The 67,921-nt window shown below is 56.1% G+C and overlaps 4 protein-coding genes across 6 annotated transcripts; 2 read left to right on the forward strand and 2 right to left on the reverse strand.

The window, feature by feature from the left end:
• The first annotated feature begins 2,399 nt into the window (after nt 1–2,399).
• Nucleotides 2,400–3,763, forward strand: AANAT (aralkylamine N-acetyltransferase). The gene is made up of 3 exons (XM_058559435.1): nt 2,400–2,577; nt 2,903–3,057; nt 3,445–3,763. The coding sequence occupies exons 1-3, from the start codon at nt 2,415–2,417 to the stop codon at nt 3,748–3,750; spliced, it is 624 nt and encodes a 207-aa protein (XP_058415418.1). The 5' UTR covers nt 2,400–2,414; the 3' UTR covers nt 3,751–3,763.
• Nucleotides 3,764–4,787: 1,024 nt separating this feature from the next.
• RHBDF2 (rhomboid 5 homolog 2) lies at nt 4,788–29,972 on the reverse strand. Of its 3 annotated transcripts, none has more exons than XM_058561708.1 (18): nt 29,910–29,972; nt 14,878–15,043; nt 13,978–14,105; nt 12,743–12,938; nt 12,453–12,656; nt 11,318–11,446; nt 10,820–10,938; nt 10,454–10,648; nt 9,267–9,378; nt 8,980–9,054; nt 8,645–8,806; nt 8,142–8,251; nt 7,926–7,989; nt 7,736–7,830; nt 7,397–7,472; nt 7,131–7,231; nt 6,778–6,931; nt 4,788–6,080 (listed from the first exon to the last, which is right to left on the reverse strand). In XM_058561708.1, exons 2-18 carry the CDS (start codon nt 15,019–15,021, stop codon nt 5,661–5,663), a joined length of 2,484 nt encoding a protein of 827 aa, XP_058417691.1. In that variant the 5' UTR covers nt 15,022–15,043; nt 29,910–29,972; the 3' UTR covers nt 4,788–5,660. The 3 variants fall into 3 exon arrangements, with proteins under 3 accessions (XP_058417691.1, XP_058417692.1, XP_058417693.1); XM_058561709.1 differs by lacking the exon at nt 29,910–29,972 and adding an exon at nt 29,497–29,806; XM_058561710.1 differs by lacking the exon at nt 29,910–29,972 and adding an exon at nt 18,134–18,536.
• Nucleotides 29,973–52,240: 22,268 nt separating this feature from the next.
• On the reverse strand, nt 52,241–61,825 carry CYGB (cytoglobin). The gene is made up of 4 exons (XM_058559436.1): nt 61,554–61,825; nt 56,509–56,740; nt 55,989–56,152; nt 52,241–53,565 (listed from the first exon to the last, which is right to left on the reverse strand). The coding sequence occupies exons 1-4, from the start codon at nt 61,694–61,696 to the stop codon at nt 53,532–53,534; spliced, it is 573 nt and encodes a 190-aa protein (XP_058415419.1). The 5' UTR covers nt 61,697–61,825; the 3' UTR covers nt 52,241–53,531.
• A 2,533-nt stretch (nt 61,826–64,358) lies between these two features.
• Nucleotides 64,359–65,181, forward strand: PRCD (photoreceptor disc component). Its single transcript, XM_058562062.1, has 3 exons — nt 64,359–64,432; nt 64,729–64,797; nt 65,160–65,181. Exons 1-3 carry the CDS (start codon nt 64,359–64,361, stop codon nt 65,179–65,181), a joined length of 165 nt encoding a protein of 54 aa, XP_058418045.1.
• Nucleotides 65,182–67,921: the final 2,740 nt, after the last annotated feature.

The raw sequence follows: 67,921 nt of genomic DNA on the forward strand, positions 1-67,921 counted from the left end.
CTTGCAGAGTAGTGGCCATACCACCTCAGGGTTATTTAAGTACCTCAGGGAGATGGTAGGTGGGGGTGACAATGCGGGTACCGTACTGGGGGGATGGCGTGAGTCTCTAAGAACCTTTTGCTTAAGGTTTTTTTTTTTTTAATTTATTTATTTATTTTTTCCCCCAAAGCCCCAGTAGATAGTTGTATGGCATAGCTGCACATCCTTCTAGTTGCTGTATGTGGGACACAGCCTCAGCATGGCCAGAGAAGCGGTGCATCGATGCGCGCCAGGGATCCAAACCCGGGCTGCCAGCAGCGGAGCGCGCGCGCTTAACTGCTAAGCCACAGGGCCGGCCCTGCTTAAGGTTCTTACAACCTTGTTTGGGCTGCTTTTGATGACAGATGGATGAGCGATGATGGAAGATGTCATGGATGATGAAAGATGTGATGGATAATGAAAGATGTCATGGATGATGGTGATGGAGAGCAGGGATCAGGAGGGTTTGACTCCCACCTCTGGATTTGGGATCTTCCCCAAAGTGCTCCGGAAAGGGGCACACTTGGGGAACCAGACTTTGGGTACATACATGATGGAGGAGGTCATTGATGAGGGCAGGACGTAGGGGTTTGTCCAATGATGGAGCCCTTTCAGTGGCTTACCACCATCTACACAGTAAGCCCTGCCTGCCTGCCTCTCCAGGCCCATGGGCTCCACCTGCACGTCCTGGAGCCAGATTTAGGCATTTCCTCCCAAGACCAATGGGTTGCTCGCTGGGTCCCTTTGCTTCAGTAGACTGACTTGGGGACGCTGTCTGACCAGCAGGAGAACTGTGAAGACTTGGAAATCCAGTGGGCTCAGCAGTCCAGGGGCAGCACGTACCGGGAAGGCAGACCCAGGGTTGCCTCTCCCGCTTGACTGACTTGCTAGGAGGTTCTGAGTAGGTTATTTAAAAGACCTTCACGTCTTCTCTATAAAATGGGGTCAATACTCACTGGGCAGGGCTGTCGCGTGGATTAAAGGAGACTCTGACCTGGGGCTCTGTACGGAGGAAGAGCTATAAATGGCAGCACTCTTGGGCTGCCGGAGCTGGAGGGACTGTTAGAGGTGGGCTTGCCCAGGCCTCCAGGGGACAGAGGATGAAGGCCCATCCCAGCCAGTCAGAGCCAGAGCAGGGATTAGCCCCATGCTCTCCCCAAATCCTGCAGCCTCAGTCGGCCACGGTAATCCCCTCCGTGACCAGCGCGCCAGGCGGACGTTTTACCCTCAGCAGACGGGGACTGGGCACAGGGCTGCCAGAGCCCTGCCGGCTTCCCCTGCCTGGCATATTGTGGAGGGGTGGGGCGGGGGATTAGGAATTGGACAACATCACAGGCTGCCCGGCCACACTTGCTGCAACAGCCGCACACCCAGGAGTCCCAGATTTTCCTGGTTCCTGCGCCACTGGACGGCCCCTGGGGTGATTGGGGCCCTCTCCCCACAGTCCTGGTAAGTGGGACCCCCGGCCCCAGCTCCCCACCTTCAGGGGCAAGAGTACTCTGCTTGCAGCTTCAAGACATGGGGAGAGAAGGTGGACGAGGCAGGGCAAACGTGGAAGTATGGGGCTTATTTAAGGGAGGGGTGGCCTCCTCTAAAAATTGCACATCTGCATGGTGTCATGCGAGAGGGACAAAAAGTGCCACGGGCATGGCCCATGAGCCAGGGGCAGGGCAGGAGGTGTCGTACGCCCTCCATGCCCATTCCTCCCCACCCTTTGGACACCCCCTAACCTCCCCCCCAACTTTGTGTGCACACAGCCCAGGCTGAGGCCATCTGGGTAAATGTGGACGCTCCCTAAGGACTCACTTTAAGGGTTTTTTCGCCAGGGCTGAGGGCGGAGGCTGCCTAAAAATCTCCCAGCCACACCATCTTGCACCCAAAGGAGCGGAAAGTCTCCCTCTGAGCAGGTAAGACGAACCACCAACAGTTGCATCAGAAGTGGTCAGTGGAAGCTCATGCCCCCTTCTCTCTTGAGCAGCAGTGTTGGAGTGCCCTAGGTTCCAGCGAGCCCTGCCCACCCCCTCCCACTGTCTCCTAGGGCTCAGATGTACCCAGAGGGCAGTGAGGCCAGAATGTGGAGGTTTGGAGGGTGTGCTCCGTGGGTACTTCTGGCTGAGAGGGAAAGGCGGGGAAAGAGCACCAATGTTGACAGTCCCCAAGACTGCCCTGGGGGCCAGGAACCTGGGGAATGTGCCCATCCACTTTGGGGCTGGCCCCACCCCATATCCAGCTACAAAAAAGGTAAGACGTACCATCACTCTGGACTGCCCCTCTTGGAGATGAGGACCAGACCCCTGACCCTCACTCTTCTCCAACAGGTGCTAGGAGGCCCTCGTCGGCCACCGTGGAGGCCACTTCTGAAGCTGGGGCACCCCAAGGTGGCACCAGCAGGCAGGATGTCCACACAGAGCATCCACTACCTGAAGCCCGTGGCCCTGCGCCTTCCACCTGGGATCCCAGAATCCCCAAGTCGCCAGCGGCGCCACACACTCCCTGCCAGCGAGTTTCGCTGCCTCACCCCAGAGGATGCTGCTAGCGTGTTTGAGATTGAGCGTGAGGGTGAGCAGCGCCCACACAGGGTCCGGGATGCTGTAGTCCGGGTACTGTGCTGCAGTTGCCCTGTAAGGAAAAGACCCTCACGTCTCCTGTCCTCGGTGTTTGGGACCCCAGAGTATCAGACTGTGTTTCTGTGTGTGCACACATGTGCATGAGTGTTCAGGAAAGTTAGGCGGGGAACAACAGCCCTGAATCTCCAGCTTTCCTGTGGGAGAGATTGGGGGTGGAAGACCTCACCCCCGGTGTCTGAGCTGACGCTCAGTGTGCAGTGGACAGTGGGCATGCGGCACGTGACCACTGAGTCACCTACCTGTGCCTCCTGCCACAGCCTTCATCTCTGTCTCGGGCACCTGCCCCCTGTATCTGGATGAGATCCGGCACTTCCTGACCCTCTGTCCGGAGCTGTCCCTGGGCTGGTTCCAGGAGGGCCGCCTCATCGCCTTCATCATCGGCTCGCTATGGGATGAGGGGAGGCTCACTCAGGTGAGAGCGGGGTGAGGCTGCGATGCCCGGCCCCTGGAAGAAAGGCCGCTGTACACTGGCCTCTGGCTGCTCTCACAAAGGCCAGGCAGATAGGGGTAGAGGAACCCAGAGGCTGGGGTTTTTTCCTCCAGAACCAGAAAGGTGAGCACAAGCCATGGGTTCTTTTCCAGGGCAAGAGAGCCTAGCCCTCTGGAGTCTCAAAGGCCCGCATGAAGGGTCCTCCACGGGGCTGGGGATGCAGCTCCCAATCTGGGGCCATGCTTGGGTGGGAGGGGAGCCCTGATTGGAGGCACAGAGGGGACACCTGCTCTTGGCCCAGGTAGGGGGAGTTTGGGGGGCAGGTGTCAGCAGAGGTAGCCGGGACTCATGTCGCTTGTTTGCCCCCAGGAGTCACTGACACTGCACAGGCCAGGTGGCCGCACGGCCCACCTGCACGTGCTGGCTGTGCACCGCACCTTCCGGCAGCAGGGCAAGGGCTCCGTCCTGCTGTGGCGCTACCTGCACCACCTGGGCGGCCACCCAGCCGTGCGCCGAGCCGCGCTCATGTGCGAGGATGTGCTGGTGCCCTTCTACGAGAGGTTCGGCTTCTACCCTGTGGGCCGGTGTGCCGTCACTGTGGGCTCGCTCACCTTCACGGAGCTTCAGTGCTCCCTGCGGGGCCACTCCTGCCTGCGCAGGAACAGCAACTGCTAAACCGTGCTGACCACCTGGCCGCTGCCCCGGGGTGCCCGCGGCCAGGTGCCAGAGGTGTGGGGAGGCAGGCTGGGGGCTCCCACATAGCCCCAATGTCCTCTTCTCTGCCCTGGCCTCCCCTCAGCTCGGCTGAGCGGGAAGGGAGACTGATTCCCAGGTGCTGGTGCAGCAGGCAGGAGTGAAAAAAAGAAGATGGGGCGCCTTCTCCCCAGCCCAGGCTGCCCAGCTAGAGCACAAGTGTGCATCCTCCAGTCTGCCCTCACGAGGCCCTCTGGACCTCCTGCATTCCAAACTGCCCAAGCCAGGGCTGGATTGGGAAAGACAGTGGGAAATGTCCTGCAGCCTTGCCTCAGCTCTTCCCTCCTCAGGAATCAATGGTGGACCCTCTGGGCATGAAGGGGCTCAGCACCAGGGTAGCACCCTCACAGGAGCCAGGCGCTCAGGGGCTCTTTTTCCCCAGACCCAGGGATGCCCCTTCTCACCTTCAGCCCTGGAACAGGGGGTAGCTCCCGGCTCCCCTGCCTCCCCAGGCCCTGTACTGCCCCCTCCTCCTCCTCCCTAGGCCACAGGCACCCTGGGTCCCGTCCATTGTAATAAAGTGGTTGTGGTCCGTCGCCTTCCGGGTGGCTCCCGGGTGTGGGGTGAAGGGTTGGAGGGGAGGCACAGGCAGTGCAGTGAACGGGATCATCCCCGGCTGGAGTGAAGGGACAAGCACTGTGCCTTTTCCCCTCACACCACCTCTGCCAGGGCGACCTGCCCCTCGGCCCAGCCAGCTCCCTTACTGTGGGCTGGGCAGGTAGGGCTGGGGGCCCCCAGGGGTCTAAGGATTTAACCCAGCCCTCTCAAGGAACCCCCTGAGGCCCTCCATGTGACCGCAGCCTGGGTTCTGGTCCAACCAAATCCCCCAGAAGTCCGACAAGTTTTCCACTGTCCCTTTGGGCCAAGCCCCTGCCCCTGAGTTCCTCATAGCTGACCCCCCCACCCCAAAAATAATGTTCCAGGTTTCATTCTACCTGAGCCCTCAGGTCAAAAGATACTTCCATAACAAATATCATTTAATACATTTGAGACATCACCTATACAAAGTTAGCGTTACTTTAAAAATTAGGATCATAATATAAACTAGTAAAAAAAGGCCTGATTGAGCCTCAGGCAGCCCCTGGCAGAGGGTCCTCAGGGTGTCCAGCCCCTGCCCCCTTTTGGGCAGGAGTGAGGCAGAGGGTGGTGGGGCCGGCCATCATCAGGGCCAGCCCCATGAGGCAGAACACTGACACGAAAGGAGGACCGGGAGGGGCTCGAGGAGGTACAGCCTCTGCTAAGAACAAGCAAAGACTCTTGACTTCCCTGTCTCTTTGCTCCTTCTCTGCCCCAGACCATGGCCAAAGCCCCTCCCCCAATGTCCGGTCTGGGAGCCTTATGGGCAGGCTCACCAGGCCACTGATGAACACAGGGTGTGGGCTTGTAGGGCAGAGAGAGGAGGAAAAACAGAAGGGGGACCATGGTGAGGTGGGGTGAGAACCTGGTGGGGTCCCCGGAAGGGCTCAGTAATCGTGAGGGAGAAGGCACCAGCAGCAGCCTGAGGATCCTGAGAAGAAGCCCACCTCCAGGAGGTGGTCCCGACAGCAGGGGAGCGGGAAGTTGGCCTGGGCCGTGAGCTGTAGAGAAGCATGTGCTTGGAGCGTCCCCCAGCCTGGGCCAGGGACACACAGACCTGAGGAAGGCTCCTCATGCCCCCAGGGAGCCCGCCTTTATGACCATCTCCCATGGAGTCGGGAGCACCTGGGCCCCAGTGGTGGGTCTCTGGAGTGTGGGGTGGGGCGCTCTGCGGACAGCAGCCCGTGCCAGCCACAGTCCCTGTGTCAGTGGTGCTCTGTGGGCAGCAGCTGCGCCCAGCCCCACCGGGCCGGTGGTCAGTGCAGCACCTGGTCCAGGTCGTACTTCTCGCAGAAGTGGCTGGTGAAGGGGAAGCAGGTGAGGTACTCGATCCAGGGCCAGTTGATGGGGTACACGTAGAGCCAGACAACGAGCGAGGCGAAGAGGCCGGCGAAGACCAGCAGCGACACTAAGATGAGGGCTCGCTTGCGGTACTTGTCGCTGGTGCCAAAGGTGATATAGGGCAGGAAGGCGAAGGCCAGCAGCAGCCCACTGAGGAAGCCGAAGATGTGGGCGATGTTGTCGATCCAGGGCAGGAGGCCGCAGACGAAGAGGAAGAGCACGATGGCCGACAGGTTCAGGAAGGCCTTCCAGGGCCGCTCCAGCAGCTGCCAGCTCTGGAAGAGCTCCACGAAGAGGCAGGCGAGGAGGCCGAACTGCGACCCAGCTGGGCCCACCTGGGGCAGGAGGAGAGCTGCGTCACCCCTGGGTACCAGGTGGGACGTCTTCGCAGGGAGCCCTGGGCACAGCCAGCTGGAGCACTGGGACCTGGGTCATCCTATCTGGGAGCCCCTCCCAGGGGTGGGGGCCCTGAAGCTGAGGGGCTGGGGGTGAGCTGGAGCTTCCAGACCAAAGCCGGGCTTGTTCCACCCATCCTTTCAGCCAACATTGAGCACCTACTGTTTGCCCAGTGTAATAAGTATGACAGACAAGACACTCCAGGGGGCATTTGGTGGGAGGGGACAGGCACTGAACAAGCCAACAGCATTAAATTGAATTGATCAAAAACCTGCCATTTCTGTGGGTGAACAACGGTCACATGTTGGCAATTTCATAGGCTCAACCTATGGATATGTGACGTGGTGGCAGGCAGTGGTCATAATCGTGAAGAGAAATGAGGCAGAGAAGAGGAACAGAGTGAGGAACGGGGTCTGGGAAGGTCTTCCTGGAGATGACGTCTGAGCATGACTCAGGGGCACCATTGCTCCCTCGTGCCTGGGGATTAAGGGATTGGCCAATAAACCCCTAGCTTAGCTGTCCATCTGCTGTCAAGCCCGGCATGGGAGGGGCCGTGTGTCCCTCTGGCAGACCCCAGGCAGGAGGGGTGGAGAGCAGCCCAGCCGGCCCTCCCTGCTCCATCCCCCGAGTTCCTACCTCTGCCCGATACGGGAGGAAGATGGTGCTGGCAAGATTGCCAGTGATGCCGCTGAGAATGAAGATGATGGCAATGCGGTGCCAGCCGGCCAGCTTCTCCAGGTCCCGCAGGATGGTCATTTGGAAGACCACAGACACGAGGCAGTGCACCAGGCTGGGGTGGCGGATACACCAGACATCAGCCTTCCCATGTCTGCCCACAGTCACCAGCCAGCCCTTCAGGAGCAATGGGGCCTGGGAGGTTGTGCCAGCTGTGTCCTGGCCCGGGAGCCTCTCCTCAGAGGGTCCAGGTGGGCAGTCACCACAGGGATCGGGGGAGCTGGGAGGGGGGTGGGCAGCGAGGAGCCTCTTACCCAGCGTGGAGGAACAGAGACAGCCAGAGCCTATAGAACTGATCCGGGACCTCGGGGTTGAGGAAGGGCAGCAGCCCACATACCTTGTCCAAGCAGTGTACCTGGGGGCGAGTGCAGGGTGGTCAGCACCTGGGACCCGGCTGGGTCGGGGGCTCCGATGTAGGGGGCAGAGCCAGATACCCGCCGCAGGAGGGAATCACGAGGCCCAGCTCCAGTAGGTTGCCATGCCCAGCTTATGCCCAGGACACCACCAGGCCCCACCTCACCTGGGAGCAGAGCGTCGCCTCTTCGTGGAAATAGCCGTGCATGAACTCACAGTATTCCCGAGTTGTGATCTCACAGCTGCGGGGATGGGGAGGCAAGGGGGCACATCATAGCCCTGGGTACCCCTGCCCACCTTGCCCAGAGCCCAGTGCCTAGCCATAGCAGGCATCACTGGCAGGAAGGGGGTGCCCCTCTGCAGAGACCCCGGCTCTGGGGCAAGCTCCCCTTCATCCTGCTCAAACCATGGGTGGCCCGAGTGTCAGAGAGAGGACATCAGTCAGGGTGTGGGTGGTGGAGGGGGAGCACAGGAAGCTCTGGTCAGGGTGCCCGGGCCAGCTCACCTGCCCTTGGTGCCGATGCAGCAGGGGCGGCCTTTGATCTGGCAGTCTATGTGCAAGAAGCCCGTGCGGTTACTCCTGGACTGCTCTGTGCAGATCTGCCGGCAGGGGCACCAACAGGGGGGTTGGCCTGTGCGGTGGCGGGCGCCCCCTCTCCACCCTTCCCAGACCACTCTCTGCCCTGGACACTCACCGGCCACTTGGTGATGTCATCAGGCCAGATGTGGGCACCACTGGAGGCTGGCTCCTCACAGGTTCTGGAGGCAGAGGTCAGAGGGGGTAAAAGGAGAGGCTGTGGCACCCCCCCGCTTGCCACACCCACCCGCCAACATCCCTGTGGGAACAGATAACGGGATACTCAACCCCACCTTCTCAGACGGCCCGGCCCCAGGCCCCCCTGGAACTGTACCTGGGGTCCTGGTGGCATACGGCCCCTGATATCCGCTTCTGGCCCAGATCAGACTTGTCCATGGGGGGCCCCGTATCATCCTGCCACTTGACAAAAGTAGCCAAAGTCTCCTGGAGGATGGAGGCAGGCTGGTCATGGCAGGACAAGGCCACCACCAATAGAGTGGGCAGGGGACCCTCCAGGACAAGGGCTCTTCCCATTTCCCAGGGCTCAGGCCCATCTTCTAGACCCCCAGTCCCACCCCTGGCTAACATTGCTAAGACCTGGCTTTCACTTTTCTGGGACTGGGGAAGTTGACACCCTCCCTGTAATGGGCCGCAGACAGGGGTGCATGGGGCCGAGGAGGAGTGTTGGGCCGGAAAGGGCAGGAGAAGGAAGAGGGAACACGGACACTGCCCTTGAAGAGCCCCTCCCCCAGGCCAGGGAAGTAGAGATGGTGCAGGAGGGACCAGAGCAGGGCTGCCAGAGTCACAGGGCCCAGGGTGAATGGCCCCTGCCCCCACCGAGCAGTCCTTCCGCTGGGTCTGGATGCAGCCTGAGTGGTCATTCTGGACGCAGCAGCCCGAGTCCCGCTCCAGGTCTCGCTCTCGCAGCACCAGCTGTTCGATCTGCCTGTCCTTCCGGATGCAGGGCGAGAACTTGGCTCCCAGGTGGATCAAGTCAATCTAGGGGACAGGGGGTGTAAGCTTGGAACCAGGCCTGGAGGCTCTGTTGTCTCCCCTGAGGGTCCACTGATAAGGGGAGGCTGCCAGGCGAGCTGACCCCCTCCCTGCCCAGCTCGGGGTGACAGGGCCCAGGGGCTCCCTGCTGAGATGCTGTCCCTGCCTGGGCCCCTCACCGAGCCGGGGCCGATCCAGAAGTTCTCCTGCTGGATGTACTTCACGCTCTCATACACACCTTTGTTCCTGAGCACCTGGTGCAGAGGGGGAAGGAAGGGGTCAGCGGTTTCCCCATCCCAGGGTAGGGCCCCAGGAAGGGGCCAAGGGGCAAAGCCGCAGTGAGCCCAGAGCACCCTCCTGCTTGGGCCAGGTTGTTGCCAGGGGAGGGATTCGGGGATCCAGGATGCTGAAGCCTCTCGGGGGCTAGGACCCCCAGGGTGGAGCCCCACTGTTGTAGCCAACTCACCAGCTGGGTGGTAACGTGCTGGGCAAAACCCACGGGTGCGATGCCGTACGTGCAAATCACCAGCAGCGTGATGATTATGTGGACAAATGTCAGCCAGTAGGTGAAATAGGGCCTGCGGCAGAGGCCTCGGGTCAGCAGAGCCGAACTCACATCCCAACCCTCGGCCCTGCTGAGCCCAGCCACCACCTGCTCTCACCGGCTCCCTACCCTCTACTTCTCTCCCTGCCAACTCATCCTTCACCACAAAGACTTTTAAAATGCCCTGCTACGCATCTTTCTCCCAGCTTAAATCCCTTTGACGGCTTCCTGCTGCCCTTGGGACAAAGTCTGACACTGCCCCCTCCTGCTGGCTGCAAGGCCTTGCTGTGCCTGCCCACCTCCCTGGCCTCTTTCCTCTCCCCTTGCAGTTCCTGGAACACACCCTGTTCCCTGCAGCCTCAGGGCCTTTACACATGATGCTTCCTTTGCCTGGGAAGCTCTTCTCATCTTCTCTTCACCCAGCTAACTGCTGTTCATCATCCTAACTCATCCCTCCCCACCAGCTGGTCACTCCCACTCTGTCCTCTTTCTCCAGGACAACCACTACACCTGTTATTACTTAATTTTTTGTAATTTTAGGTCCAGTGTCTATCAGGTCGCTGCCAACTGTGTACTCTGTGGGAACTCCCCCTCCTCAATCCTCCAGCTTCCCCTGAGGTCTTTGTGCATGTCCTCTCCCAGCCCCCTCCCTCAGTCACAGCTTCTAACTCTCCCCTGACCCACCCTGCCCTCCCTGCTCCATGATGTTGGAGCTCTGTTCCAGGGCCTGTGTGGTGGCACTCAGTGAATGCTGGTTGACTGGCTGCTGTCTGGGAGCCCAGCTGAGGATGCAGGCCCAGAAAGTGGAGAGGGTGGAGAGGAGGCAGCAAGCACCCGAGGACCCTTCCTGGGTGATGTGCATGCTCAAAGGTGACCCAGAGGACCTGTCCCTGCTCTCCTAACACTTGCTGTCAGGAGGTGCTCACCAAACACTTGCTGAATGAAGAAGGGGGCACTTCAGGAGAGGGCCCAGGGGAACACCGAAGCTCTCAGCCCCTCTCCCCTCTGCCTACCCGAGGGCTTCTCAAGAGCGGTGACCAAACCCCACTCTCATGGGGTGGGGGGCCCCACAGGACAGGCAGCGCTGGCCACCACGCGCTCCTGCTCACCGGTGGCTGTCGAAGCTCTCCAGCTGCCGCTGCACGGTGCTGCTGATGCTGCGGCGGTAGCTGCGGTTCAGCCAGTTGCCCACCACGCCCAGGCCGTAGTGCCGCTTCTTCCGGTCGAAGGCAAAGTGCTTCACCTTGGACGCGATGCGCCTGCCGCGCCTGGCCACAGGGACCGGGGCTCGGCCATATTCCTTCCTGGTGGGGATAGTGGCTCTCAGTTTGATGCCCCTCCCACACATCCCAGAAGGGGGCTCAGGAGGGACTCGTGGTCTGGGGAACCCCCCAGGTGGGTCACTGGGCTCCAGGGAGCCCTTGCCCCATTGTGCTACCTCCCTCCACCTGGAGGAGGGACCATCCGGAACTCACAGAGGGATCTGCACCCCATCGGGGGAGACCGGGGAGGCTGAGCGTGGGATCCCCCGGAAGTAGCTGGCAGAGAGTGGGGGAGACTCAAACACATCATCGGGCATGGAGCTCATTTCTTCCTGGGGTGGGGGTGGATTGGGGGACACAAAAAGAGACAGTGTGAGGAGTCACTGTCCCAAATACTGCCCCAACAGCTCAATTCAAGGGCAGGACAAGGCTGGACAGGCAGGCTTTTGGGAGGGGAGTGGAAGCCACGTGCCTGTCAGCCCTGATGGTAACTTTCCTGGTTGGCACTCTGCCCTACCCCCAGGTCCTCACTCTGCCCAACAGAAAGATGGTGACCAAGGAGCTCCACGAGGTGGCACTCCCCACCCCACCAATGGGCCTTTAGATCCCTCCTCAGGGGCTCTGTCGGAGGATGATTGAGGCCAGGTCATCTCTCCTAGCTGTCAGCCCAGCCTGTCTCCCCGTCCCCAAGGGCCCACACCCCATGCTTGCCTTACTAAAAAACGAGGAGTCAAATGTGTCTGCCCCATCGACCACGTCCTCCTCCAGGGAGCTGGGGTAGGCAAAGCTGCGTTTGACCACCCGGTACCGCTGTCCCGTGGCATCCAGCACCGAGTGCCCCTGTGACAGGGCAGAGGTACAGGCATCAGGCCCAACTCAGGCACCCCCACCCCTCAACACCAAAGGAATCATCAAGCCCATCCTGGGGGCAGCGCCTTGGGAGGCGGGACCCCGCCCAGAGCATGGACCATCTGGGAGAGAAGGCCAGGAACCCCATCTTCTCCGTAGCCCTCAATGCATCCCTCTCTCCATGGTTTGCTGTTGTCTTCTCTCTGGTGACCTCCTGGCCTCTGGCTTAGGCAGCTGGCACCCCATCACTCACCCTGTACCCCTACTCCTGAGGCTGGGGCCATGTCTCCCCAGTGCCAGCTTCTCGGCACGGCACACCAGGACCCTGCCCACCTTCCCATCTCCTGCCACTCCTCTTGTAACCACACCTCACTAAAACCACATCAAACCACCTGCTGCTCTCCCAAAGTGCCATGCCCCCTTCCTACCTCCCAGTCTTTGCATAGGCCATTCCTTCTGCTGAGAATGCCATTCCCTTCCTTCCTTTCCTGGAGAACTTTTCCTGATTTTTCTGAGTCACTCAAGTGCCTTCCCTGGCACCAGCCCCTCTCCTGGGTGAGATGGGACAGCACCTCCTCTGGGCAGGCCCCCCAATACTTATCACAGTGAATGGTGATGTCTGCCCTCAGCTGGGCTGGGGGTTCTTCCAGGGCAGTGACCTGGGCTCATTTCACTCTGCAGCCCCCGTGCCCAGCACATAACAGGGGCTCAGCGAACATGGGTGAATGAGTCGTGACGTTTCACTTCCTACTCCCCCAGCTGATGTGCCGGTGCAGAAACCAGCTTCCCAAACTAGAGAGAACTGGGGCTACAAGGAAGTGGGCCTTGCCATGGGGCCCTGGGGCCCCTCTCTCAGCCCAGGGATCCCAGCGTATCCACTGCCCTTGGCACAGAGGGAGACGCCTGGGGGAGCTCTTGGGGATGCTTTGGGGAGAGGGAGGGAGGGAGGGAGGGCCGAGGGAGGGAGGCTAGGCAGAGGCGGGAGAGGTGTTCTCACCTTCAGGAGGGCGGCAGCAGCTTGAAAGCTCATGTGGGCCACAGACATTCTCTTGCGGCGGGGCAGGTGGGAATAGCCAGAGCGGACACTGGTGAAGGAGGTGAGGGACAGGACCCCAGGGGTTAGTGGTGGGTGCGGCGCATGAGGCCGGTCCACCTCATCAGGGTGGCGGAACGCCCGTCCTCGTGCCAGCGGATCCACAATCTGAAAGGGAGGGAGGAGCTGAGCAGAGCTGATCAGGCCCCTGGGTGAAGTCACCTGCCACCCCCTTGACCCTCGATGGAACCCACCTTGGGCATCTTGCAGGGTTTTGGAGACTCGGTGCCCTGGAAGGAAGGCCCCTCCTGGCTGGGGAGCTCCAGGTCCCGCTGGCACGAGGCCTTGAGTCGGCCGTAGCGCACGCTGCAGTGGTGCAGGCTCCTGCACTGCCAGTGCTGCCGCTTCACCTCCCAGTCGCCACTGACCCCAAACCACTGGGCCGTGCCCCTGCAGGGGCAGACAGAAAACAAACAGGTGGGTGTGTGCACAGTGATCAAACTACGGTGAGGGTGTGACAGGACACATGCACTGGGCATTTGTGCGTGTGCAGGGGAGGTGACATGCGAGATGACAGGACACGTGCACAGGGGAGGTGATGTGTCAGTGCACTCGTGTATGCAGGGGAGGTGATGTGACAGGTAACAAGAAGTGATGGTGCGCATGTATGGGGAGGTGATAGGGCACATGTGGATGCAGCGGAGGTGACATGAGGTGACAGTGCACTTGTGTGCAGGGGAATGGATGTGAAAGGTAACACAAGAGGTGATGGTACACGTGTGTGCAGGGGAGGTGACATGAGGTGACAGTGCACGTGTGTACAGGGGAATGGATGTGAGAGGTGACAGTGCTCATGTGCAGGGGAGGGGACAGGGCACGTGTACGTGCAGTGGGAGGGGCAGATCAGCTTCCCCGTGAGTCCCTAGTTTGGTACCCGGTGATGAGATGAGCGGGGGTGGATTAAGTCCAGAGCATGAGGGGCTGGGCTGGGAAGGCCTCCGGGGGGCAGTAGTCCACCCCCAGCTCCTTGAACCCCCACGGCCTCCACACTATGACTTTCTTTTTTGTTTTTAAATTTTATTTATTTTTTTTTCCCCCCAAAGCCCCAGTAGATAGTTGTATGTCATAGCTGCACATCCTTCTAGTTGCTGTATGTGGGACGCGGCCTCAGCATGGCCGGGGAAGCGGTGCGTCGGTGCGCGCCCGGGATCGAACCCAGGCCGCCAGCAGCAGAGCGCGCGCACTTAACCACTAAGCCATGGGGCCGGCCCACACATTATGACTTTCTACAAGGCACATATCCCCCTTGGGCCTCAGTTTCCCACCTGCAACATGGTGTTCGATTTTCATGTTCAACCCCTGAAGGGAGATGCTGCTCAGTAATGCATGCCTACTCTTTCTAGAAAGGGGACTGGGGCCAGGCCCAGCAAACGTGCAGGTGCCAAGAATCTACAGGGCCGCTGAGGGGGAGGCTGGGCAGGATGCTCACTTGCGGATGCTCTGGGACAGGGAGGCCTGGCGGCGGAAGCCGGGGCGCTTCTCTGAGCTGCCGTCCTGCCATCGTCCCCGTGGCTCCTGGAGGCTAACGCTCTTCAAGTAGGCTGGATTCCTGGGCCTCTGTGGGGAGGCAGGAGAGAGGACAGGCTGTGGCTTTGTGGAGCCCAGACCCCGGGTTTGGCTCCCAACATGAAAACCCGGAGAGAACAAACGTCAACCTCAATTTAGACCCCCTGAGCTGCTTTCACTCTGAATGTAAAATCACCATTTTCTAATGTTTTTCAGCAAACCCTAGCATGCATGTCTCTAACTGCCTATGCTGTGCTCCCTCGTTAGGCCGTGATGTTCTCACATGTTCGAAACAGCCCCTTGAGTGAATTGGGGGCATCAACACAGCATCCCTTTGTGCCCAGGCTGTGCGGGAAGCCCACACTGTTTCAAGCCAGTTTTCAATGAGCTCTTTATGGAGCAATGGTCCAGACTGTCGGAAACGTTGAATCATTTCCATTCTCCCACAGGAGCCAGGCACTGCAAGGTCGGGCCGCTGATGTTCCAGACGCGCCGTGCCCCTTCACCCACGTCAGAGACGGCCCACACTCGCTGAAGGGCCTGGGCCTGGCAGGGAAACGGAAGCAGCCAGGTCCCAGGTGGGACTGGCAAGCTTTCCTCAAGGACAGCATTTCCTGTTCTCCCGGCACCACCACGAGATGGAGCTCCCGAGTTCAGGGCCCAGTCCCTGAGCCGTTTGGGGCCAGGAAGGAGCGGGCACAGGCCTAAGTTAGGGACTACACCGGCAGCTGTGCCTCCTCTGGGAAGTGGAACTGCCTGAAAGGTGTCATGTGGGCACAGCTGTTGCCTGTGGCAGGGCAGCGAGCCCAGGCCGCTTCCTCACCTGGGGCAGCAGGCTGGCCTGCTCGCTGGGGGCCGGGGTCTCGGGCGGCGGGATGGTGATGGACAAGTTGGGTGGCTTCCGACTCTGCAGGCGGCTGCTGGACACAGAAGAGGTGCTCTCGCCATTCTTGTCAGTGGAGGCCATGGCGGGCAGGGGGGCAGGGTGGCTGGAATGGAGACAGGGAGAGGAGGAATGAGTGTGTCGAGAGGCAGCTGAACCAGAGGGGACACAGGGACCCTGGTGCCAAGGTGGGCAGCCCAGACTGAGAACCTGCCAAAAGTTGGTTCAAACTCTGGACACTGAATCACGTAGCCGAGACTGAATGTGGGCTGAGTGACATATTGCAAGGTCTATTTCTGTCCTTCATTTGCATTCCAGGACAGCAGGGGTCTGGGAGGCCCCCAACTTGTCACCTTGTTGCATTTCTGGGTCTCTCTGCTTCAGGCAAGGACCACACCCAGAGAGGAGCATGAGGGCCAAGCATGTGGAGATGCCACCTTGTCGGCCTGCCTCAGGCAGGGCAGGGGGATGGAGGGCAGCTTCCTTGGACAAACAGCCCTGCCTCTGTCCCTGGGGCAGAGCTTAAGGGAGGACAAGAGGAAGACACCACAGCAACCTGGTGTGCCAGCCACAAACGAGGGACCACATCTGTGCCGGGGGCAGGCGGTTCCTGGAGGAGTCCCTGCACCGCGAATGAGGAGGTGGTGGCTCAGCCTCATTCCCAGCTAGACGAGAATGCCACCACACCGGTCCCTGTCCCACAGCGCTGCCTGCTTCCTTTTTCAAGGGTAACTGAAACTGCCACCTGTCTGGTACTTGTTTCTTTTCACAGAGGAAAATATTGTATCTTAATGATGAAAGTGATATATGCTCATAAAAACCAGACTCAGAAGACTACACAGCAGAAAGTGAACAGATGGCCCGCCTGTCACCCTGTCCTCCAGGAAAGAGTCCAGTGTCCATATCCGTCCAGATGCCCCCCTGCACCTGGAAAAGGACACATGTACTTAAAATCTTACACACACTCACACCTTTGCTCCTATAGTTGGGCGTCTTTCCCTGCCGACACATACAGAGAGAGCTACCTCGTCCTTCTTGACTGTAAAGACTTGACTGAGTGGAAGGTACCAAGACTTAGTCAATTCCAGACTGATGGTTGTCTAGGATGTTCAGGACGTTTCTGGTATTTTAGACTTGTGTCCAGTGTTAATGAACACCCTCACCTATGCCATGCGTGCCTGTCCCAGTATTAGCACGAGAGAAAGTTCTAGAAGGGGAATTGCCGGGTTGAAAAGTGCATCTTGAATTTCAATAGATCTTGCCAAATGGCCCTGCCAAGAGGAGGTGGCAACTGACCCCATCATTTGCGTAAATTTGGGGCTTTTCCACTCTTGCTCGTGCCGCCACCCCCCACTTCCCCTTTGACCCCCCAGAATTAACACCCTCTGCCTGTTCTGCTCTCTTCATTTCATTGCTTGCGCCTGCCCTGTGACCTTTTTCTTGCTAGAAGCCTTGGCTACTTCCTTTTCCCATTTCCCAAGGCTGCCGGGGCAGGGTTCATTTCTCCTCCTCGTTCATCAGGCCAGGGACTCCACGCCCATGCGCCGAGGTGGGTACTGACCCTGGGTGTGCACAGACGGGGAGGGGCACACGGAGCCCTCTAGCCAAGGGCACGTGGGGCTCAGGTCTGGGACCACTGGGCAAAGCAGCGGCCACCTTTGTTCCAAGTCTGTCCCTCTCCTCCACCTCCACCCGGCCGCCACCAGAGCCACCATTTTCTCTCAGCTGAGGGATCACAGCAGTCTCCTGACTCCTCTGCCTGCTGCTCCCCCAGCCCCCAGCCCCATGACCAGTTTCCACACAGCAGCAGAGTCACCTTTTAAAAGCACGAATCACCCTATGTCACTCCCTGCTCAACAGTGTCCCAGGATTTCCTATTCTGACTTAAAATAAAGTCCAGACTTCTCACTGGAGCCTCTGGGCCCCATGTGGCTCCGTTTCCTCCTTGCCCTCACTGCCCACTCCACCACTCTGGGCCCCCCACTGTCTTGCACCTGCCAAGCTCTGCTGGGTAGCGCTGGAGGTCGTGGTAAAAAGCACAGACTGGAGCTAGGCGGGCTGGGCCTGACCCACACACGGGCCTGCACGTGACCAAGGGTCACCCAAGTCCTCACCTGAGATCGGGGGGAAAACCTCCTTCCTCGGAGAGGCATCCTGAGCATCGAATGAGCGAACGCATGATACAGGCAGGGGGTCCACACAAACTTGTTCAGGAACGTTCACAGCAGTATGTTCGTCAGAGCCAAAAGGTGGAAACAACCCAGACACCCATCAATAGACAAATGGATAAACAAAATGTACTATAGCCACACAATGGAATATTACTCAGCCACAAACAGGAGTGAAGCACTGACACATGCTACCACATGGATGAACGTTGGGACCTTATGCCAAATGAAAGAAGCCAGACACAAAAGACCATGTACTACAGGAATCCCTTCATATGAAAGCACAGAATTGGCAAATCTATAGACAGAGGTAGATTAGTTGTTGCTTAGGACTGGGGAAGGAAGACCACGGCGGGGGTGAGGAACAGCTAAAGGGTGTGGGTTTCATTCTGAGGTGATGAAAATGTTCTAAAGTTGATGTGGTGATGGTTACACATACTTGTGAAGGTACTGAATACCACTGAATTGTACACTTTAAATGGTGAATTTTATGGTTTTGTGAATTCTCTCTCAATAAAATCGTTAGTCTTAAGCAGCTGCTCCATAAATGTTGGGTCTCTGCTCATACTGGTCACTGAGTCTCCAGATCAGAGACCAGATCAGAGACTCCAGATCTCTGATCACATAGTGGAGCATGCAGCTCCCTCTCATCACTCTGGTCCTAGCTCAAGAGCCACCTCATCCAAGGAGCCTTCCCTGACTGCCTGAAGCAGCGCCCCCCACCCATCCCTGTGTCTCTCCATCACTTCACCCTGGTCACCTCCCTCTCTGCCTTCTTTCTGCCTTATTCACTGCTGCATCTCCACTGCCAGAAGAGAGCTGGCCCACAAGGAGCATCAGCACGTAGTTGTTGAACAACAAATAAACAATCAAAGCAGATAGTGCTTTGGGTCCAGCCTGCCTGCTACCCACTTCCTACCTTCAGAGTTTGGGCTCAGCTCAAAGCTTCCTGGGCCTTGTTGCAGAGGCCTTTAGAGCATTCTAGCCCTCTCCTCACTCTGTACAGATGCTCTGGGGTCAAGCCTCACCTCTGCGGAGAGGTGGATGGATGCAGAGACAGATGGAAAGGTGGCCAGACGGCTCCAGGTCAAGCAGGCAGCTCCCTTGGTGCTCATGGCTCCGAGGAAGGAAGGGCAGCTCAAGGGGGCACGACAGGACTGCTGTGTCTTTTCATCTTCCTGACCCCAGTCTTCTCATCTATAAAGTGGGGATCATCCCCCAGCCTCCTGGATGAGGGAGTAAAGGCAACGTGTCCCCCTCCTCACCTGGAGTTAGAGCCCCTGTGGGGTGAGCTGGGTGCTCAGAGAGCCAGGCAGCCAGGGGCTCTATCCTCAGGGCAATCACCTAAAAAAACCACCAAAAAAACCCCCGCCCTGGGCTGGGAACCCAAAATCAAGATGGTCCCCACTTTTTTTTTTTCTGTTTCAACATAACTTTACTAGAAACATTTAACTTAAAAAAACCCAGGAATCGTTGGCTGTCTTCTCATTAAGATTTCTTTTCTTTTTTTTTTTTTATAATTTTATTTATTTTTCCCCCAAAGCCCCAGTAGACAGTTGTATGTCATAGATGCACATCCTTCTAGTTGCTGTATGTGGGACGCGGCCTCAGCATGGCCAGAGAAGCAGTGTGTCGGTGCGCGCCCGGGATCCGAACCCGGGCCGCCAGCAGCGGAGCACGCGCACTTAACCGCTAAGCCACGGGGCCGGCCCTAAGATTTCTTTTTCAATTAGAGTAAACTGGACATTTAAGGCAGTGTTCAAAGGATTTGGAACTATTTTGTTGTTGCTTGGGTTCTTTAAATTAATAATTTATTGAAGAGAAATCCACAAAAGATAAAATTAAGCATTTAAAAGAGAACAGCTCGGTGGCATTCCTCTGTCTCTGAGAGGTCCTGAGCAGGGGAGACTCTGCCGGCATCTCAGGCACAGCCCTCCTGGAGCAGAGCCCGAGGGCTGCCGGGGGCAGGACAGGGCCAAGTCCTCAGGGCGCCAGGCCTTGCTCGCCCTTCACTGCATTATCCCACTCTGTCCCCAAAACCCCCTTCGAGGCAGATGTTATCATCGCTTCCATTTCGTGGGTGGGGAATGGAAGCTCAGAGGGGTTAAGTAACTTGCCCAAGCTCATCCAGCCAGGAAGGGGAATGACTGGGACTCAAGTCACTCTGGCTCCTGGGCCTGAGGTCTCCTTGGAAAACACACACCTCCCCCAAAGCTGTAGTACACCCAGGGCTGGACGGCCCCCAGCAGGAAGCGAGTGGCGAGTCCAGCCTGCAGGGAAACTTGGTGGGGCATCCCAGTGCTTTGCAAACTGTGTTCCTTAGAGGCCTGGGGTACACAGAGGTGCCTGAGGGGCTGCCATGAGGTGAACCAGAGGCTGGGGGAGGGTCTGGGCCCCCTTCTGATTCCTTAGGGCAGCGCCCCTTTTGCTTTACATATTGGATCGGGCCTCTTGCTTCCGCTGCCCAAGTCCTCCAACTACAGGTGAGAGGAACTCTGGGCGTGAAGGGAGGGGCACCAGAGGGATCCGAGGCAGAGCTGGGGGCCCAGCATGCTGCCTGCTTCTTTAAGTCTTGACCAACAGACTCCTCTATCCCAAAGTGCTGTGGGTCCTGACCCCACACCTGAAGGCAGACTGGCCAAGGATGACGAGGCCCCTCAGAGATCACCGGCACACGGGCCTTGGTGTTGGGCCGGCTGGCTCCTCAGACGCCACTCTGCACCCACTCTCGGGACAGCTCCAAGACAACAGCTTCACCTGGGGCCCCTGCACGGAAAGTTCCCCAGCTTGGCCTCCTTTGGGACCAGGGTGCAGTGAGAGGGCATCGGGCAAGCATTGCCCTGGGATATTGGCACCAAGGAGGGAGGGAGGCAGGCAGCAGAGGAAGGCTGGGGTGAGGGTGGGGCTGCCAGGCCTGAGCTCCGGTAAGGTCACCAAGCAGGTAGGATTCTTCTGAAGGTCAGAGCTGATCACACCTCCCCTGAGTCAGCACCCAGCGCCCTCCAGGACCTGCCCCCACACCTCACTGGACACACCACATCCCTTGCAGCTCCCACCTTCTCTCATCTGAGACCCTGAACCTGGCACACTAGGCCCCCCCTCATCTGTCTGGCCAATGCCTGCCAGCTGCTTTAAAGAAGGTAAAATATCACCTCCTCCAGGAAGCCTGCCCAGTCACCATCCGACAGAATCAATCACTTTCTCACTTGCCCTCCCATAGCATCCTGCAGAGATTTGCCTACGATAGTGTAGGTGTCCCTCAGCTGACCCTGGGCAGCATAGCTTGGAACATGGCTAGCTCCCACTAATGACTAACTGGATGGCAGGCAGGTGAGAGGCTGGGCACATGCATGGCTGCAGATGGTCAGTCTACATCGACCCTGGACAGAAACTGTCTCCCCCAGACCTGCACCCAGCCCAGGAAGCAGCCCCCTTTGCAAGGCTCCACCAAGTGCTGCTTGCTCTGTCCCGGCTCTGCGACCACTGCAGGGCCAAGGATGGAGGATGCCATCCCAGGATGAGTCCCCAGTGGGCCTCTTGTTCCCCTCTCCCTAGCCAGCCCTCCTGTCCCAAGGCCATATTACCCCTGGCTGGGACCCCTGACCCAGGACCCGCTGTGCTGGTGGCATCTGTGTGAATCTCCTGATACAACCCCAGGTTGAAGGACTGGGGAGACGGGACAGCCCCAGGGCAATCCTGGGGGTCCCAAAGAGAAGTGGCCTGGCCCTAGAGAGCAGAGGCAGGGCTGGCGGGCGCATTTCCCCGGGCAGGAGCGTGGTATCCAGGAGAGCCATCCTAACCATCTTCACAGTGCCGTGCCGCGAGTCCTGGCCTATAAGCAGCTACACCCTCAGCCTCAGTTTCCTTCTCTGTTAAGGGAGGGAGTTGGACAAGGTGATGGCCCAGCTTTGACCCGCTCAAAGCCCACACATTTGGTATAAAAACACCACTCTCCCCCAGCCCCTCTCCACCATGGAGGGGAAGGCCTGCTCCTGAGACTGCGTGCCCCCAACTTGTGCAGAAACGGTGGGTGGGTGGGCCAGAAGCCCAGCCCCTTCCTTGGGGCTCAGGGAGGGAAGGGATGGGGGGTTGGCAGGTGCAGGGGCTATCAGACCCACTCTGGGCGCCTGCACAACCCAAGTCCAGGGCATGGAGGAGGCTGGATGGCAGAGATCAGGCAGAGAAAGTGCTGGAGCTTCAGGAGCCCCGCCCAACACTTATCTCCTGCGCGCCAGACATGCTTGCTCACTGCAGAGGAAATTGTGACATCCTGGGACCAGGCTTCCTCCTGACCTACAGTCACATCCGCTGCTCCTCTAAGACCCCCAGGCCTGCCGCAATGCCCAGCCCGTGGGTGGGGGGCAGGAGGTTGGAGGGCCTGCCTCACCCGGCCAGGTCACTGCCACCTGTCCAAGCTGGATCCTGGCCTCTGTAGGGCGTTCCCCAGAAAAGGGCCTTCAGCCCCAACTCCAGAGTAACTAGGAGACCCCAAAGGGGCCTAGGTAGAGGGAGGAGGTTTAGGGTAGGGTCCAGCATGGGGTGGGGCAGATTGAAAGCAAAAGTGAAGTACCGAGCTCAAATCATCCCGAGGGACCCATGCATTGAGACTTCTGTACCCCACTCCACCCAGGTCAGTACCCCCACCCCCCAGTAGCATAACCCAGTGAGCAGCAGCCAGGATCAGGCACATACGACAGAAATGCAGACTCAGGAACCAGACAATGCCGCCAGAGAATCCGGTTTCCCCACAAAGGGTGGGGCTGGGCACTGCCAGCTAAGCCCTGTCCCGACGGACACTGCCAGGGTAAGCGAGGCCTCCCCCAGGGAGGTCCCTTGACAGAACACTAGAGTGCAGGGCCAGGCAGGGTGCTGGAGGGGCACCTCCTCTCCCTGGCCTGTATGGGCCCACCATCCCCTCCCAACCTGTCCCCAGGTGCAGTTCCACCTGTGCGAGAAGTCGGGCTCCAGTCCCCTCCCTCTCTCTGCCTGCCTGCCACCAAGGCACACCAGCAGGTTTCTGAGGGTCCCTCGGTCTTGCTAATGGTGGATGGATTCTCCATAACCACCAGGCTCTGAGGACTTTATGAGCTAGGGCACGGAGCGGGCAGCAGCTGCAGCCCCAGACAGAAGCAGGCAGGCGACTGACAACCAGGGCTCAGCCCCCCGTGGCCAAAAATGGGGACAGAGGGAATGCAGGAAGGGGCCCTTGGACAAAGGGGTAAGCAGCCCCTCCAGAAAGGAAAGAGGCAGACCACTGTTAACCACAAGATGAGATCAGGAAGTTTAGGGGACCTCCTGCAGGGAGGGGCTCAGGTCTCCTGAACCAAGGAAGTACAGAAACCACCACCTGGCCCAGAAGCTCCTTCCAGCTGGCCCTGGGCTCACAGCTGTGGGCGAGTGGGCAGTCTGGAGGGAAGGGAGGTGGCTCAGGGCTGCTGAGAACCTGTCTGTCCCCAGCTGAATCACAGGATGACAGGGTGAGGACTGGGGGCGAGGAGGCGGCCTCTCTCCCCTGCTTCCCTGCCACAGAAACCGAAACTCGACTTCCCTCCCCACAGCCCTTCTGGGAACCAGGTCATTTTTAGAAAGCTGCAAAGAGGAAGCTGGCCCGCACCCACAGTGCAATCTCCAGCAAAAGCCCTGGTTCTGCTGACCTCGGGGAGCTGCTCCAGGCCCCTACGAGGCCTGGAAGGAACAGCTTATGTAAAGGCTGTCATCTAACCCTGTCTCCCTACACTTGTCCCCAAGCTGCCTGCATAGCCAGTGACTCACCCCTTACCCTCCCTGCCCTGGCAAGAGGCAGTGGGGATAGGAGCAAAAGGCCAGGAAGTGCAAAGAAGGCTGGCTCAGGGTCTGGGGACAGGATTTGGGAAGACAAAAATGGAGAGACAAACGGGAAGGAAGCAAAATGTCCCAGTTGGAGGCCGCAAACCAGATCATCAGCATTAGAGAAGGGAAGAGAGGGGCCAAACAGGCACTCCCCTCCCCCCACTCTCCCCTGCCCTCCCTCCTGGCAAGCACCCACTCCCCCAGAGGTGCAAGTCAGCAGAATCAAACTCAGCCCACCGCACAGGCACTTCAGCCCTGCTGCCTGAACTGAGAGGAAAAATGAAACCACCTGTGGGTTTGCGCCTCTCCCACAGGGAGAGGTCCCACTCACGGAGGGCCCTTGCCCAGAAAGCCCCCTATTTCTCCCTCACCTTTAACGGCTCTGCTCAAACTCAGTTCAGAAGATAAAGAAATGGAGGGGCAGATTCAGGGGCCTGGTAACCTACTGGCTTTTCCCCACCAGACCCCAGGTTCTGGGCGCCCCTTGACCCACTTAGAGGGGTTTGGGCAGCACAGCAGACCACAGACACGGGAAGCGGGCGCTGGGTTCCAAGGCACCACCAAGCGCAGGGTGTCAGCGTGTAGGGGTGGGGGTGGGGCTGCCATGTTCTTAGAGCAAAGCAGACCCCAACGCCCCTCTGCACCACCCATCAGGCTTTCTCAGGACCACATGCCAGTGGCACTGGCAGAGATGTGAATGCCCCATCCTCTGTGGGACCCCCCAAGTCAGCAAGTTGGCCGAGCTGGGAGTACCTGAGCCCCACATCCTAAGATGCAGCAGCTGCTTGCAACATACAGGGGCAGGCACCGTTGGAAGTGGGAATGCCACCAGATGCCCCCAGATGGACACAGTGCTGGGCCCTGCCCACCATGGTGCCCTCCCGGAGGCCCCTGGGGGACTCTCTGGACTCCAGAAGCTGCTGCTGGAAGCAGACAAGGGGACAGCAGCAGAGCAGGGGTACAGGCGCCCTGGGTGGAGGCCTGGGCCAGTGTTCTTCCATACCCCAGGCAAGAAGCAGCAGCTCCCAGAGCCTGGGGGCTGACTGCAGCTTGGGGGCAACAGAGGGAAGGGAGCACAGTGGCCCGGTCCCAGCTTCCTTTGAGAAGGTGGACTATTCTGTCCCAGTTCTGCTGCTCCCTGAGCATTGCTGTGAAGGGGAGGAGTCAGAAGCGGCACCTGGGGGCCCAGAAGGCCTTGGTCCTTTCTGCGCCAGACACCAGGGCACAGAAGGCTTCCTGGAGAGGGAGCATGCACTGCTGGTCGCCGTGATACCCCGGGCTTGGTGTGAGGCAGGCTTTGCTGCCAACACTCATGAGGACTTGCCTCTCTCGGGATGTCGGGGGACTGGGAGTTGGGTTTTCATTGGTCCTTGGAGCTGGCAGAGGCCTAGCACATGCTCACTGTTTGGGGGAAGGATGGGGTGCAGGATGGATTGGGGAGCAGTGGAGGCCCACTTCACTCCTGCTGGGGGCTCTGTGACACCGAGGCGGGACCAGGCTGTTTCCAGACACGACCACTCTCAGTACACAGAGCACGGCTCTGTCTTATGCTTGCAAGGGTAGAGTCCACCCCATTTCCACTCACCTCCTCGTGGCCTGGCTCCAGACAGCGAACACACTGTCTAACTGGGGCAGACAGGGTCTTAGGCCCAGCCCTAACGGCTACGTGATCTGGGGAAAGCCAGGTAACATCTCTGAGCCTCAGTTTGTTTACGCATAAGACGCTAAATAGCCTCCCAGGGGTCTGAAATCTGGGTGGCTTTGTCACCATTAGCTAGAGCTCACCCTGGGAGCAGTGCGGCTGAGGGACAAAGTCTGACTGTATTTTACAAGAAGTGACCACCCTGCCCAGAGTCACTCTGCCAGAAGTCAGGCCCTGGTCTGCCCAGGGTCCTTCACCTCCACACACTCAGGACAGGGTGCTGGGTGCCCCTCACTTCTGGAGGCCCCGTCGGCCCCTCAGCAGGGAGGGAACATGCCAGGCAAACACTTTTCAGCTTGTAAACAGTCATTAAGGAGCTAATAAACCCGATTTCCCAGAACCCTGCCCTGCGGCTTGCTGCTTCCCAGGAAGAGCGTGGCCCCAGCCCCAGTGACTGCTAGGGCTTCAGGGCACTTGGCTACTGGCCCATCTAGGCCACTCAGACCAGGGGGGCTTGCAAAGCTACCTACTCATCACTACCCCCCCCCAACCTTGCTTTGGGGCAGCATGGATTCTCTTGTTGAGGGATGACAGCTGGGGGGCCAGAGGCAGGGCTCCAACTCTAGCCTGGCCATCTGCCTACTGGAAGACTTTGGGCGAGTTACCACTTCTGAGCCTCAGTTTCTTATGCTGTGAAATGGGATGACGGTCTCCCCACACAGGGACCCAGCAGAGACGACATAAGATCATGAATGTACAGTGTCTGGTACACAATCGGCGGCTAGTAACTGGTAGCTTCTTTTATTCCTGGCTGACCTCTGCCACCTTCGCTCACTTGGTCTCTATCTGAGCCAAGAGCCCCAGAGGTGACAGATCTCTAATTGACAGGTGGAGAAACTGAGGCTCAGAGAGGTTAAGTCACCAGTCCCGGGTCCCAAAGTTAGGAGATGGTGGGGCTGTGACCCCCATATTCTGTAGCCTCCTGTCACCCCGCAACTGGTGAGGCAAAGTAGCAAAAGAACAGGCCTGGGGTGGCGACTCGGAGTATTCCTGGTGCTGGGGACAAGTTCTGGGTGCACAAGCCTTTAACTCATGAGCCCCTCCCAGCCCCTCAAGCAGAAACGACATCACCTAACGCCTGGGTAGCACTTCTCAGCTTATCAAAGGGCTTTCACAAACATTGTCTCATCCCTGTCCTTATCTCATTATCATCATTGACTGATAAGGCCAGAAGCTAATGAGCAGTGCTCAGGCCAGGCCTTCAGTTTCAAGTCCTGCTCCTGTCCAATCCCACCTTCTCTTCCAGGCCTTCTGGTGGCCACACTGAAGGCATGACCTGGGGAGAGCCGTGTGGAGAGGGAAAAGGTGCTTCTTGCCAGGGGTCAGGGGCAGGACCACCTGAGGATGCTCTTGGCACAGGCTCCGGGGTCACACGGGGGAGGCTTACCTTGGAAAACCAAGCTTACCCTGCTCTCAGCTCCAAGAGGCCCGGCCAGCGGGAGCAGAGCTGAGGGTCACCACCTCCAAGACACACCCCCACCATCATGACACACATGCTGGCGGGCGGGGAAAACTCCTGGGTGGGGGCCAGCACTTCACAGCTTGATTCTTCACCCCAGATTGAAACCCACCCTCAGTTCTCTTGGCCTCCATGGCGCTGAGGTCCCCCTGCCCCAGCCCTAGCTGCCTTTACAGAACAAGGACAACAGTGTGCCACTCTACAGCTTGCTGTTATCTAGTCTCTCCAACAGCCCATGAGGCAGGACCTCTGTCATCACCAGGAGTCTGCGCCAAGGGCACACAGACACATTCCTAACAGAAGCAGTCATGATACCGTGAGCACCACACTCCTAGTGTGGCTGGGCACGGGGCTGAAGGCTTTACATGAATCACCCCTGGAATCCTCACACAACCCTCCAGGTAGACTACTGTTACCCCACTGTACAGCTGGACAAACTGAGGCACGGACTATTTAAGTGACCCTCATCCTACTGATGATACTCTTCTAGACCACCGTCTGTGCCCACCAGGCTCTGGGCCTTGCGTCTTGGCTCCACAAGCTGGGAATCACGCCCTCCCACCACTCCCCTCACCCTCCAGGCCAGCGTCCCTGAAGGGCACACCTAGTCGGCACTGCCCCCTTAGCTCCATCCACTTTCCAAGAGGGGCTCGGAACGTGCCTCCCGGCAGCTTTTGAACTGCGAGTGACTTGTGTCTGGGTCCCTAGATAAATTTACCGAACGAGGGAACGTGGACACAGTGGCTCTCTGTACTTCCCTGAAGATAAGAAGACGAATTTTTCTTTGTGCTGGTCTAATTCTCACAGGGAGGCAATAGTAACATTAAGAGCAGGTGGGGCAGCTCCTCTGGGCCTGCGTCCTGAGAGCTGCCCTCACCTGGCAGCCTCCCCGCCCTGGCTACCATGCGTGAGGTCAGCCTGCGGGCAGGCGATGACGTCCTTGCCACTCCTCCCCCGGCCTGGCTCAGCTGGATAGGAAACTGGGAGCAGATGTGTGAGCTCACTCTGGAAATCCCCGTGGGTGGCCAGGGCAACACTGAGGCCTACTCCAAAGTGAGGGGCACAGAGACCCGAGGGGACGTGCAGAAGGGAGAGGCAGCCCGGAGAATACATCTCCCCTGATGCTGCACCATGGGGCAGGCAGGCGGCCAGGCCACCCCAATCCCGCCACCACTCATCCTGACCCAAAAGGAAGCACCAGGTGGCTCACCCAAGTTCCCTGGACATGAACAGGCACACGCAGGCACAAACACACACTCCCTGGACTTCTTCCTGCTCTAACTGGTGTCTTGTCTGGGGTAGTTTACACTGCAAGTCGACAGGAACCCTGCGAAGAGGCTACAGCAATGTCCAGAGCTCTGGGCAGAGCAAAAACACCGAACCAGAGCCGGACTCAGATCCCAGTGGCCTCCACAATGCATTTGTGGTGTGATTAATTACTCTTCTTAGAGGAACAGAAGCCCTCTCCTGGACAGTGTGTGTGTGTTACACCAGGTATAGCTGCCGCTCAGAAATGAGCGAACCAGCTAGGAGTCACTTGGTGGTCTGTTTACCAGCAGGTGGCACAAGGTTTTAGCGCCGGGCCTGGGAGCTGACAGCCCAGGTTCAATCCTGGGCTCTGCCACTCCCTGAACAGCTCTGCACACGTTTGAGTGCGGCCTTGTGCTTTAAGAGGCACAAAGCAGACAGGACCACTATTACGACTTTTTGTTCAGCTGAAAAGGTGGGAGTCTCACGCTAGCCTTTAAAAGTTAGAAGATGAAAAAAACAAACCAGAAACCACCACCTGCCCTCTGGTCCCACCAGGGTTCCAGGCCAGGAGGTCAGGGTCCAGAAGTGAACAGGGCAATGGCTACTGTCAGGAAATGGGAAGGGGTGGCCTGGGCTTCTGGATATGGACGGCTGCTTCATCCCCTCCTGCCCCTCTGTGACAGCCCCCCAACATTCCCAGAAAACTGAGGGTACATTCCTTGAGCCCACCTCAAACAAATCAGCCATCCCTACGGGGGGGCCCCTGGCCTGTGGCTCTGATGTCCTCCATCACTCACGGCTGCTGAGCTAACACCACGAGCAGCGGGTGCCACCCTGGGCCTCTTGTCTAACCAGCATTCCCACAGCACAGTGGAACTTTTTACTGCAGGAGAGAAGACGACTAGGGAGTCTCAAGGAATTAGGAGCCCTGTTATTCGTTGGATGTTATTTTCTTGGTGTAAATAACTAGAATAACGTGCTAGTTTAGAAGGGAATATTCCAGCAGGTCACACGGCATCAGGCACCCATGCCCTCAGCAATCCAGCTTTGGGAAAATCTATGAGAACTGAGCTCCCCCCTTCCTCCTCCCAGGGGGATATTTGAGCCTCTGTGCAGGAGGCCGCCCTGGGGGTGAAGCACTGGAGGGCAGAGTTGTGAGAGGTCCCCTGTTCCCAGTCCCTCCGTCTCAGCTCCTCCCCCACGACACCCATTCCTGCTTCCTTCAGGGTCCGGGGTCTGCGGTTTGAGCAGGAAAGAAGCAGGCCTAGGGCAGCGAAGGAGGCTTCTTGCTGGGGGAATAACTGCCCTCACACCTCCTTACCTCTTATCTCATTTAGCTTTGTTCCAAGTTCCTCCTCTAGCCTCTGGGGAAACTGAGGCAGGGAGGAAAAGTCAATGAGAAGTAACTTGATGGCCCAGGTGCTGCGGCTGTACTTCTCAGCTTCAGCACAGCACTGGATAATTCTTTTCGTGGGGGGCTGTCCTATGCACTGTAGCATGTTTAGTAGCATCCCTGGCCCCTACCCACTAGAGGCCAATAGCAACAACACTCATTCCCTTTCCCCCGAGCTGTGACAACCAAAATGTCTCCAGATATTGCCAAATATCCCCTGGCAGGCAACTCACTCCCCTAGTCAAGAGCCACTGCTCTAAAACAAGCTTCACTTTCCACTCCTCCCTCTGCCCTACCGACAGAGAGCGACAGAAACATAGCACAGATGCTGGGCTCATTATTTTACCAGCAAATGTCACACACAAGGGGTCCTAAACCTAGCCATGTGGGAAACAGTAGCCAGTGTGGGGTCAATCTCTCAAGCCTTCCCCTCCCCAGACACACCCTCTCAGGAGCTCCAACTCTACAGCCTTCTCCCTTAGTCTTTCACCCACTTAGGCAGGGGTTGAGACCTGCGCTGCCCCTCTGCCCTGGGGTGGGGGGTCTATACCCTAGGCACATATCCCCCTCTAACCTAACCCAGTGCCCTGGAGGAACAGAGCGGGCAACCTGCTCAAGACTCTCGGTCCAGAAGTCAGGACTGCTGGGTCCAATTTCCGAGCTCCGGTCCACCCTGCTGTGTGTGCTCACCCTCCCGCACCTGTTTCCACCCTGGCGAGGCTGAACGCACTCACTTGGGCCCCCGTCCGCTGCTCACCCAGGAGAAAGGGGAGTGGAGGGGAGGGTCTGAATTCCAGGCGCTTCTGGGACGAAGGCGGGACTGTACAGTGCTGCCCCGAGGCGGTCCCCTCTCTTCCTCCCCGGGCTTTAAACTTCTTCCCAATCGTCGTGCCCCCACATCTGGTGACCCTAGGCCCAGGAACCCGTTAGGCGTCTTGTCCAAGCCGAGCCCCAGGGGCCGGCAGACCCGGTTCTGCGGCCCCGTCCCAGTCCAGCTGCGCTCTGGCCTCCAGCTCGGCCCACGTGGGGCCCGAGCGCTCCGCAGGGCGGACACCCTCGCAGGCCGCACACCGCCGCCCCAGGGCCGGCTCCGGCGCGACCCCGCGGACCCCTCCGGCGTCGGCAGCCCGGCCGCCGCGAGCCCAGCCCCGCCCGTCGCCCCGCGCTCACCTCCCTGCGGCCCCACGTCCCCAGGACGCAGCTCCGAGCGGCGCCGGCCGGCGACTGGGCGGTGGCTCCTGGGGGCGGGGCCCCGGCGCTCCGCCTCTTCCCTACCTGCGCGCGGGCGGCAGAGGCGGGGCCGGCCGGGCCGGGGCGGGGCGTCCTCCGAGGCGGCTAGGGGGGCTCGCGCCTGCCCCTCCGCGCTCCAGCCAGTGGGGTCCCCGCCTGTGCAGAGCCCTATTTTCCGCTCGAGCTAGTCTCTTCCGGGCCCTGTCCTCTCCCTCCCGGCTTCCTCTCTCCTCCCCGGACGAAGCGCATAATCCAAGTCTGAATTGCCATCATCACGTCACCTCCCAGGAAAAACCACTCCAATAACAGCCCCCTCCCGTTCCCCTGCCTCCAGCGCCCTCATCCTCAGGCCAAATGGGCTTGTTCCCTGCAACCTGTTAGCCCTCACCCTTTCCTTGAAACACATTTGGAACATCTCAACTGCTCCAAGTGCTGCTGCGGCCCTCGCCTCCGGGAAGCCTTCTCTGATCTCGGCCGCTGCCGCTCTGCTTTGCATCGCAGCGAATGCGCCCTGCCCCGCATCCTCCTGGGGCAGAGCCTCCTTCCTAGGCTGAGGCCGGGTCTTGCTCAACTTCCCCCGCCCCCACCCCGGCACTGAGCCCAGAGCTGGCATCGACGACAAAAGCGTGCGGAGTGTTTGCCACTGGGAGAAGCCGGCGCTGGGTGCCCACGGGGGCGGCGGGAGTCTCTGGAAGAGCATAGGAATCTCCTTTAGGGGAGACCCAGCAAAAACCCACGTTGCCTCTGGCCCGACGACACAGATCCTTCCGGATGGTGCGGAACCTTGGCTCACACAAGCGCCTGCAGTGGACGCCCTCAGGAAAGCGCTCAGGATCTGAAGATTCAACTGCAGGGTCAGCCTCCGGGACAGGGTGGCCTGGGCCAGGCCCTAGCCCCTGGGAGCCTGTTCTTAACTTGCAAAGCAGCAACACCTGTCTGGCCTTCTCACGTGGTTGATGGTGGGGATGCAGTGAAATGCAAGCTTATGGGGTTGTTATCACAGGTGGTGGGGATCTGGAGCCAGAGGACCTGAGTTCAGATTCTGCTCTTGCCACTTACCACCTGTGCGGCCTTGGACAATCCTTCAACCTCCCTGGGCCTCGAGCGTGCACATAACCATTAGCAGCTGTTATTGTTACTGTTATCACACGGGGACCCCAATGTCTCATCAGCTTTGAGCCAATCTCTACTCGCTCTCCGCCCAGAGAAGCTCAGCTTTGACTGATCTCCCTCCTGGACCGCAGCTCCTCCCCTAGCCCTGCTGCTCCCCTGGGGTGGGGCCCGGCATCCTCTCTCCCCATCCCCAGGCACCTCCCCTGCCAGCCCCTCACGCATCTGCCCTGGGGCCAGGGCCAAAATTCCTGAACCTCCCTACTTCCAGAGGCATCAACAGGACCAGCCCAACTCTGTCTCTCTGGGTGGGCACAGGGTGCAGGCTGACCCTTGCTGGCACCCAGGCCACTCTGTCCTTCTGCCCTCCTGGCCCAGATCTGACTGCCCAGGCGGACTCTTCTCCCTGCTCAGGACGCTGAGGACCTGGCCTAGCCTGCCCCTTCGGACTAGACAAACAAAACCGTGGCCAAGAAGCTGGAACAAACTCCAAGGTCCAGATGCCCATTTCTCAGCCCTGACTGACTCTTGTCACCTCATCCTTCCCTCTCGGAAAGTCCTAGACCACCTGGAGGAGCAGAGTTTGAGGAGAGACACAGGCCTGGGAGGAGGGGGAAGGGGTCTGGACCTGTGGGGACTAGAATCAGGCACTGGTGTTGGTCTCAGGCTCTGCCAAGACCCTGGCCCTTCACAGAGCTCCTGAGCCCCCACCTCCTGGGGTTTATCACTGTCCTGGATGGGGTGGGAGGTTAAGAAATGGCAAGAGAGGAAGGGGCTCCCGATTGCTGGGGATTATTTGGAGAAAGGCATCTTCACACTGTGGTGGTGGTGGTGGTGGGGCGGGTGGAGGGCCAAAGCAGGAGGGTTGCTCCTCAGTAGCACATACAGGGGCCATTGTGCACCCCCATATTGCGGGGTGCTGCAGGGCGCAGAGAGGACCGAGACCAGGGCCTACTGTAAAGAGCCGTCACTCTCTAGGAGAATGGAAGCGTGCAAGGGACGATAACAGGAAGGAGAAGGCAGCCATTCCGGGTCTTTCCCCATCACAGCGATGAGAAAACCGAGGCAGAGGAGATGTAGGCGGAGCCGCTGGGGTTTGAACCCAGACACACTCTGACTTTAGACGCCAGCGAACTCCAAACACCTGAGCTGTGCCGTCACCCCTGGAGCTCCCAGGAAAGCTCCGTAGGAGCCCCCAGAAGGGGAGGACTCGTGGTGGTGGCTGATGTCAGGGATTTGTCCCATGAAACATGACACACTGCCCAGCGATGTAGGTGCAGGGAGCTTATCACAGCCTTGGCTCCAACAACAGGCACCTGTGCAGCCGGAGGGGCGGAGTGTTAAGTAGACCAGGGCTATAATTTGTGGTGATGGCACACAGCTGTTAAAGCAAGGCGGCCGCGCTCTCTGTGCTGATATGGAATACATCCAAGATACATTAAATGAAAAAGAGCAAGGTGCAAGTTTAGTATAATTCTATTTACCTACATTTAAAGAGAACATATGTATATATGCTGGTAGATCCACAAAATCTTTCTGGAAGTGAGTTTGTGGAGTAACCCCTCGTGGAGGCTGGGAGGTGAGAGGAGGGAGAGAGGGTCTTGCTTTTCTTCTCATACTGTGTGCATGTATTACTTTTACAGCTTATAGAAAAACACAGTGTAAACTTTGTTTTTCATGGGCCTAAAGGTGTAGGGAGGATCTTGATAGGTAGGGATGAGGAAGGGAGCTCAGGTGGAAGGAACAAGAAGGAAGACGCAGGAGCAAGGAAGCCCTGGCTGTGGGAGGGAAACTTCTGGTCCCCTGGTTAGGCTCCATCACAGGATGTCAGGAGGATGACCGGTGACAGGCCTGGGAAGGCAGGTGGAGGCTCTGATGGATCAGGATAAGGTGTTTTTATTTTGTCCCATAAGCAATGGGGAGTTTTTAAACCAGGAAATTGTATCCTAATATTTTATAGTCATGTAAAAGTGCTGTCTCAGATGTGATTACATTTTTAATCTTGACAGCAATCCTGCAAGGTAAGCAGGACAAGTTTCACAGATGAGGAAACAGGCTGTTGTGGAATCAAGACCACACACTCATAGTTTTAAAATGGGAAGCCTTTGTCCTTTGTAAGCACTGCTTTGCAGGAAAGCAGGAGAGGGGAGCAACCACCGGCCAGTTCCCCAACACATCAGAATGACATGCTTTCTTTCATGTCTGAGCAATCCTGAGATCCTGAGACCCGCCCCCCATGATACTCAGATCAAGAAGACCCTCAGGAGAAAAGGACAAAGGCACCTTGAAGTCCTAAGTTAGCGAAGTCAGAAAGGCTCTGATATACCTTTGAAGGATGCCCCTGTGTTTGTCCAGTGGAGTAAAATATTAGAGGTCTCTTTGTTAGCTGAGATTTAAAAATTTTTAGAACATGTAATGAAGTGCTATTGAATGAAGGGATGCTAACTTTCTTGTCAAGGTTCAGAGAGGTTTAGGGCCATGCCGAAAGCCACACAGCTAGTGAAGAGCCCAGCTGGGTGCTGGACTCAAGGCCCATGCTCTTTCCAGCTATCATACACAATTTCATAAAGGTCATTCTGGCTGTGGTTAGGACAGATCGGTTTGGCTGAAGTTGGGGAGGCCAGTGAAGAGACTATTGCAAGGGTCCGAGTGAGAGGGATAGGGGGAGGGGGCCCAGGGAGCGGAGCAGAGGGGACGGATGAGATAGGCATCCCCTCTCTCCAGAATTTGGCTAACACAGGCCCGAGATGTCCTCTCCATTTATGCTCCGGATTTGCCTCCCCTCACCCATTGGCTCCAGGGGGGCAAAGTCAGGAAGAGTCGGCTTGAGTGAGGTGAAGTTGAGGGGTTTTCCAGAGAAGGAGACCAGTGTCTCTTTGGTCTTCGGCAGTTGGTATTGATGGTGCAGAGTCACCACCTAGTGGCTGTAAGAGGTACTGCACCAAGGAACCTGGAGAAACGGCAACTCCTCTTTGCTCCCTCAACCTGCTTTCTCACCAGAAACCTGTCAGTCACGCCTAAATGGCAAGGGCATCAAAGCCAACGGCTCGCTCTTAAGAGGGCTTGTCAGTGTTAGTAAGATGCCAAAGCCTGCCTACCATTCCGGACATCATGCCAGGGAAGGCAACCAGTGACCCTCTATCTGGGTGATCGTGTGCTACGAGGCACACTGAGAGAGCTGCCTGCCACGCAAGGGAAATGCTGGGGCATCCAGGGTGGGGCTGATGGTGGTCAGACTCCAGGAGCCCAAGGGTACTTTTCATCTCTCTCTCCTCCTGCTGCTGTCCCGTCCCCCATGGCAGCCTTGAAATCTCAGCCTCACTCCCAGCAGCCCGCTCTTCACACATGCTCTTCTCAACCCTTATCAGCCTCCTCTGGGTCATTCTAGTCTCAGCCAAGCCTTGGTCATTCTGACTGGCCTATGGGAATGGACTTTGTTATCCCAGAGCCCATGTCACCTCCCATAGCTGGATCCTAGCTGGGCTCATCCTGCAGACCCCAGATCACTGCCACGCCTTCCCTCCCCCACCTTGGAGGCTGCAGTCGCTCTGGAAGGGCAGTCTGGGCTGGGGAAAAGGGCACTGGCTCTGGTGGCAAATACTCGGGTGTACCCAGCTCACCACTAACTAGCTGTTTGATGTGTGATGTTAGGCAATTTACCTAACCTTGAGACCTCCCCAGAGGCCCCACCCAGAAGCCATAAATGAAAAGATCGACAGATTTAACGACATAAAAGCTGTAAAGTTCTGTGCCATAAAAAGGTGCCCTAGACAAAGTTAAAAGCCAAGGAAAGAGGAGAAAGTATCTCCAAAGAGTGTAAGTGATAAAGGATCAATATCTAGAAACTAAAAAAGAGGTCCTACAAATCTATTTCTTTTTTTTTGTGTGTGTGTGAGGAAGATCAGCCCTGAGCTAACATCCATGCTAATCCTCCTCTTTTTGCTGAGGAAGACCCGCTCTGAGCTAACATCTATTGCCAATCCTTCTCCTCTTTTTTCCTCCCCAAAGCCCCAGTAGATAGTTGTATGTCATAGTTGCACACCCTTCTAGTTGCTGTATGTGGGACGCGGCCTCAGCATGGCTGGACAAGCGGTGCGTCGGTGCGCGCCCGGGACCCGAACCCGGGCCGCCAGTAGCAGAGCGCGCGCACTTAACCGCTAAGCCACGGAGCGGGCCCCAAATCAATTTCAAAATTACAAAATAATCTAAGGGAAAATTGGATAAAGGATAAGAACAGATCATTCACAGAATAAGTGAAAATGATCAGTGAATATAGAAGATGCTCCACCTAACAAGTAATTAGGGAAATGCAAATTAAAACTATGACGACCCCTAGCATCCAGATCTCAGTGTCTCTAAAGAAGGCACCACTGGAGAGTGGGGGGCCCCTGGAGAAACGGCGGCTCCAGGTCTGGGGCAGGGAAAGCATGAGGGGAGCCTGGGACATCTTGTTTGCAAAAAGCAAGGAAGCCTTCAAAGATTAATGGGGTAACATCAAAAGGGGCACAAGAACCAGCTGGGAGGAACTCTCACCAGCCAAACTGTAACAATTTGAGCATAAAAAGAAAAATGATTGTAGGTGAATGAAATACATTGAAATCATGAAAAGTCATGTGTTCCTGAGAAACTCAGACAGGATAAATCCAGAGAAACTCTTGGGATCCCAGTGAGACATTTATTAAACCAATATCTTACTTTGAAAATTGGTGAATGGGGGAAAGACATAAGCATCTACCCTGCCTTTCCAGTAGGAACTGTATTTCAAAGTAACCACTAGCCCTAATTTGGAGGAAGGAAGTTCTGGCTTGATAGAAGAATGCCAGCTATATTGGTTATTTATGGCTGCATAACAAATTACCCCAAAACTTAGCTGCTTAAGCCAACACACTTTATTATCTCACAGTTTCTGTGGGTCAGGAATCTGGGCGTGGCTTCGCTGGGTCTATAATGGCGGTATGGGCTGGGCCAGGGAGCATCTCAAGGCGGGGCTAGGGGAGGATCCACTTCCAAGTTCACTATCAGGTTCACTTCCTTGCTGGCTGTTGTCCAGAGGCAGGGCTGGCTTCACGGGCGTGTGACCTGTGCAGTAGCTTGGGGCCTCAGGCTCAGAACGGCTCTGTGCTCGATTTATGCTCTGCTGTGTGTTTAATACTTTTATCTTTGAACTTGTGTTTTGTTAGTGAAGTCCAATGGGACGATGGAGTGTGCATGTGCGCACAGGAGATACACCGTGCGCATGTCCCTCATGGCTCCTTGCAGCCTCGTTCTCATAAAGCATTTGAGATGCCCCAAGAGTGCAGAGTTCTGGTGGACCCACACTGTGGGGGGTAGTTCAGTGAGATTCAGGCAAGTACAAGGCGAGCATGTTAAGGGAGCTGCTGGCTTCCATGTAGTCTTGGTAGAATCCAGAAGTGAAATAAAAACAGTTGAGTTAGTTTGGTGCAGCATTTCACTGTTCTGGTAAGAACAACGTACAGTCCGTATGCACGTACAAGCTACGAAATACTAATTGTGTCAGTTTGATGATTCTGCATATGAGTTAAGTGCTCTTATTAGCATTTAAAAACTGGCACTGTGCAGTATAAAGATGAACAGTAAAATTCATGCTAATAATTTAAAGTTTTATTTTAAAGTAAATGACATTAAATAGCAAATAAAAAACACCATGACAAGTCAAAGGAGACCACAGAAGGAAGGAAAAGGTTTATACTTTGGTACCTTTAATGACATCTTTTTCCTGCCTTTTATTTTTATTTTTTATTTATTTTTTTTGTGAGGAAGATCAGCCCTGAGCTAACATCCATGCTAATCCTCCTCTTTTTGCTGAGGAAGACCGGCTCTGAGCTAACATCTATTGCCAATCCTCCTCCTTTTTCTCCCCAAAGCCCCAGTAGATAGCTGTACGTCACAGATGCACATCCTTCTAGTTGCTGTATGTGGGACGCGGCCTCAGCATGGCTGGAGAAACTGTGCGTCGGTGCGCGCCCGGGATCCGAACCTGGGCTGCCAGTAGCGGAGCGCGCGCGCTTAACCGCTAAGCCACGGGGCCGGCCCTTTCCTGCCTTTTAAACAAGGGGCCCCACATCTTTATTTGCACTGGTCCCCAGAAATTACGTAGTCAGCGCTGGCAGACGCCCCCCTCATTTCCCTGCCGTAGGGGCCTTTCCACGGGGCACCTTTCCACTTTCCACCTGAGCTGGCTTCCATCATACGAGCAAATGAAAGAGCTAGAAAGGGCCGGCAAGATGGTGTCTTGACATGAGTACAGCCATGTTTGGCCGCTCCATTGACCTACAGCCACCAACACAAAAAGAAATATAAAAGCTCCTTTCTGCGTGGTGGGAACTGGCCCTTCTCCCACGGAGGGAGTTGCAAGTTGTAACATTTCAAGGCTCTTGGAGCGTCGTAGCACGGGATGGACTGGCCATCTGTGCCGGGCTGGGCCGATAACCAAAGAGAACAATGCACGTACACAACTACTGGGCTGGGACGTTAGCCAGGGGGCTCAGTGCACGTACGCCACTGATAAGCATTTTGTGCATGGGAACACAAAATGCTTGCTCTGCAAACTCTGTAATTGCTTACTCTGAAAATTACTGATGGTATAAAAACTGCTGGAAACTGAGACCCGGTGAGAGTTCCACCTGTGGAAGGGACACCTTGCCCAGGACGTGTGATCCTTGCCCAGCCGCGTCGATTGACAGGGCTCTCCCAGCAGTGGGGCATGGATGTTGTGAGTAACTGATTTGATGTGAAGTAATTGATTTGATATGAAGTAATTGATTTGATGTGTTCTCTTTTCGGTCAACCTGGTGTTTCTCGTTCTGGTTGATTTGTGTCATTTCTCTTCAGCCGATGTGGGTGTTCTCCCCTTCCAGTCGGGCTGATGTTTTTTCCCTCTTAATATTTGACCTATTCGGATCTGTTGCAGACTGTCACCTTTACTATCCTCTATATAATAAAATATACCTTCAGTCCATTTGTTTGGAGTGGAAAGTGTCTTTTACGTCTCCGATCGAATCCCCCGAACCTTTCATAACAGATGGAAGCTGTCTTTGTAATTTCCCTTTTGTTTTTTGTTTTTGTTGTGTTTGTTAGAAGCAAGTCACTAGGTCCATATGCTAAGTGAAAGAAGCCAGACACAAAAGGCCACATATTGTATGATTCTAATTATATGAAATAACCAGAATAGGTAAATCCATAGAGACAGAAAGCAGATTGGTGGTTACCAGGGGCTGGGCAAAGGGGGCTATGGGGAGAAACTACTTAATGGTACAAGGTTTCCCTTTGGGGTGATGAAAATGTTCTGGAACTAGATAGAGGTGATGGTTGTGCAACAGTGTGAATGTACTAATAACACTGAATTGTTCGCTTTAAAATGGTTAATTTTATTTTACGAGAATTTAACTGAAAAAAAATCATCAGGTCTAGCCCACACTCGAGGGAAGGAGATTACGTATGGGCATTCTTAGGGGTTGAATTGCATTCCCCTAAATTCATATGTTGAAGTCCTAACCCCTAGAACCTCAGAATGTGATTTTATTTGGAAATAGGGTCGTCGAATATGTAATTATTGTAGTAATGTAGTCACATAATTAATGTAGTTAAGATGAGGTCATATGGAGTAAAGTGGACCCTAATCCAATATGATTGGTGTCCTCATAAAAAGGGGAAATTTGGATACACACAGGGAGAACGCCACAAGTTAAGGAACTAGGAGAAGGGCCCGGATCAGATCCTTCCGGAGCGCCGTCAGAGGGAGCGTGGCCCTGGTGACACCTCCAACGTGGACTTCTAATCTCCAGACCTGTGAGACAATGACTTTCTGTTGTGTCAGGCACCCAGTCTGTGGTACTGTTACAGCAGCCCTAGCAAACTAATACAGGTGCAGATACCAGGAGGCGGGGCTTGCTGGGGGCCCCCTTGCAAGTGCCCACCACACTAGCTGATAGGTGTGGTAGGAGTAATCAAACTAGAAATTCATCATGAGCCACCAAGTCAGACAATGATTGTCGTATGTTAAAATCATCAGGTGAAAGGTGGATCGGGAAGTAGATGTTCATTTGCTGACAAAGCAAAACCACAAGGATTCCTTTCTGCTTCCACTGGAAGGATCAGGCTGCCATCACCTATTCTAAGGTCAGCCTTTCAGGGGCCGGCCCTGTGGCGTAGTGGTTAAGTGTGCGCACTCCGCTGGTGGTGACCTGGGTTCGGATCCTGGGTGCGCACTGACGCAGCGCTTTGTCAGGCCATGCTGTGGCGGCATCCCACATAATGTGGAGAAAGATCGGCACAGATGTTAGCCCAGGGCCAGTCTTCCTCAGCAAAAAGAGGAGGATTGACATGGATGTTAGCTCAGGGCTGATCTTCCTCACAAAAAAAAAAAAAAAGGTCAGCCTTTCATCACTCATGGTGGGACAACCAGATCCTCTGTGTCTCCCAATGGGAGGCAGCAGGAAGCACACAGCTTCCCTTTTGGTGATTTCTGGACAGCAGTGTTTGAACTGATTTCAGACTAGTTCTAATTCCAGTTTACAGGAGATTCAGGGGCTGGGGGAACACAATAAAGGACATGGTGACAAAGCAAGCAGACCCCAGCGGTGGGATTTCTACAACAGCAGGCCCATGCGATGACAAAGGGGCTGTGCTAGGTAAAAGGAGATTCGAGGGACACGGCCACCAGATGCAACATCCTGGTTTGGATAAACTAGCCATAAAAATATTTTGAGGCAATCAGTGAAATGTTAATAACTAATGATATTAGATGATACTAAGAAATTGTTATTTTATTAACCGTGAAAATGTTGTTTTAGCTATATAGAAAAATGATTTCACTTTTTAAAAGATGTATACTAAAATTGTAAAAAAAAACAACACTATGATAATCCTTCAATAGGTGAATGGATAAACACACTGCGGTCCATCCATACAATAGAATATTATTCAGTGATAAAGTGAAATGAGCCATCAAGCCACAGGAACACATGGAGGAACCTGACAGGCATATTGCTAAGTGAAAGAAGCCAGTCTGAGAAGGCTACAGACTATATGATTCCAATCATATGACATTCTGGAAAAGGCAGAACTATAGAAACAGTAAAAAGATCAGTGAATGTCAGAGGTTGGGGGGAGGGGTGAATAGCTGGAGCATAGAGGATTTTTAGGGTGATGAAACTATTCTGTATGAAACCGTAATGATGGATACCTGTCATTATGCGTTGGTCAAAAACCATAGAAAAATACAACACAAAGAATGAGCCTAATGTAAACTATGGGCTTTAGTTAATAATAATGTGTCAATATTGGTTCATTAAGTGTAACAGACGCATCACACTAATGCAAGATGTTAATAATAGGGAAAATTGGGCAGGAATTGGTGTGAGTATATGGAACTCTGTGTACTATCTGTTCCATTATTCTGTAAATATAAAACTGTACTGAAAAAAAAATCTACTAATTATTTTTAAAAATGATGAGATATTTTACCCTGTAAAATTAGTAAAAATTAAAAAGATTAATTATATTCAGTATTGTCAAAGATATGATTAATGGGCTCTCAAACTATTGTGAGTGCAAATGGGTAAAACCTTTTTCAATGCAATTTGGCAGCTTCTATCAAATCTTCAAATTTTCATATCTTTTGACTGAACGATTCACTTCTAGGCCTTATGTGCACAAAGACGTTCATTGCAGCATGTTTAGGAGTGAAAAATCTGAAACTACCTAAATGTCCAACAATTAGGGAGGGGTTAAATAGTAATAGACACATCCTGTAAAATAACTTAAAAGTATACAAATTGGTCTTGTCCCCTGGTTTCTGACACAAAGCTCCTAAATCCCTTGGAATTTCCTGAGCGATAGAAGTGTCTTTTGTTCTAATGAGGTGACTCTGGGTGGGCTTTTGGATGGGGCTGGTCATGATTAGAAGCTTGGAACTTTCACATACACACCACACTCCCCGCTGCCCCCCCCGCCCCAGCCCCATCCTCCAAGAAGAGGAGAGGGGCTGGAGATTGAGTTAATCACGCCTACGTAATGAAGGCTCCATAAAATCCCAAAAGTATGGGGCTTGGAGAGCTTCCAGGTTGGGGGTCACATTCACACGCTGGGAGAGCGGTGCACCCCAACTCCTCAGTACGGAAGCTTCTGCACTTGGGACCCTTCTAGATCTTTTCATCTGGCTGTTCATTTGTATCCTTTAAGTTATCCTTTGTAATAAGTTGGCAATAGTAAGTAAACTGCTTTCTTGGGTTCTATGAGCTGCTCTAGCAAAATATCGAACCCAAGGAAGGGGTCATAGGAACCTCCGATTTGTAGCCAAGTCTGACAGAAGTTGTAGGTAACTTGGGGACCAACGACTTGAAACTGGCATCTGAAGTGGGGGGCAGTCTGGTGGGACTCAGCCCTTAACCTGTGGGGTCTGCACTAACCCCAGGCAGCTAGTGTCAGAATTGCTGGGTGTGAAACCCCACACAACACATCTGGTGTCAGAAGTGTTGCACGTGTGAGCAGAGGGAAACAATGAGTTTTTCCTAAAACACATCCACACAATGAAGTACCAAGTAGCAGTTATAGAGAATGTGGTAGACCTCCCCCCACTGAGTTGGAGAGATCTCTGCTGTAGACTGAATATTTGTGTTCCCCCCAAATTCATATGTTGAAACCTAATCCCAAGGTGATGGTATTTGGAGGTGGGGTCTTTGGGAGACAATTAGGTCACGAGGGCAGAGAAAAAGCAGGTTGCAGAATAGTATCTAAAGTACGACTCCATTTACCTAACATATACATGTGTGTGTGTATACATACACACAACTGTGTAGAAAAGAACTAGAAAAATACATACATATGTATTTGTGGGTTGCCTCTGGGGAAAGAGGCGAGAGTGGGAGCTGGTGAGCAACAGCAACAGCTAACACTGTTGAGAACAAGCTCTGTGCCAGGCCCTGCCCTACTGCTTTCTGTGCGTGTACCAGTTCATCTGATCCTCCCAATAGCCCACTGTATGTGTGAGTAACTGAGGCACAGAAAATTCAAGTCACCTGCTCGAGGCCTGGCATCAGGCAAGTGGAGCCTGGAGAGAGACTGTCATATTTTACTTTATATTCATAGGTATCTCTGGAATCTTTTACAATGAGAATATATAAATGTATACTTATGTAATTGAAAAAGAAAAAAAAATAGTAAAGAAAGAGGGAAAAAAAAGAAATCTGTGGTCTGTGTTCTTCCTCTTGGGGCCTGGTCCTGCCACCCCACTCCCCCGACTGTGGCCTGGATCCCTGACCCCTGCTGCACTTGCGGGGGTGCTGGTCACCACTAGGCTTCCAGATCCCTGGGGCTCCTAGAAGTAACTCCCAGAGGAGACTCTGGGTTCAGCAGAAGAAGGAACAATTCAAGAGCCAGCAGGGCCCCAGTGGTCACTTGACCCGTCATTTTAGGCTGGGGTAACTGGCCTACCAGAGAGTGATACTTGCCCACGATTGCACAATAAGTCAGGGGAGATCTGGAACCAGGCTGGGTCTCTCGACGCCAGTCTGAAAGGGTACTGCCCACGAGCCCGCCCTCTGTCCCTAAGAAACACAACAGCCTGTTCCAAGGAGCTTTGCTCTCTCAAGGCTCCCAAAGGCCTTTCCACATCCCCAAAGGGCAGCCTCAGTCCTCTCCTCCCATGGGAGTGGACGCAGAGGCTGCGTCCCACTGCTCCTCCCAGGCTGCAAACACCTGGGCCCTCTCACCAGCAGCCCAGATCTCAGTTCCAGAAGAAGAAACTGAGAAGAAACACTCACTCTCTCCCTCAGGCTCTGAGAGGCCTTTCTGCTTCTTCCTCAGTCTCACATCCCAGGTCCCTTATCAACTTCATTAACCACCCCCATCATGAGCTGCTTCTTTTTTAGGACCTTCTAGACACTGGAGGGCTGTCTAGGACCTGGAGGGCGTTGGAAGGTCTGAGCTGAGGCTGACACGATTGGGGAAAAAGCATTGCTAGGCTGCTGAGCGGACACAGACTGTAGGAGGTGGCTGTGGAAGCCGGCAGAGCAGCTAGGAGGCCAGGCGAGGGGTCCAGGCCAGGAATGATGGCTTCCTTCTCTGCTCTGTCTGCTGCTCTCTGCTAATGGTGGGAGTTGGGGGTGGGGAGATTGGACTTTGGCGTCAGCCTGGGGTTCATGCTTTGCCCTATGTCTGTGGGCAAGTTGTTAATTGAGCCCAGCTCTTGGGCTATAAAACAGGGTCATGAGGGCGGTTGGAGAACAGATGAGGCCCCTCTAAAAGAGCCACCCTCTCTGCCCCAGAGTCTCTGTCCTCACCCGGTTGAAATTACCCTGCTGCTCACATGTTCATTACTCTGTCCCCCCCTGGGATGGACAGTTCCAGGGCAGGCCCGGCACCCAGACCAGCAGGACTCAGCAACTGTTGGGCTCACAGAAGGAGCAGGTCCTAGGCTCACAGTCATGGCAGGTCCCTGCCTCTTCCATTGCTTCTTCCTCCCACGACAGGTGTAGTGGGCTGAATGGAGGCCCCAAGTTCATGTCTACCGGGAACCTATGAATGTGGCCTTATTTGGGAAAGGGTCTTTGCTGGTGTAATTAAGATAAAGATCTCAAGATGAGATCATCCTGGATTTAGGGTGGGCCCCAAATCCAACGACATGTCCTTAAAAGAGAAAGGAGAGGGAGATTTGAGACAGACACGGAGAAGGCCATGTGACCATGGAGGCCGAGACTGGAGCGGTGCAGCCACAAGCCAAGGGACACCCGGGCCCTGGGAGCTGGAAGGGGCAGGGCATCTGAGTCCATCTGGCCGCTATGACAAGAATACCACAGACCCAGCGGCTTATAGACAACAGACATTTATTTCTCACAGTTCTGGAGGCTGCAAGTCCAGGCTGAAGACGCCGGAGGATTCCGTGTCTGGCAAGGACCTTCTTCCTGGACCGTAGAGGACGTCTTCTCACTGTGTCCTCACATAGCAGAAGGACGAGGGAGCTCTTGGGGGTCTCTTTTATAAGGGCACTAATCCCATCATGAAGGCTCCACCCTCGTGACTTAATCACATCCCAAAGGCCCCACCTTCTAATACCATCACCTTGGGGATCAGGTTCCAACCCATGAATTTTGGGGGGACACAAACATTCAGTCTATAGCAGAAGAATACTTCCCAAGAGCCATCAGAGGGGGCGCAGCCCTGCTCACACCTTGATTTCAGACTTCTGGCCTCCAGAAGTGAGAGAATAAATTTCTGTTGTTTAAGGCCGCTCAGTTTGTTATAATTTATTACTCAGCCACAGGAAACGAACACAATGAGTAATTCGAGTTTCTCCCCACAACCACCACCACCAGCACCTACTCTACCTCTGGCTTTCCTCGTCATCGCTCCCTGCTCTCCTGAAAGCAGAACTCAACTCACTGCCTTGGTCCCTGCCCTGTTCTAGGGGACTCACCTGGCCTCTGACCTCACTGCTACCCAGGGCAGGGGGCTCCTCGGGACTCCCAGCGTGGCCCCTCTGGGGGGATTCCTCTTCTCTCTGTCCCTCCTCTCTCCTTCCCTCCCCTCTCTGTCCCTCTTCCCTCTGTCCACTAGATTCTGGTCTTTTCCTCTACCCAACTCTATCTGCCTCCTCTTCTGCTCTTCCTAACTCATTCAGCGAATGTTGCCCAACATCAGCCACGGCTGGGCGGCTCCAGACACACACGATAGAGGAGCAAGGAAAATGGATCCTGTCTTCTTTTAAAATTTTGGTATTTTTTCCATCATGGATTTTGTGGGCATTAATTTCAATTTCTAAAAATTATTTCTCGAGCCGGCCCTGTGGCTTAGCGGTTAAGTGCGCGCGCTCCGCTGCTGGTGGCCCGGGTTCGGATCCGGGCGCGCACTGACTCACCGCTTCTCCAGCCATGCTGAGGCCGCGTCCCCCATACAGCAACTAGAAGGATGTGCAACTATGACATACAGCTATCTACTGGGACTTTGGGGAGAAAAAGAAGGAGTATTGGCAATAGATGTTAGCTCAGGGCCGGTCTTCCTCAGCTAAAAGAGGAGGATTAGCATGGATGTTAGCTCAGGGCTGATCTTCCTCACAAAAAAAAAAAAAATTACATAAAAATTATTTCTCTTGATTCCTGGGGTTTTTAATGCCCCCTTAAATTTTGCCCCTGAGGGCAAAACTCACTCACCTCACCTTGGTCCCAGCTCTGACAGGTGAGGTCCATGCCCTCATGAAGGAGATGCGCTACTGAGGAAGGCAGACAATCCAAAAGTGCAAGGTCAGGTCAAGGTCAGAGCCATAGGAAATAAACCAGGGCAAAGAGAGAGAGACAGGGGTTGCTGTGTTGGAGAGGTAGTTAGGGAAGTCTTCTCTGAGGAGGTGATGTTTGAGCAGAGACCTAACTGGAGGCAGGGAGGAAGCTATGAGATGATGCAGGGGAAGAGCATTCTGGGAACAGGAAACAGCAGATGCAAAGGCCCTGGGGCAGGGATGTGCAAGGAACAGCAAAGAGGCAAGGGCAGGAGGGCCTGGAGCAAGAGACCGAGGGGGGCACGAGGGAAATGAGGCTGGAGAGGTGGGCCCTGGGCCCAATTGTGCTAGCCGGTAGGCCATGCCAGGACTCTGCATTCTGTTAACATGTGACTGTGGGAAACTCTGGGAAGGTTTTGATGGGGCGGGAAGGGGCCTGACATGGTCTGATTCACAGTCTGATTCACTCATAAAAGCCTCCTCTGGGCGCTGAGTGGAGAAGAGGATGGGGGTGGAGGGTGGGGAGAGTGGAAGCTGCAGACTGGGGAGGGGGCTTTGTGGCTGCCCGGGAGGAGATGTTGGCCTCCTTCCCGGGGTCAGCCAGAAACCCCGGGGAACGTGTCAGGCACACGTGCCGCCACGGAGTCAACAGCTATTGTTGTCCCTGTGTGACCCCAACATAAGCCATTTACTTGTGTAAGCTCCAGGAGGCTTCCTGCAAGCAAAGGGATCTCACAAAACCAGAGCGGATCCCAACTCAACATAAAACGTAACACACACATGCCGGATATAACGTGTGCCCCAGGGAGAGGCTGCGACCACTTACACCAAACACCAACAGAGCTGATCTCTGGTTGGAGGGATCACAGGTGATTTTTATTCCTTCTCTGTTTTTCCCCAAATTCCCTGCAATGATCATACATTGCTTTTGTAATTATACAAAACCCCCATGAATGCTATTTTTAAGACTATGTATAAAAATTTAAAGCATTATAAAACTTTTAGTGCATACAAAAGACATCTGGAAGATTGGGTGGGGGTGATGGATTAAGGGTGAGTTCTCTAAATTTTCTGAAATGCAGTTAAAATTTTTTGTTTTTTACGTAACAGAATTGTTGTTTTTAACAATTAACGGTCTTGCAGGGCTGTCTTTGGACTTAGACAAGGTCAAGGGCTCACTTCCCCACCTGTCCTGGGAGGCCCCTCCCCTTCACCTTCCCACCCCCCCCACCCCCCCACCCCGGCCCTCTCCCCCGGTCCACACACCCCCCCACACTGGCTGCAGAAAAGAGCTGGAGGAGGCAGGCCGGAGGGATGGGCTCCTCAGGTCCCTATGTGGTTGGATGGGCTCTTGGGGACGCTCTGGGCAGCGTGCCTGCCATCCCTCCCACGTGACCCGCCCATTCGGAGGACCCAGGGCTAGGCCTGCCTGCCTGTCCCTGTGCAGTTGTTCAGGACACTGCCCCTTCCCTGCACTCCGAGGGAGATGGGGACAAAGATTCTCTCATCCTGCTCAGGCTCCTCTGGTCTTCTCCACCAGGCCTGACTTTGGGACTCTGTGTTCGGCAGCATTGTCCAGTTTTAGCAAGAAGCCTGCTCAGTTGGTTTACCTAGACTCCCGTCTAGGGTTCCTCATCCTCCACACCCCCCACCAGGTGGTGTCTGATCCCCACGCCGGCCTGCAGCAAGAATCCTGGCAGGTGGGTTTAGCCAGAACCCGCCTCACTCCTGATGTTTCCTCTTGGTAGTTTTCCACATGCTGCTCCTTGGCTGTAAATCTCCGCTTGTCCACGCTGTGTTCAGCGTCGAGCCAGTTCTACACTGAGGTCTCTTTTCTATTGAACCAGTCCTGAATGAAGTCTGGTTTAACCACTCTAACTACTGCCCAGCTGTGGTTTTTCTTTGACAAAAGTCACCAGGGGAGGGCGCTGGCTGCTCTCACTTCAAGTTCACAGCACACGTCTCTGTAATCACAAACTTGCCCTACACGTTCTACCCTGTTCCAAAGTAAACCCACCCTTCCCTGTGCTGAGACTTTCTCACCCTCCCTTCTCTCCTCCACGCCCCCAGCACCTCACACCCACTGGCTCCTCAGGTAATGACCTTGACTCATACTTCACTCATACATCAGCCCAGCCCAGTGCCTCATCTGCCCTCCTCACGTCTCCCAGCCGGCAGCAGAGCCGGCTCTCCGCCTTCCCAGGCAGGCCCTCTAAGGCCACCTCCTTCTCCTCCTGGAGGACTTCCCTCCAGCAATCCTGCCCCCTGCCCTGCATGCACCTTGGGCCTCTCTCACAAACATGCACCGGCCCCTCTCTCCCCTGACTCCATGTTCCCCTCCACTTCTGTCCCCTGTCTCCCTCCCCACCCTCTCCGCCACCCCTGCCCCCCAGTCAGGCTTCCCTCCCCTCCCGCTGTCCTGGGCATGCCTTGCATCTGTCCTCACAGCTCTGGACCCCGCAGCAGTGACGACACAGCTGGTCAGGCCAAGAAAGGCTCTCGGACAGCTCTAGGTTTTTGTCCCACCCCCGACACCCCTCCTTCACTTTACCCCTGACCTCAGGCTCAAGCGCTCGCCTCTCCTCTCTTCCCACACTCTCTCCCCAGTGATCTCATCCAGTTCCAAATTTAAGTCCCAGCCCTGACAGCGTCGTCGTGCTCCAGCCTGCAGCATCCAACGCCTCTCGGACACCCCGCGTTCCATGTGGACAGAGCAGAACTCTTGATATTCCTCCTGCCAACAGCTGTTCTTTCCTGGCCATTTCCCCTTGGAAAATGGCCACTCCACTCACCAAGCTAAGCAGATCAGAAACCTTGGAGGCACCCTCGACTGTCCTCTCTTCCACCCCCACATCCAAACCACCAATCGTGTTGGACCAATTTCAAAAATAAATCCTGAATCTATCGCCTCCCACCACCTCTGCTACCCCCAGTTCAAGACTCCATCCTCTCCCCCTGACACGCTATCCCCAGCAGCCACCATCTCCACACCTACCATCCTCGCAGCCATCAAGCTGTGCTGTTAAAGATGTCACATCACCTCTCAAACCTGTCTCAGGGAGGAAGGAGAGGTTGAGCATAGTGTGGACACCGCAGTGCTCAGGTGGGAGGTGGTCCCAGCACGCAAAGAAGGGGGCTCGTACAGGAAGGTTCTGGCAAGGAGAGGCATGGAGCAGCCTGGAGGAAGGGGTACCATTTTAATGGGTGGAGATGCTGGGGTGGGAAGGAGAGGGCTGCTCCAGAGTGGGGGCAAGTGAGCAAAGGCACAAAGCTGGAGAAGGTCGCATCTGTGATGGAGAATGACTAAGTTCAGATTTGCCAGGTAAGATGAGGGCAGCGTGTTGGTGCCAGACTGTGGGGCTCTCGATGGCTGAGGATCTCAGACCATCTCTGCCAGGTAATCTGGAGCCACTGGAGATTCTGGAACAGGAACAGGGCCACTTTTGTCCCCAGCAGACTGAGTTGGCATCCATGTGAAGGACGGACTGGAGAAGGCAGGGAGGCTGCTGTGGGGTTAGGCCTGAAGCAACAGGGCGACTCAAGAAAAGGTCAAGTATGGGGGCTGGGCCATCAGGACTGGGGGCTGGGCCATCAGGACTGGTGGCTGTGGGGCGGGGGTTTCATGTGTGGGAGAGAGAACCTAAGACCAAGAAGTTGAAGCTGGCAGGAAGTCATCTGGGGATGGTCTCTGTGCTTTGCCAGAAATACTGAAATAGGCCCTTGGTGCAAGTCCTGTAGCAGTAGCCATGATCTGTACCACATGGCCGTGGCTGCGCCAGGTGGGCACCTCACCCAGCGCAGCAGTGGCTTATATGGTGGCCTCAAACGAGAGCCTTGTCCACCCACAGACACTGAGAAAGGCTGGATCAAACAGCATCTCTGTGCTGCGGAGTTCCAGAGCTGGTTACTCAGTGGTGGGAAGAGGTGGAAGGCTGAGAAGCTGGGCTGAGAGGAGCAAAGTCCCAGGGTCTGTGCGTGCTGTGGTGGGGGGCCCAGCCCCACCTCTGAGGGTCAGGAGATTGTCCGGCCTGGAGCTGCACTCTCCCAGTCCAGCATCCAGTTCCCAGGCTCCTGGGCAGCGGCGCTGGGGTCCCTCCTTCCAGCAAGCTGTGCCTCATGATTCTTCCTGGTTCCCAGAGGCCTGACTCCCTTATTTCCAAGCACGAACTTTACAGTACAGCCCCCCGCTCTTTGGGAGCCTGAATGGGCCTCTGTTCCTTCCACCAAAAGCTTCTGATCCAGTGTCTCCAACCATGAGGGACTGCCAAAGTCCAAACTCTTACCCTGGTGTGGTAAGTTCTTTTACCAAAGGTATCGAATGAGCCACCGTGAAACCCACTGCCGTGGTAGGTGTGGACAGGGGGCTTTCTTGCTGTCAAATATGGGTCCCTCAAACAGGATCCACTAGGAAAAGGCTGGGAATAGGGTGAAGTGAGTGAGGCACTTGCTTGGGGCACAAAATTTAAGGGGGACAGAAATCAAGAAAAATAATATTTAAATACAATATTTTTTAAAAAAAATATGTATTAAAACAAAAATATCTATGATGAACAAAAAAATTAAATTTTAAACAAAGGCAGGCTGTTTGTTTTAATGACTCCGCGTGGCTCTTGTGTCCCCAACTGAGGTTATAGTTGTTGACAAAGGCGAGCCAACAGCTTGGGAAATGGGGGGCTTTATGTATAGTCTTTAAAAAAATAGAGCATTTATTTTTTTCCCCTTGATTCAGACTACGGGAGGATATTTTCATGAGTATGTATGGGGCGCACGTTTTCCTCTGTGCCTCAGGCGTCGTGATGGAGCCACACTCTTAGAAGCGAGGGAGGAAAGCGGCCCCGGAGGAAGCCAGGGAGGATGGCACCCTCGCCCGCAGCACCGGCCCGGCTTCCCGGGTGAGGTTCCCGCAGCGGCCAGCAGGGGTCGTTCTGCGGCTGCGAGGCCGGGACCGTCTGGCTGGGAAGGAACCGCGGCCTCCGTACCCCCCATTCCTGACACCCCATCGCTCATAGAGCGAGCACGCCAGGGGGAGCTGACTCAGTTGCTCAGCTCTTCGGTGACAAGGCTATCCCTGAGTGTAGAGCACAAAGCAAAACCCCAGACATGGCTCCCCTACCCCGTAGCCCGCTGCACCCGGCCTGCAGCCCACCAAGGACACCCGGGGCCAGCCCAGCATCACCTCTGGTTGGACCTTATCCCCCCTCTCCTCAAGCAGCTTCCCTAGCGCAGGTTTGGGGTGAATCGGTAATAGCCAATGTCCTCTCTCTAGGGGATGGGGAGTGGGGAGAACCTTTCTCAAGGGCCACATTCCAAAATGATTCTGGTTTTGACTGGTTCAACAGCTCTTTCACCACTCTCAATTCAAATGAAGTGAAAGGGGGAGGGGGGTCTCTCTTCCTAGAGACCACCCCCCACCCCCGACCACAGACGCACCTTCTCTTCTTACAGTTTCTGTGGCCCCACAGTCCCCACCCTCTCTGGCTCCCACTCAGCCTGAGCTCACCAGGGGCCATGAGGCTCAGGACCCGGCAGGACCCCTGGGTTGCTTCCACCTCCCTTTCCTTTGCCCTCTGCGTCCTGAGATTGCCCTCGTTCATTCACCTTCCTTCCTCTTTCCTTCTCTGCCCCTTCTCTTTCAAGACTCATAGCTCATCTTGGCCCAGTCCTCCCTCCCTCCTTCCATTCGTTCTTCCAATGGCCTGACGGTCACTGTGTCCTGAGCACTCCCACATCCCCATCATGATGGCGTACATCCTTCTCCTCCTGGTGCCTGCTTTGCAAGACAGGCCTCATGTTCACCTTATTTTAAATTAGAGGCGACCGCGGTTCAGAAAGGCTGAGTGACTTGCCCAAGGTCTCACACTGTTAGGAGACAGTGTGGCTCGAGAGCCCAGCACTGTATCTTGCAGCACTGCCTCCCTGGAAAGGCCTTGCCCACGCTGTCCTCTCCACTCTGCACTTACGTCTCAGTTCACACAGCTCACTCTTGGCCCTGTGTACTGGTCTTGCTTTCTAAGAGTGGTATTTATTTATTCTTTGGATTTTTATCGAGCATCTCTGCTGTGCCAGGCCCAGGAGATGAAAACACAGCCTGCATTCAAGTTCACGGTCTGGGAGACAAGACTTTTCCTGTGTGTCAGCTGAATCTTCCCAGGCAACTGAGAGCCCTCCCAAGGGGCAGAGGCTGCTTCCTGCTTCTCCTGCAGCGCCCCCAGGGGTGGTGACCTCCTGGTCCCTCCTCCAGGAGCTGACGCTGCTGCCTCTTGCCTCCATTGTGGGTGGGGGCTGGGCAGACCTGGCCCAAGGCTGTCGGGTGTGGGACAGAGGGCTTGGGAGGGGGGTCTGAGAGCTGAGAGCTCAGGGAAGGTGTTGGGGGTTAAGGCTGGTGAGAGCAGACTTCCTTTCTCAAACCCCCAAGGGCTGAGCCACCATGCATAACTTGAGCAGGCTGGGCACTTAGCTCTCCAGGTGTGGGACGCCCAGTGCCAGGTCTAGAAGGTCGAGGCCCAACCCTTGGCTCTCTCACTAGACCACTCAGACCAGCAGGGCCCTTCTTTCTGAACATCTCTCCCTTGATTCCTCTCTCACTTACTCTATCCTCGCCAGGGAGGAGATTTCCAGAATAAAAGATTAAAAGCCCCCTGACATTTTTTAACAAGCACAGACACCCTTCCTGTCCGTCACCCACCTGCCACCCCACCCGCCACCCAAAGCCCAGCTTCCAGCCTCCAGCCCTGTGCTCCTGATTAAAGAGGTGAGGGTCCCACCACAGTCACAAGCCCCAACGCAGAGGTCCATGAACAGAAGGCTGAGACAGAGGTGAGGGGGGCCCTTGACAGGGCGGCTTTCAAGAAAAGACCCCAACCCTGAACGAAGCGGGGGAGATAGAGGTGAGGGGCAGGTGGCAGGAAAAGACCAAGCAAGCGTGCACAGAACAGGAAGAACGAGTCTGTTTAATGACAGCAGCTGGGTCTGGTTACAAACATCAGAAACTACAAAAGGACAGGCAGTTACCCGGACAGCTGCACGAAGATGGGACGGGAGGGGACACAGGCACAGTAGCCACAGCAGCAAAACATCCTTGAGGACGATACACGTGACCAAGGGGCACACACGGGGGTCCCCGGCAACGCTGACCCAGATGGACGGACAGGACCGACTGCCAGCCAGCAGCCAGGAGGGGCAAGGGAAGGAAGGCCCTCAGCCCTCAAGCTCCAGGAGGAGATGGAGGCATCTGGTCCTGTTACCACTGCCCGCTGAGGAGCAGCCTGGACCCCCTCCCGCTGGGGCTGTCTTAGTGACAAAGGCAGATGCGGCTGGCATTCGAGGTTTCTTTACCATGGTCCCTCCCCCAGCGCAGTCATCCTGTCCAGAACTTCTGGCCCCCTCTGTCTGCCCTTGCCCATTTTGGGGCAAGTCAGGGAACCACATCCTTTTGTGGGGGGTAGAGGTGGGGAGAGCCAAATCCTTTTTGCCTGGAAGTGGAAAGCAGGAATGTGGAGAGCTGGTCAGAGAGAAAAGGCTGGGCTTTGCTGGCAAGCTGGGTCCCCCCAACCCTGCCCACAGGCCCAGATCCTCTCTATGCTGATATGGGACCCCCATCTCTGCCAGAACACTCTGTCATCTGCCCAGAAGCACAATCAGGACCCCTCACTGCCCCACACACAAATGGGCAGAACCGAGGCTTTACATGTGCCTCTGGGCCCCACAGACACACATTATAGATATGTACGTATATATATATATATATATATGTATTTATGTATAGATTGTATATAGAATATATTGTATATACGGTAGATGTGTGTGTGATACTCTAGATAGGTGGTGTGGAGACCTGCATGCTGGTTGGGCAGATAGAAACGGGGCTGGTTTACTCCTGGAGGGACTCACAGACCTGTCCCGATTCCTGCCAGCCGTGCAGCTAGGACTCTAACCGTGAGTAGAAAAGCTAAGAAGAGTGGGCCTGGCTCTTCAAGGAGGAAGGATCCCCCACCCCACAGGCCACCTGCCGCAGAGCTGGGGTCGGCATCCAGGCAGCCAGTGCCACCTCCCGGCAGCTTCAGGGGGACTGTGGCAGCGGCAGAGGCAGCCTCTTTCTGGGAAGACGAGTCAGGGATTCCTCCAGCTTCCTTGGCACCCAGAAATGGAGGTTCAAGGAGGGTCTTCAGAACTCGGCCTTCTGCTCAAGGTGCTGCCAGGGAGTGGGGAGGAGAGAGGGAGTCCTATGGCCCCGAAGAGGGCAGTGTGGCCGGTGGGCTGTGGACGAGATAGGAGATGGAGGTAACAGGTTACAAGGGGCATGGAGAGGGACCAGGGATCCTGCGGGGGCAGGGGAGAGGGGTCAGGGGAAGGCAAGGCAGGACACTATCTGCCAGACACCCGGTGTGGAGCAGTTGAAAGCAACCCACTGGACCCAAGTTCTAATTCCCTTTCTGCTGGGAACATGCTGTGTGACTTCAGGCAAGTCAGTTGGCCCATCTGAACCCCAGATCTTTTTCTCTAAAATGTGAATAATTTCTGCCTTGCCTACCTCTGTGAGAATCGTGTGACATCAACTGTGTGAAAGTGTTTCACAAATGCACAGAACTGTGCAAATGTGCGCTCTTTTTCTGTTAATTCTGAGACCCGTGCACTCTCTGGTTGGCCTGTCTGGGTACCCCCTCTGGCCACCCACAGACATTCTCTGCAGCTCTCCCAACACCCCGACCCCCCCACCCACAAAATCGCACCCACACCCCTAAGCAGAGACAGTTCAATAAACAGTGGCATCTGGCCCACCACTGCTCCCCTGATAAGAGAAGTTGGATGGAGGCCTTCTAGAACTCTGCTCTGTAACTCCCTCCACCTTCTGAACCCATCTGGACCTTGGTAGTAGGTTGGGTCTGTAGGCCCAGGCCCAGGCAGACATGCCTTCTTGGGGGCCGCACCCATGCCCTCAGGGGACCAGAGGTGGGGGAGAGTGTGCAAAGGGATGAGGGGACAATCCCCACGACTTCACAGCTGGGGGGTAACCCAAAAGTGAGGCGTCCAGGCCCAGGTGGGAGTAAGGCCCTGGGCAGTCCCTGCTGTCGCCCATCTCCATTCAGTCCACAAGGAGCAGAAATGGGCAGATGAAGAGATTTCCTCGGTTTCCTAATGTTTGGGGTTTGCCGAGATTTAAGTCCCAGGGGTCCAGCTGGGACAAGAGAGGGGAGGGGATGGGGCTTGGTGTCGGGAAACGTTGTCCATGTGTTTCTGATTCACTGGGGCTTGTGCTGGCCAGCTCTCTCTCTCTCCAGTCCCTGTAGGCCCCTGTAAAAAAAGCCCTTTTCTCTAGAAGCAGGAAGTCTTGTCTCCTGGCTGTAAACAAACTCATCTTTGGCCGCAGAGCCTGCCTGGGGAGAGGCGTGGGAGGGCGAGCCCCCTTCCCCCCACTGACCCCTCCCTGGCCCCTCTCACTGCTTCCGGCAGCTATCCTGGCTCTGCCAGCACCTTCTCCGGCAGGTAAAAATCTCCTGCCTGCTTCCCATCCACCGGGGTCTGAGGCAGGTCAGGGCCCAGCTGTGCACATCTGGAGTTGCGCCTGGCCGCAGCCAGCAGTTCCTGGGACTCCGCTCTCCTGGGGTGGTGCCGATGCGGGGGAAGGGAGCAGGAGCAAGCCGGGCCCAGCGTGGTCAGCGGCAGGAAGGTCAGGAGGCCTGGCCTCCCAGGGCTGCCCTCGGGGGACCTCCTCTGCAGAGCTGCTCCGAGGCCCGTGAGCAGGCGCTCCAGCAGGCTCCGTGGGCCAGCTGGGAGCCCGGGAAGGAGACCCGCCTTTTCCATGGGAAACTGCTGGGAATGTTTCTCTACAAACGCGTGTCCTGAGCCGCTGGCTGACCTCTGCTTCCCATTCCCGCCTCTGCTCCTTTCTCTCCTTCCTACTCCAGCCCTGCCTCCCCCTCCATTGAGCTCCCAGAGCCAGCCGCCCCTTGGGGGCCCAGGGAGGCCGGAGCGTTCCCAGCCGCCACGTCTGGGGGCCAGCCCTCCCCTCATGCTCCCAGTCAGCTGGAGTCACTGAGGCCGGCCACCCTCCTCGAGCCCATCTCCCAGGCCCTCACTCCAGAACTGGGAACCCGGCCTCCAGGGTCAGCCCAGAAGTAAACCCCCCCTACTGGTGTGCGTGAGAGGGACACCCCCACAGACCCCGTGTGGGCTTGGGCATGTGTATGCATGTGCACACGTCCTTGTGATTCTCCTGGCTCCAGCCTGGTTGAGGCAGAGGCGGGAGGCAGCACTAGTCAGCATTAGATGAAAAACAGCCCCATGTGATTGATACCCAGGGAGGAAGTGGCCGGAGCTGGCCTGGGCTGCCTCTGGGCCCGATGAACCAGCCTTCCCGTCCGGAAGATTTGGCGCCTCTCTGCCCGGGGCAGCCACGGTCTTGGGGTGCTCTGAGTACTCCCTTATTCTAGGGAAGGCGATGGCTCTGCCCCAGGAGAATTTGTTTGGGGCTCACAGCTCTGTGTGGATGGGAGTGGGGGCCCCTGGGCAAGAGAAGGCCTTTTCCTGTGGTGCCTGTTCTTAAATGTCAGACCCCAGACTCAGCCTCCTGGAAGTGTTCCTGCCCTGGCGGTCAGCCCCTGGGCCCTGGGAGAGATGGCAGACCAGGACAGGGGAGGACACGGCAAGAAGCTGCCCGGCCCACCCTCGCCCCTCCTCACATGGTGGTGTTGGGAACCTGCTGTACCCAGCCCACTTCCTTGTAGGCAGCCGTCACGTGGCTGTAGATGAGGCCACGAAGCTTGGCCCAGGCTCTCTGCGTCTCGGCTGGGAAGTCATTGGCAAATTCCTCGGCGATCACCTCCAGAATGACCCCAGAGAGGATCTGGAGGCAGAAGGAGGAAGGGGGAGTAAACGCCTGGGTGCCCTGCCCTCCACAGTCCCCAGCATCCCTTCTGTCTGGTGTTTGGCTGAAGGGATCCTTCATGACACAACAGCCTGGCAGCTTTGGGAACCAGACCCCTAAGACAAGGGCTGCCCTGGACCCAGCCTCCCCATCCTGCTGCCCGTCCCCGTCACAGCCACGCCAGGGGAAGAGGCTGGGTGGCCCAGTGGTCACCTCTGCTGCCCTGGGAAGCTCTAACAGAGGCTGAAGGCTGCAGGTGGCTGTGGTACGTGGGCTGGGGGGCTCTGGAGCGGAGTGGGTGGGTGGTGAGGTGGCGGCACCCACCGGTGACATACCTTGAAGTACACGGGCTCCACCTTGTGCTTGAGAGCGTGGGCTTTGCCCACGAGGGCGAGCACAGAGGACACTTTCTCGGGGTCGTGCAGGTTCTCCACGACAGTGTTGAGGGCCCCCATGACCCGGCAGGCGTGCTTCCGCAGCTGGGGGCTCCGCTCCATTTCCAGGGGCTCCTCCATGTGTTTGAACTGGCTGAAGTACTGCTTGGCCGATGGGAAGTTCACAAAGAACCTGGCAGGAGGGAGGCAGCGGAGCTGAAGCAGGGGGCTGCCTTGGGCCCCACCCTGAAGTGGCCAGGACGATAGGGGGTTCGGAGGTGGGAGAGGCAGGACCCAGCCCCACCCCCACAACCCAATAATTGTTTTCACCACCTTGTGTAACTGTCCCTCAAATGCAGACCCTCCTTCTGGCCAAGCTGGCTTACAACAGCCCCCTCCCCAGGTCCCAGCCCTTTCTATCCGCCAGACTTGCTCAGGCTGGCAGCTTTGTCTCCCAGGCCTCTGCCTTCCTTGCTTCTTGCCTCCTTTCCAAGCCGGACACACCCTTCAAGCCCTGCTCCAGTCACAGCCCAGAGGGTAAGAGCGTCAGTTCTGGAATCACGGGGTCCGGGCGTGGCGGTGTGTGACCTTGGGCAAGTTATTTAACTTTTCTGAGCCTCAGTTTCCTATCCATGAAATGGCATCATTGTTCCTATCTTGTTGTGAGTCGTTGTGGCTTGTTGCAAGGAGTAAATGAAAAACTGCACGTGGAGGTCTCAGCACAGTGTGGACATGCCGGCTCAGTAAATGCCGCCCTTTATTATGATACAGTTAGAGCTCTCTTTAGAAACAAAGTAACGGTCACCCAGCCAAGGAAGGGAAGAAATGAGCCTCAGTCCTTCTCCCAGCTCAGTCTCTTCCCTCTTCACTACCCTGCTTCCCTCCTCAGCCCACAGCAACTATGGAGCGGTTCATTTAATTAAAGATCTCGATTGATTTTACCTACTGTATATCTCACCTCTTGAACAAGTCTGTGCACTTCTTGGGGCAGACCCTGGTCTTTCTAGCTCTACTCCTCCCCTCTCCAGTTTATCTGAAACTGTCTAATTCCCCCAAAATATCACTTTCATTAGGTCACTCTCTCACGAACATTCAGGTGCTCCCCATTGTCTACGTCAAAGTCAAAACTCCTGAACCTGGGAGTCCAGGCCTCTTACAAACTGTCCCACACCCACTTCTCCAACCTCAGGTCCACACTCTCCCCTACACTCAACCCATCTCGCTCCAGCACAACAGCCTCACTCACCATTGGCAAAACATTCCTCGGGCGTGCCAGCCTTCCCTTCCACATGGTGGAATGCCTTCCTCACTCTTCCCCGTGTCAGCCTTGCCTCTCCCTGAGCGCCCAAGCTGGCCCAGGGCTACTGCTTTCCCTCGAAGGCCGTTAGTGGGTTCCCTGCCACCATTTACTGCTTCCTCCCCTTCTGCCTGTCGGACTGGTTGTGAGACCCAGCAGAGCCCCCGCACCCTCTGACCCATCACCCCGGCCCAGGGCCCTGCAGTCTGCAGGATGACGTTGATGACATTTGCACTCCCTCTCCCAGCCGGGGCTGGATGTCACGGAAGGTCCACACAGACTCAATCAGAACTTACCGAACTTAACTGAAGCCTCAGAAAATGTATGAAGTGTCTTGGACCTGTTTTTTCAGGTTGTTTCACACCTTTGGAGTGACCCCCTTTGTGATACCAGAGAGAGCTGATAATTTGCCAAAACAGCCCCTTGGCCAGCATTCGAGTCTCAGATCTGAGAGCTGGAACAGATGCAGAAAGAGCATCTGGCCCAGGCCATGCCTTTGGGTGATGAAGCTGTTGCTGGCAGGGGGGTGCGACCAGGACACAGTGCGTGTGGAGACCCGGGAGGGCCCCTCTAGGAGGCCCAGTGTGACCTCCTCTGCAAACCACTTCACAGCCTCCTGTCTGCTGAAGTGCGAGAGAAGTCCCTCCCGCTCGCTATTTCACAGGTATACTGGTGAGGACAAATGAGGTGATGAGTCTGAAAATACACTGGATTTTCTGGAGAAGCACTGTAATGAAGGACAAATGTGAGAAACCCAATCTGGACTTAAATGAGGATCTCAGACTTCAGGGGTTTTACACTGCAGTAAAAATACTGATTTCTACTTGCCTGGTGCGTTAAAATGCGCAGAGCATCTCTACCTGTTATTTCATGTAATTGCCACGACTAAGCAGGTACTATATCCATTGTACTGGTGAGGGAAGAACTGGGAATACTTACTGAGCACTTAGTATGTGATCTCATTCATCCTCACAATACTCTCCTAAGGTTGGCACTGCTTTATCTCTGCATTCTGGATTAGGAGTCGATGCCCAAGGTTGCCTAGCACAGTAGGTGGTGGGGCCAGGAAGGAGCCCAGACCGTCCTTGCTCTGCCGGCTTCCCGCCAGTGAGTCTCCTGCCCCAACACCAGTGCCGGGTCATGGTGCTGAGGAATGACAGGCCCAGGAAGCCCCTCTTCTGGACCAGGGGAGTCTAGGGGCCATGTGATCTGCTCTTTCATCCTGGCTTCTCTCCCAGCCCCTCCATGTTTACTCCTGACCCTCCCAGGCCAGGCCTGTGTTGCCAGGGAGAAGCCTCAGCAGCCAGCCCTGGAGTTCCTAAGCTCCCAGAGGCATGTGGGCTTCCAGGAGAGTCTGAAATAGGCTTGTCTGTGTGTGAGGGGGAAGGCAGCAGAGTTACAACTGGGAAGGGAGCCTTCCTCCAGCATGGGTGTTCCCTCTCGGTCTCCTCCCTGACAGGAAGTAGAGGTGTGGGGTCTGGCTCAGACCCAGAGGCAGCTCCTCCACCAGCACTACCACCGTTGTGGCTGCTAACTCCTCACTGTGTGTGTGTGTGGGGGGGGGTGAGGCTGGCATGAGCCCAGCGGGGAGGGAGGAGGTAAGAGTCAGAGGGCTTGTGTCTCAGGCCTGTCCTTGTGGATGTGTGTGAGGATAGGAGGGAGTCGTGACAAAACTGAGGGGCAGAGGACCTGAGAAGCTTATCTGTCCTTCCCTTACCCCTGCTTTAACACCCCCCGTCCCAACTGGCCAGGTCCTGGGACAGACAGCAGGAGGAGGAGAAAGAGGAAAGGAAGGCTGGTGGGACTTGGGGCTGGCAGGGAGAAGCAGCTGTGGGCCGGGTTCTCCCTCGCTGGGCTGGGCTGGGCTCGGCCAACACAGAGGTGGGGTCAGGTGAAGTGTGAGGTTATCAGCTAGCCAGATCTAATTGATATCTCAGGCCCAATGCCTCCCCCAGCCCACACCCAGCCCCTTCTAAGAGTCAGGAAAGGGGAGCCAGAGGGGCACAGAGAGAGAAGGAAAACCTGCCGAAAGCTCAGACTCTCCAGAAATGGCTCTGCCCTCGGTGTTCAGGTCCTTCCTTTGTAACCCCCATTCCTGGGGAGGTTGGGGGGTGCCCCAGGAGCTGGATCTTGGACACATCCCCTACATGTCCTCATTGGCAAACGACAGGGGTTGGGACGGAAAATCTCCCAGGTCTGTGGACTCTGCTTCATTTCCTCTTGGCGACCTGTGTGTGCACCCTGGTGTATCCCGAGGCCTGGTGGGCCCGTGTGTGCCGACACACAGCTGAGAACAGCCCTCCAGGGATGCAGTCTGGCGCATCCGTGACTCCACTACCCACCGTGAGCTTGTGTGGGTGCTCGCACGTGCAGATCTGCGTCTCCGAATGTCTGATGGCTTCGGGATCTGAAATCCCCTCTTAGCTTCCCCATCATCCCTGGCTGTGTTTCTGGGCCTGGGAGCTGTGGAAATAGCTGCCCCTTCCTCAGGAATCCTCCTCAAAATCCTCAAGACTGCTTCTTGCTCTTTTTCCTCCAAAATCTGTTTCTAAGTTAGAATCAGGGCATATCAATACGGAGCTGGGTAAAAGGGAGAGAGAGTACCGGGGAGAAAGAGGAGCCAGAGACGGGCCAGGCCTGGGAGACACGCATGCACTTCAGCTGTCCTTTCCACAAGCGAGGTTTCACCCTGTCTTCAGATAGTAAGATTGCCCTGCTCTGTCCTAGATTTGACAGCTTCCCTCCACCAAGGACAAGGGGTTGAGAGTGAGTGTGGTCTGGGGCCTCTCTGCCTGCACCCCCAGGGACCAGCACGTGTGGGAAGAGAGCATGGATCTGTAGCTCTAGTCAGCTACTAGCTTGTGGGGCTTGGTGACATTAACTACATAGGAATGGTATACGTGCACCAGTGTGCAGGTGTGAATAACAATGTGTGTGTGCGTCTCTTGGGGGCATCTGGTGCCTGAATGACCCCTGAGCCCAAGACACATGTCCTTTCGTCTCCAGGTGGGGCTTTCAGGGTGGAGCCCTGTCTCCTGAAGCATCTCCCTTTCCCTCCACCAAACTCAGCACAGATTGTATCCTAGGGACTGTTTGCTTCTCCACTCACCTGTGCCCGGCTTGGGAGCACCCTGCTGGTCCACCCCCTTGGGGCAGGAAGCGGCCAGGTGGGAAACTGGACCTCAGCCATCTACTCCTTCTGACCTCCATTCTCTCCCCCTTTGCTCTGTTCTTCCAAGGGGCTTTGAATACGGAAAGAGGCTGAGCTGGAGAGAGGGGTCTGCTCCTCTTTGTCCGCCTTCTTGGCTGAGCCTCAGTTTTCCTGTCTCTAAAATGGGGAACCCCCACTGCCCCCATGTGAAGGGCTGGTAAAATGTGTGTCCATAACAGCTTGGCTGGGGTCGCTGGTGGGGAAGGCATGGCTGCCTGAGCTCAGAGTTCTAAGGCCGAGGAGAGGAGGGGGACGGAGGTGCCTTCCTTTTGCGTCTGGCTCCTAGTTCCTGGTGAGCCCCGCGCCCAGAGCTAGGAAGGGCTCAGCTAGGGTTTCGCCCACCCGAAGGCGCCCCACGCTGCCTGCACCCCTGCCAGCCCGGCCCCAATCACAGCTGAGGAGGTGGCGCCGGAGCTCGGATGGGGCCGAGCCCGCCCCTGCCCGGAGCCGCTGCCGCCCTCCCTCCCCCGGGCCCGGCTAAGCCGGGGCGACACCTACCTTACCAGGATGGCCACCCCCACGTCCTCGCAGTTGGCATAGAGCCGGGCCCACGTAGCCTGCACCGCCTTCCTCTCCGCCTCGGACAGCTCCTCGCTCCGCTCCCTGCGCTCAATCTCCATCTCGCCCGGCACTTTCTCCATGAGCAGCTCCAAGCCCAGCCCGGCTTCGCTCGGCGGCGGCGGGGCGCGGAGCGCGGGGCGCGAGGAGCCGGGGCCGGCTGCGTGCGCGGCGGGCGGGCGGGCGAGCGAGGGGTAGAGCGCGCCGGAGGGAGGGAGCGTGTCTGTCTGTGCGCGCCGGGTGTGTGTGTGTGTGTGTGTGTGTGTGTGTGTGTGTGTGTGCAGGGTATATGTGCCGGGGGGCGGGGGACCGCGAGCGGGGGGCGGGGATGTGGTCTGCTGGAAAAATGTTAAAAAAAATAAATCCGCTCCAAACCCCCAACCCCGCGTCCGTGAGCCAATTCTGGCAAGGTGAAGACTGGGCGGGGTGGGGGCGACGCGGCTGGCGCCCGCCCACCCGCAAGGCCACCGCGGAGTTTGAGCGCCGGGCGGGGCTGGGGCGTAGGTGTGGCGGGTGTCCTGGGGGGTCTCGGGAGGAGGGGGCTGTCACGCGGAGCGGGGCGGCGCGGGCCGCACAGGAGTGCGCCCCGGCGGGTGCGAATCTGGGGGCACCGTGTCCAGGCTCACGCTGCGGGCAGTGTCGGGGCGTGTGCGTGTGTGCACCCTTCACGCGGCGGGGAACTGACTCAAAGTCAAACACTCCCAGGCATCTGCGGCGTGGCCGCCCGCCCGAGGGGGCGGCCGCGAGCCCCTCCAGCGGCGCCGCGGTCCGAGCGGAGCTCCCGCTCGCTCTCCGTCTCCCCGGAGCCAGCCGCTGGGGGCCGCGGCGCCGCTCCCAGAGTTCTGGACCCCAGGCTCTGGAGAGTTTAGGACTGGGGTCGTCTCTCTCCTGGAGTGTCCCTGTTCCAGTACCTTACTAGAACCCACCGCTGAGAGGATGGGAGAGTCGAACTTGAGCGCCAGAGGCCTGCGCCCCCCTTTCCTTCCGGCCAGCACCCCTTCCCGCTCGGTGCACGCACATGGCGTCGGAAAGAAGTCCCCGGGTGGCTTATTAACGACACGGGCAGGCAAAAAACAGGCGCTGCCCCGAAATTCTGGCCCTGGTGAAGCAAAGTCCAAAGGAGGCAGCCGGGCAGGGCAAAGCGGACCTGGGAGGGTCAAGAAGTCTGGGGGAGGCCCAGGCCGCTGGAGACATCTCAATCACCAAGGCCCCGATTAGGGAGGGGTTCTGGGGATGGAGGAGACAAATTCTTGTCCTAGTGGCCCTGCTCAGAGAGGTGTCAGCGGGATAGGACCAGAGGTGGGGACTATGCCTCTGAGAGCCACAAGGTTCCCGCTCTGCAAGCAGCTGCGCAGTACTGGGAAAGCCCAGTGCCACCTCTGCCTCCCAGTGAAGCCTGATGCTGGACCAGGGCTGCAGCATCTGGAACATGTGGGTGTGTCCAGTTCTCACTAAGGCTCCCTGGTGACCCTGCCCTTCTCAAGACTTTGTGTCCCTCTGCTCAAGTTCTCCAAGAGGTTGGCCCTCCTCTTCAGCTTTGGTTTATGTGTTTATTTTAAAAATCACATTTCAAAGTAGAGAGCCCCAGCGCAGGCCCTCCCTGGAGCTCGGGGTTCAGGTTCCTTACTGGAATCCTGGGCAGAAGGCCTCTTGACACTGCCTCCATCTTAGCTGAGGGCAGGAAAATCTAATGCCTTCTTCTGGGAGTCTTGAGGGGGCATGGAGGACAGTGGGTGGGTTCAGTTTCTTACATCACTCTCAGACCCATGTCCTCGTGCTTGTCCCCGGCTGCTATTGCCGCCTGGGCCAAGACTGAACACACCGTGCTGGGCCACTTCACAAAACTCCTCTGATAGTTTCCCAAAGCCAGTGCAGTGGCCTTCCAAATTGCTGCCCAAGAGGTTCCACTGGGATGTGGAAAGTAGCAGAAATCTTATTTCTATTTACTTTCATCTCATCCTTTACCAGGTTTATGTATGTCTATGGTGCAGGACTGTATTTTCACATTAGTACAGTACATATTTACAAGTGGATGCATATATCTATTTCATGAGTGACTTTTACTGAAGAGGGTGTGTAATCAGAAACATTTGGAGAGAAATGTCCAGAGTATAGATCTGAACTTAGCCATCCTTTTACTCCCTGGCCTCCCTTGTCTTTCTGGCTTCATCAGCTAATATTCTTCCCCTGTCCTCCTCCCCACCCCCCATGCCTCCTGTGACATCATTGCTCTGCTGCCACTCAACTTCCAGTTGCTGGAACATGCCCTGCTGTCTGCAGCCCTGGCAGAGTCTTCTGTCTGACCACCCAGCCTCCTTTGAGCAGCTGCAAATTCAGATGCCCCCAGCTCCTCTTTGAAGGTTCCGCTGATGCTTGCAATGCCCAAAGTGCTCTGCAGGTGCCTTTAATTGCCTCAGTCACTCTATTGTGGTCATCCCTTTAACTTGCCAGTGCACTTGTCTAGACTATAAGCCCCCTAAGGGCCAGGCTCAGGTCTTAGCCATATCTACATCCAGAATAGACTGAGGTTGATTTACCCTGCCACAGAGGAGGACAACCTGGGCCCAGTGAGGTTAATCAGTCTTCACAAGGTCAGGTCTGCTGACCCCACTAATCAGCTTGAGCCTCCTAATCCACTGCCAGCAGGAACCTCAGGACACACAGTAGTGGCTTGGGAGAGCTGGCAGGGGCCATTTTGGCCTTCTTCTGCAGACTTGGTCTGGGAGGGGATGGGGCAGCTGAGCCATGTGCACCACCCTCTTCCTGCTTAGCACCTTGGCCATGCTCTGGCGCCGCAGATTCGCCAACCGGGTCCAACCGTGAGAAACTGACTAGGCCATGGGCTGGGGTTGGGGGAGAACTACTAGGCTGGGCTACAGCAGAGCTGAAGGTGGGCAGGCGCTGCCTGGACCTCCAGGGAGGCTGGGAGGGATTTGCAAGGAATCCCTGAGGGGCTCCCCCACAGAGTAGGGGGAACTTGGAGCTCTTCAAAGACACTGGCTGCAGTCTCCAGTCCCATAGCCCAATGTGGCTAGGTCTTGCCAAAAAGCAGGAGAGGGGATTTGGGGTCTGGGCACTGCCCACAGTTCTTCCTGCCTGTTCTTCCCTCCCACAGAGAGCCCAGTGGAGTGAAGGAGGCAGTTAGGGGCAGCAGCTTGGAAAGAGACCTCCAGTCCTCAGGCAGGTAAGGCAGAGGCGAGTCTGGGGTGGAGGAGGGAGGGTGCTACCAAAGAGGCTGCCGCTGTCCCCTGGCCCTGTCCGTGATGAGCAGGGGTGTGTGTGTGCTGTATGCTAGCCCTCGCCCCAGCCACGCTGTTCCCTGTATGCCTGGTGGGCAGGCTGACTGTGTTCTCCAGTTGGGAATGGGAGCCCCCAGCCTCTCTGGACCAAAGCTGCTCTGCTTTGCTTGTCCAGGTGCAGGGTGGTCCCCAAGGTTCCTTCTGTCAGAAGGTGCAGGGGCAGTGGAGAGAGGGATGAGGCAGACGCAGCTCAGCGTTGCTTTGCTCGCCTTCCCTCCCCCGTCCCTCTCTCGCTGTCTCCGCCCAGCCTCAGCGGCTCCACTGCCTGAGCCTCCAGCGGGATTCGCTGTCCAGTCCCCAATAGGAGGCGCAGGAGGAGCATGACATCATCGGCTCTGAGCGCCATTGGCTGGGCAGCCCCTGGGGCAGGACACTGTCTCCAGCAGCCAGAAAGTTAACTCTTCCCTAGGCTGAAGCCATGTGGCCTTTACAAGGGGTGAAGTTTTGGGAACTTCCAGACTTTTCTTTCCCTGGATGACCAGTGTCCTTTGATGATAGGGGCTCTTATGCCTCAAAAAACACTGAAAAATCAACAAATATTTATTAAGAACATACTGTTTGAAATGTTCTTTTGTGCCTACGGACCCACCTACTGCCGGAGCCCTATCTGAAGAGTGACATTCTCTCCTGTGGGAGCGTCTACTAGTCCCCTGGCACTGCTTCTCTCGCTCCTAGTGAAACAGAGTGTGACACCCTCGGGCTGCAGGGCCCCTGGAAGGAGGGTGTCTCCGGGCTCAGAAGGCTGAGACAGTCAGCATGCATGCATGCCCGTGCACTCCCATGTCTCTTTCAGGGTGTGGAACCTGCCTGCGATATGGCCCTTAGCTATGTGGAGACCTGGTGAGCTGAGAGAAGCTGAGGCTTTCTCTGTGTCTTGGCCCCTGATTTCTCAGGGGCCAAGTCCGGGGTCCACCAGGTTCCGAATGTCAGAAGGCCCACGGGGAAGCGGTGGGCATGTGCGGGGAACAGAGGCATTTCTGTCATGCCCTTCCTCCACATTTAGGCTAGCTGAGATGGTCACAAAAGTGCCTAATGACTACTATTGGTGAAATGGGCTGGCATATACAAAATGATCATCACTAGGCCTCCCACAGAGGAGGCCCTCAAATGCTCACTGGTCCTCACTGTTGAGTTTGGATCTAGAGTTGGGCAGCCAGTGTTTAAATCCTGGCTCCCCTCTTACTAACTGAGAGACTTGGGGCAAATCATGTAATCTATTTACTTGTATTAAACTGGGATTAATAATAGAGTGGTTGTGAGGTGTCTGTGAGGTTTAAATGAGAGAATGGTTGTAAGCACTGGGCACAGAGCAACTGCTCAGTGCAGGCGAGTTCTCCCGTTGGAATCTGACACATGATCAGTCTTTATTCACCCCCAGATGTTTCTCATATATTAACTCACTGGGAAGTCGCAATAGCCTCAGAAGGTTGGCAGGATAAGTGTTTCTTTGTTTTTTTTTGTGAGGAAGATCAGCCCTGAGCTAACATCCACGCCAATCCTCCTCATTTTGCTGAGGAAGACCGGCCCTGAGCTAACATCTATTGCCAATCCTCCTCCTTTTTTTCCCTGTTTCTCCCCAAAGCCCCAGTAGATAGTTGTATGTCATAGTTGCATATCCTTCTAGTTGCTGTGTGGGACGCTGCCTCAGCATGGCCGGACAAGCGGTGCGTCGGTGTGCGCCCAGGATCTGAACCCGGGCCGCCAGTAGGGATTGCGAGCACTTAACCGCTAAGAGAGCACTTAACCGCTAAGCCATGGGGCTGGCCCCAGGACAAGTGTTTCTATCTCTTATTAATGGTGGAGGATACTGAGGGACAGGGAGACGTAAATTTCTTGCTCAAGGTCATCCATCCGGTTTGTGGCTGTTATGGGACTGACAGGCCCCTGATTCCAGGCAGTCCATCTCCTCTAGGTGAAATGGGCCTGGACCTCCTGTCAGGAGAGGAAAGGCCGAATCTGGGACCATCTGGCCAGGCCTGGCCTGGTATGGCCTAGCCAGAAGGAAGCAGATGCCTATTAACTCCTTGGAACCCAGTTAACCCAAAGAACTGGCCTAACATCTCACATCTCCTGCTGATGGCGGCTGCCACGGAAGGCTGGCCCAGGGTGGGGGTAGGGGTGAAAATTCTGCTAATTCCACAGTCAGAAATTCCAACTGTATGGTTTCTTGGGTGTTCCTGCCTGTCAGTAGTGGGGTGAACTGCTAGGCATGGGGTGGGAGGAAGAAGTCCGGAAATACAGGAAGGTCATCCCCTCCAATCCTCTGACTCTTGTGCATTTCTCTGTTTAGGGAGAAAGACACTCTGAAATAAGCCGTCACCTCTTCAGGCGGAGCTCAGCCCAAAGATGGGAATCAGCTGGCCAAGGCAGGTAGGGCCAGGCCGTGAGCCCTGGAGGGCAGAGGGCAGAGCTGGGGACAAAGAAGGAAGAATATGCAAGGCCTGGCCACGTGGGAGCAAAGCAGGCTGTCTTCAGCTCTGTGGTCATGGACAGAGGTTAGGAGAGGGAGGTGGACTCCTTCCATGAGCTCCTGCCTTGAGCCTGTTCTGTTCCAGGCCTCAGGACCAGGGTGAGTTTTAGGAGCACCACGTGTGATCTTTATAGCATTTTCTAGACTTGGGGATGAAGTGGTGGTCATTCTGGGGGCCCGAGGCAGTGCTAGAAGACTTCCAAAGGAGAGGTGGTGTTCTGGAATGTCCACTCTGCAATACCAGCCCCTACCTTGGCATGGGAGAAAGTGCCGATCTGGTCTGGTTTTCTGTTTCAGCTCAAGTACTAGTTTTCCCCCTATCCCAGAAAGATGCTGTGGTGGAAGAGGCAGCAGCAAGAGGGAGAATGGGAAAAGCAGCAATCGAGAAGGTACTTTCCTAACCTCAGCCCCTGGACCTGCCAGTCCTCACTTCTCCCCAAGCCCTGGCTGTGGGGCTCCTGAGGCAAGGCCTGGCCAGGAGGGGCAGAGATGCTCATTGCTCTGGGATGGGCTGCCATCCTCTGAGTTCTTGAGGCTCA

Source organism: Diceros bicornis, chromosome 18, assembly GCF_020826845.1.
Source record: "Diceros bicornis minor isolate mBicDic1 chromosome 18, mDicBic1.mat.cur, whole genome shotgun sequence".
Taxonomy (NCBI): Eukaryota; Metazoa; Chordata; class Mammalia; order Perissodactyla; family Rhinocerotidae; genus Diceros; species Diceros bicornis.

Bases quoted from the DNA above. Each gene is read 5' to 3' on its own strand.
- CYGB (XM_058559436.1), bottom strand. From the start codon at position 61,696: ATGGAGAAAGTGCCGGGCGAGATGGAGATTGAGCGCAGGGAGCGGAGC. The intron at 56,741-61,553 runs GTAGGTGTCGCC...CCCTCCTGCCAG, and splicing joins GGGGTGGCCATCCTGGTAAG to GTTCTTTGTGAACTTCCCAT. The intron at 56,153-56,508 runs GTATGTCACCGG...TTCTGCCTCCAG, and splicing joins TGGAGCCCGTGTACTTCAAG to ATCCTCTCTGGGGTCATTCT.
- PRCD (XM_058562062.1), top strand. From the start codon at position 64,359: ATGTGCACCACCCTCTTCCTGCTTAGCACCTTGGCCATGCTCTGGCGC. The intron at 64,433-64,728 runs GTGAGAAACTGA...TCCCTCCCACAG, and splicing joins TTCGCCAACCGGGTCCAACC to AGAGCCCAGTGGAGTGAAGG. The intron at 64,798-65,159 runs GTAAGGCAGAGG...GTCTCCGCCCAG, and splicing joins GACCTCCAGTCCTCAGGCAG to CCTCAGCGGCTCCACTGCCT.
- AANAT (XM_058559435.1), top strand. From the start codon at position 2,415: ATGTCCACACAGAGCATCCACTACCTGAAGCCCGTGGCCCTGCGCCTT. The intron at 2,578-2,902 runs GTGAGCAGCGCC...CTCCTGCCACAG, and splicing joins GTTTGAGATTGAGCGTGAGG to CCTTCATCTCTGTCTCGGGC. The intron at 3,058-3,444 runs GTGAGAGCGGGG...GTTTGCCCCCAG, and splicing joins ATGAGGGGAGGCTCACTCAG to GAGTCACTGACACTGCACAG.
- RHBDF2 (XM_058561708.1), bottom strand. From the start codon at position 15,021: ATGGCCTCCACTGACAAGAATGGCGAGAGCACCTCTTCTGTGTCCAGC. The intron at 7,473-7,735 runs GTGAGCTGGCCC...CCATCCCCGCAG, and splicing joins TGCATCGGCACCAAGGGCAG to CTGTGAGATCACAACTCGGG. The intron at 6,932-7,130 runs GTAAGAGGCTCC...CCGCCACCCCAG, and splicing joins TCTCTGTTCCTCCACGCTGG to CCTGGTGCACTGCCTCGTGT.